Source organism: Thermobia domestica, chromosome 9 (assembly GCF_964235325.1).
Source record: "Thermobia domestica chromosome 9, izTheDome1.hap1.1, whole genome shotgun sequence".
NCBI classification, from domain to species: Eukaryota; Metazoa; Arthropoda; class Insecta; order Zygentoma; family Lepismatidae; genus Thermobia; species Thermobia domestica.
Window position 1 is genome coordinate 35361394 of NC_137462.1, and position 63422 is coordinate 35424815.

At 37.0% G+C, this 63422-nt stretch overlaps 1 protein-coding gene across 1 annotated transcript; it reads right to left on the reverse strand.

Moving 5' to 3' along the window:
• Positions 1–17160: 17160 nt before the first annotated feature.
• On the reverse strand, positions 17161–59136 carry LOC145694558 (dynein regulatory complex subunit 2-like). The gene is made up of 9 exons (XM_081770886.1): positions 58993–59136; positions 55286–55428; positions 51045–51158; positions 43595–43733; positions 42261–42484; positions 36563–36760; positions 24063–24257; positions 20073–20252; positions 17161–17707 (listed from the first exon to the last, which is right to left on the reverse strand). The coding sequence occupies exons 2-9, from the start codon at positions 55421–55423 to the stop codon at positions 17381–17383; spliced, it is 1515 nt and encodes a 504-aa protein (XP_081627012.1). The 5' UTR covers positions 55424–55428; positions 58993–59136; the 3' UTR covers positions 17161–17380.
• Between the last annotated feature and the right edge of the window lie 4286 nt (positions 59137–63422).

A 63422-nucleotide genomic window follows, 5' to 3' on the forward strand; every position in this document is an offset into this window, starting at 1 on the left:
TCTTCCAGCATAACCCCGTTGTTGCATAATAACACCAAGGCGAAACAAACTTATTTCTGTCAATATGTAATACTAGCAGCGTTCACCCCGCTTCGCTGCGGTCACCCCGGAACGCAATAAACTTTGTTACTTAGATAATTTTTACTTTTTCGCTTTCAAGTGATATGATAAAAACCATAGAAGATTGCAGTAAATGTTAACATTATATCGCCTGTCATTTATGTTAACCCGCCCCGCTTCGCTGCGGTCACCCCCGAACGCAATAAACTTTGTTACTTAGATAATTTTTACTTTTTCGCTTTCAAGTGATATGATAAAAACCATTATAACGCCTGTCATTTATGTTAACCCGCCGAGTGACACGGTCATGCGGGTTGCATATAAATACGTTTATTTTTATACCTATGATGAACTAACAAAGGATTTGTACGTAATGGACACCTGAATGGTCAATTATCTCAAGACACTGGTAATTGAAAATTAAAGTGATATGATAAAAACCATCTAGGGTCCAAATCCTAATAACCCCCCAAAAATAAAAGAAATTGGTTCAGCCGTATTAGCGTGATGAGCGGACAAAGGATTTGTACGTTCTCTTTTATATATATAGATAAATACATAAAGCAAAATATCTAAACCCCAAAAAACCTGGTTTAAACCAAAAAAGCCTAGTTTAAACTCCCCCCAAAAAACGGGTTTTTGGCATTTTCAAAAACAACCATGGCTCTTGCTGTAGGAAAGTTAGAGAAACAAAAGTGAGATAAAGATTCATATGCTGTTCTGTGTGTACTTGTCTGCGTAATATGAATGAAAATTTATATGATTTTATGTACAGCTTAACGACCTAATCACCAGTTATTCATATGTATGTCAACAATGTTACAATATTGTACTTCGCTTTGGGAGTTTCTCATTTGTACACTGAACCTCAAATCGATTTATAATTGGAACACGTACCCGTGGGAGTAGGAGCATTTCAATGTATTCCGTTACATTTCACAAAAATATTTTTAACCGTAAAAGATTCGAAATTAAACTACTATTCAAATAGAGAATAAAATTACGAAAGTTTACAATTATTACTGGAAATCAATGCTGTCATCCATTTTGAACATTTTAAAAGAACATAGTTTCTAATGTATTGAAATTTCATTTCTTATGAATAGTTTGAAACGTTGTAAATAGTTGTAAAGAACCTGCAGAAAATTCATCAAAATCCTCCTACAATGGGGAAGCCGTGTTAGACATGGAGTTAGTGGATGCAGATGGTGGCATTGGAAAAGTCCGGGTCTCCCGAGCACAGTGGTGATATCAGAAACCGGGCCCCAGCCATGAGGCTCCAGAAAAATGGGGTCCCGAAGTTTTGGGCGCGGGTTCTTTCTATACGCCTATTAAACATGGAATTGTATGTGGGTGGTGAAGTTGGAAATGTTCGGGTCGTCTGAGCACAGTGTTAATGTCAGAAATTGGGCCCTTGTCTCAAAGGTCCAAAAATGGTGTCCGGAAATTTTGAGCTTGGCTTCATTATATTTTTCTTTTAAGCATGGAGTTATTGGATACATATTGTGGTGTTGGAAAGCTCCGGGACCTGAGACTCCAGAAATGAGATCCCAAAAGTTTGGGTTCAGGTCTCTTTTATTTGCCTATTTAACATGGTGTTGTACTATAGTGTTAGCGTTTGAAAGGTCGGGGTCGATTAACGAAAGCGGTAATGTCAGAAATTGGGCCCTGGCCTCGAAGCTTTAGAAAATGTGGTTTCAAAATGTTGGGCTCGAGTCCACTCTATTTCTCGTTTAAGCATGGAGTTGTTGCATACAGATGGTGACGTTGGAAAGATCCGATTCCCCTCAGCACAGTGGTGGTCAGGAACCGGGTCCTCACCATGGGGTCCCAGAAATGGAGTCCCAATGTTTTGGGCATGAGCCCCTTCTATACGCCTATTAAACATGAATTGTTATACGAAGGTGAAAAACTTGTATCTTCCTATAAAAAAAAACTTGTATCTTCCTTATAATTATTAGATAATAGTCTCAGCTCCTAAACACGTATAAAAGATACCGAAGTTATATTTCAGCAAAAAACAATTACCATAAAACATCTATTTGCATGTGTAATGACTGAAATGTATTATACTTTGCTTCCCTCCCAAATAAATTCATTTCACCGTTCCATTTATTCTCATCATCTGCGTCTCCTTTAGTCTACCCAGGATGACAGTCGGACATAAAACTTAAAGATTGCATTTTCATTTTCACATTTGGAGACCCTGTATCTGTGCTCCTTGAGTGCCCCAAATGCTAAATAATAATGGGTTGGAAGGCCCATGAAGTTTAGTACCTGGTACACCCATTATCTCAACTTGCCCAAAAAGTTAAGGGCTCACGTTAAGTTAACGCCCCAAAACTTTGGTTTTCACACCTTATTAACTATATTGGCCCAAAAGATGAAATTTGTTAGCCCGTCGATCTTTATCTCGACTAGCCCAGAAAATTGGTAGGCTCTGGTGAAGTTAGCCCCCAAATTTTCGGCACCTATATCACATTAACTATGGGAGAACGAAAACTGAAATTTGGTAGCCCATCCAGCCCGTAGACAGTACTATGTAGGCCATTTATTCTATGGACCAGCCCAGAAACTTGAAGGGAGGGGGCTCACGTTAAATTAGAGCCCGAAATCTTTGGCGCGCATATCTCATTAACCCTTTCGGGACAAAATCGATTTTTGGGTTTTCTTAGACTTTCAGTTAATGATTTATTGCCCAAACACTGTTAGTCCGATTGATATCGTTTACATCTTGTATTTTAGAAGAGGGACATGGCTATTTTTTGGTGTAAGTTAGATTACAGTGTTGCTAACGGGAGGGATTATTGAAAAAATGTAGGAGTGAAATTTTTTAAAAAAATTTCCTAGCCGAATTTCATGATTTTTTCTAGCTGGCAACACCGAAGCCACATGGATTCAAGTCACCTAAAAAGAATTTTCTGGTAAGTTGACAAGGTACAGTAAAAACCTGAAGTCGCTGGCTGCCATACAAAGAGAGAAAGAAAAAAAAACTCTCTCATAAGACACATGAAATTTTGGCACTTCTTACGCGTCAGAGGCAAAAGTCAGCATACATGGTGGTTCATCGGCTTCCCTAATTATTTAATCGTGCTCCTCTATGGTGCGTTTTGTAGGCCAAGAATGATTCCAGACAGTTGTACGTTGGTTTGAATATAGCCAAGGACACTGAAATAATAGGGGGGAAAGGATAAATTTCCCAAATTTTTCACAATTACAATTAACATTAAATTACAACTAAAAAAGTTTTAATCATTTGTTTTAAATATTTTGTTTTAAACAAAACAACCCTGGAAGTTAGTAAATTTGGGACGAAGCCCAAACTAGCAAAAACTTGAACTAATTACATGAACCTTCGATTGTGCCACCTGCAAAGTCTATAAAAGAAGTGACAATTCACAGCAACTAGGTAACTAAGAAAATGTCAAGCTAAGTCAATTGAACTTAACGGCAACCTTATGAACAAGGAATTTGCCAACTTGATCAGAAGCAGTGGCTTTGGGGGGAGGCTTCTCCTTTGTCCCTGCTGAGACAAGACTTAGCTTTTTTGGTCCTCCTGAATAAGTCATAGTCCCCCAAGAAAAACTTCCTGGGTACACCCCTGTATGATTATATAATTATATTTGTCACTATTTTATTTGTCAGTTTCGTTTCTATGCAGTTTCGATCGTACGCAGTTTCAACCGTACGCAGTTTCGATCGTACGCAGTTTCGACGCTACGCAGTTTCGACCGTACGCAGTTTCGATCGTACGCAGTTTCGATCCTACGCAGTTTCGACGCTACGCAGTTTCGGTCGTATACAGTTTTGATCCTACTCCGGTTTTTCCCTATATAACTTCTAAAAAATACTATTACTTAATATTCTGTGATTATAAAATAATTGCTTTTTTATTGTTTGATCATATGACCTTATCTGTTTTCGATCCTACGCCGGTTTTAGTTTCGATCGTACGCAGTTTCGACGCTACGCAGTTTCGACCGTACGCAGTGTCGATGCTACGCAGTGTCGATCCTACGCTTGTAACCCCTGAAGTTCACATTTATTGATGAAGTTAGTTATTATTACTGTTATTCTTTAGGCCACGCAAGTGAGACTTGTAAGCAGGCTCGGACTGGTCAAGGCAGGAGAGCAGGAATCCCTGCCGGGGTTCTCTCTGTAAATATATATAATTAATGAAACTAACAGTATTATAAAGCCCTGTTTGGGACCCTTTGTTTGTGGCCTAGTAAGAATATATTTCAACAATATAAAGAATCGGCCCTAGCAATCATATTGTCTAAATGTGTATTGGGGCTCCATGAATACCATAATGAGACTGACTTTTATAAAGTTCTGCTGCAGGGGCGTCATTTAGGGGGGCAGGGAAGGGCATTTGCCCCCCCTGAGTTTGAGATGTATATAGATTTTATCAATAGAATAATAGTAAATCAGCGAAAAACGCGAAATTTTACTTATCTCAAGGGGTCTTGCACCCCCAAGCAAAATCTGAAATGACGCTCCTGTTCTGCTAGGGCCCTCTGTAAGGCTAGTTTTAGACGGAAGCATTTATCGTAGCATTTCTCGTAGCAAAAATCGTATCATCGATATTCTACCGTGTAAAGTAGCAAATGCTACAGCATTTCCCATGCCATGGCATATCCTAAAGCATTTCTTGTAGATAGAACCTGCTCTATTTCGTAGCATTTTCCCCAGCATTTCTGGTCCGATTGCAACACTGTGGTGTGTTAAAAAGAAGCGAAAGATTTTGTGCCAAATATCCATTCTCTTTGTTTTGTGTGGGAAATTGAATTGTAGTAAAGAAAAATGAATTGGAGTAGGGATACTCTTTGTTCACATACTCCTTTGTGATTTTCATTTTTTAATATGGCCGGCGAGAACTGTTGTTATAATTATTATAACTTTAGCTACCTCACGCTTAATTTCGGTGCCATAATTGAGCTCTTCTCCAGTGATTTGTTTGCTACGTCACGACAAATGCTTATCAAAATGCTACCGTTTAAAAGCACCATATACTTTTGATGCCATAGAATATTATGTTAAATTTTTGGCAGCACATCTGCTACGAGAAATGCTACGATAAATGCTTCAGTCTAAAACTAGCCTTAGTCGTTTCACAAGTATTGAAACACAATAACCCTTTTAAATTATGGCCTTTTTAAATAAATTTTAGACTTTCAGTCAAACAGCTACAGCATCATCCCCGTTTATCATATAGGATCATGGTTCGTACCTCATTCTCTTTAGAATAGAACGGCCTTTCAAACTATACCATTCACACTTCCCTCTCATGCTCCTGAGGCGGAAAGTTTGAGATATATCGGGATTTTCTGAAGAAATTCAAATAATGAGCCCCTATGGACCGCCTGTGTTAACGCACAATCTCAAAATCAACCAAGAAATGCTAAGGAGTGTAGTAAATGTGTGTACAAAATTTCAATCCTCTATCTTGAATAGTAAGAGCGGAAAAATATTTACCAGTGAGCCAAGAACATCCTCACAATGCCTCAGGTGACTCCAAATGACCCGCATGTAATATAAAAACTTTCTGAGACATCCCTATTTATCCTAGGACAATCGCGAAAAAAGGGATTTTTTGTTGAAAAGTATCTTTTTTACCTTTTTGTCCCTTTGGGCCCCACTGTGTTAACGCAGAGACTTGAAACAAATCTGAAAAATACTAAGGGATGCACTGAATGTGTGCAAAATTTCAATCTTCTTGGAGCAAAAGTAAGTCCGCAATAAAGAATAACAAAAAATGCCTTTCTTTCAAGTGATGACGTTATTACACCCTATGTATCGACGCAAAAAAAAGCGTAAAAGCATACGTAGCATATTCTACAATGCCTCCAGTCTCAAAAAAAAAAAAAAAAAAAAAAAAAAGGAAAAAGGAAAACGAACTAAAAAGGTTTATTAGTACTTTTTAATCGAATAATGAAGTTACTACCCTATCGTATATACATATGCCATATAATTTATAAGGGATAAAGAAACAGAAGAGGTAATGCCCTAGGTCCTCATTACCAAGCGTAAATGAAGCTGACAGCTTTATGAAGAAAAGTGCCCACCACCATCGCATTAAAAAATAGGAAGATGAAAATATTCTTTGTGTGGTTCCTACATAAGAAGTGAAGAAGGAGCCCTCCAAGTGAGGTTCCTGCCGGGGCCCTATACACCCCAGTCCGAGAGTGCTTGTAAGATTGTACTGTGAATTTGTCTGTTAGCTTTCTACGTACTGTTGAACGAAAGCAAATTTGTGAATACTGTCTTTTGCAAATAGATAGCTAGAGTGATTATCTTTGCTGAGATCGTTAATGGAGTGAATTCATTACTATCTCAATGGGTAATGGTGAGTACATGGTGGAAAGACTACAAGGTGGTTGCATGCGACTCTCGCTGGCCACGTCTGAGACCAAGATGACGTCATGCGCCAGAGCGACAAGAATGTAGCACTGCATTGCATCCACCTTGTAGTCTTTCCACCATGGGTGAGTATCTCTATCCCATACCCAATGTATATACGTTTCGTGTTATCTCCTTGACTGTCTTTAGCAGGGTTTATGCACATTATATGATATAGAGCCTATGAATTTAAACTGTCTTACTTTCATTTTTACAATTAGATAAAATGATTTGCTTTTCAGAAGAAAGACTTAAATTACATTGATACGGAAAAAAGGGAACAACTGGTGCATGCCTCCTTTCATTAGCTGCATGAAGTATCTCGATAGTTCTGCTTTGGAAACTCTTTTTCTCATACTGTTTTATTGAATTTAGTGTTTCTTATTTGACTTTAAAGAAAATATTATTTTCATTCTATATTCTTCAGCACAGAAAAAAAAAATACTTACAGTACCATGTTTCTGCGTTTAGAATAGATAGATTGTATTTACTTTAATTTCAATGGGAGAAATAATTTTCGTTCACGGTTAGTGTTACGGAACGGATTAAGTTCGTGATCTTAGGTCCAATGCATAATGTTGTTTGTTCTTCCGTATCTCTCATAGCACTTAAATTTTTACATGTATTAGTTTTTTTACGTAACGGTGATGACAATGACTACAAATTGCTTCTTGGTTCGAGTTTAGTTTAGCGTCCTTTCAGCAGCGAGACTTAACGTGGTTTTACAGCTGAAAGTGATCCGAACCACATGAGGACCTACTGGAAATTGCGCCAAGAGATGACTACAAATATAACTTTGTTCATGCGCTTATTTCAACTCAAATTTAGGTTGGCGTCGGTTACCTTATCGGAAGTTGTGTTAGGTTATTTTAATTTCTATTAACTATCACATCATTGATACATTACCGACGGTGGGTACCCTAACAGCACAATTACATAGCAGGCATATGTTTATCATGTTCCCTCATGTACATGGGAATATATCCAGTATGTGCCTTATGTACCTCTGAGAGAGAAATCACACGGATGGCAAGTGATAGTCACAGTCTATGTCTGCCCCTAGGCATATGCCTAATGTGTAACTGGAGAACGTGCCTAGTATGTTCTAGGTATGTTCCCCATGCCGTAAGCGTCAATGAACCACAAAATTACTCCACCAAAATATGTTAACCGAACCACCAACTTTTGGATTACTAGCCGCGTGCTGTTCCGACTTGGCCACGGAAGCCATGAAGAGAATGTCGCTTGTAGAGGGACAAATTGTTGAGGTCTTTTGAATTTGGCAAATTCAGAGTGCTCCTTCAACCGCGTATATTCGACGATAACCGTTTGGAATCAGATAAAATTTGCTCGCAATGTAATTTTATTACAAAATGACGAATGTCTATTTACTTAATTTTATGGTTCTTCCATATTCACTTTTAAATGATCGGCGACAGTTGCCACCTAATAAAGTTGATGCCTTTGTTGTTTCTAGTACACAATCGCTTAGAAAAAGAAGCAACAAATGCATCAAATGTGGGAGATGAATTTAGAACATCTAAGTGGCGCGTGCCTAGCACATTTTGTGCTGTCTGTCAGGGTATCTGAAACAGTGTGTACCTAAAGGACGTACCTAGAACATGACAGATATATGTCCCAAATGAAGACATAAAAACAAATAACTGTTAGAGTGCAAAACTGAGCTAGGAATATAAATGCTATATTTGTGGTACATAGTTGCAAACATCAATTAGGTGTAGCAAGTACCTAAAACTGTAGGTAGCTGAAGTACATACTTAACACATGAATATCATATGTGCTAAGTGTCGAGTACCTAAAAAGTAGCTGAGACGCCTAAATGCCAGGTGGCTTATAATTTTTGATACCTAGATGAATAAACCCCTTAAATATTACTCTTTCTTTGTGACTTAATAGGTTTTATCTTTAAATTTACTTTATAAAAAGTGACACTATATTCTTAATCTGAACAGAAATTTGTTCCTTATAAACTTATCTTTCGATGCCTATTACTCAATTTTATCTGTAAAATTTCAAATTATGCAGTCTAAATTTAACTTGCACAATAAGTTTACATCGCACTATCCAAACTGAAACACTACCCAATACACACAAAGTAGAATTTCAGTTGCAAAAGAAATGGTCCATTTTACAAAGTAGAGATGAAAGTCGGTGACATTGATATCTCTCGTCTTGCACTTGAGTGATGCCTGTGCACGTGATAGTTTTTGGTTGGTTGGCTCAAGTTTAGTGTCCCTCTGAAGCACAAAGTCCATATGAGACGTGGACCTACAGTTTCATGTGAAATCCGAACCATCGTAAGGGGTCTCCCACCGCGAATTGAATTCGGGACCCCGTGCAACAAAGATGAGCGTGCTATGAACTATATCAGTAAAGAGGTACCAAGATTGTTACAACATAATCAAAATGAATTATGGTTATGAAAATGTATTATTCTAAAAAAAAATGTTTTGTTTTCAGTATGTGTCGGTCGCAGAATACATCTTCACCTTCCTTTTCACTATCTGTGAACGTCTCCAACTATCAACTCAAATGTTTACTGATCGTTCACTGTACATTGTACGTTGAACATCTAATGTACACTCATGTCCAAAATGATTGTCACATATGTATAACTATCTTCTTGTAAGAATATAATTTGATAACGATTTTGCAGAGTAGTTTTAATACTGTTACTATGTGTATAATCGAGAAATGTATATTTGTGGTAAATTCCATAGGAAAAGAATTATAAATACGAAAATTAGAATAAGCAAAACAAAATGTTGCTAAGCGAACAAGAAAGTTTTATTTTCGTTTTATTGACTACTCTTTTGGCATGAAATTTGCCACATACATGTCTTTGCCGATTATACAGATACTAACGTCATAAGAATACCGGGCGAATTCGTTATCAAATTATATTCCTACAACAATATATTTATAGACATGCGACAATAATTTTGGACATGAGTGTACATTGTACAAACTTCTATTTTTAATTATTTGCGTGTATGTGTATGCCTATGTATGGTACCTAATGACAATTAGCCAATTTATGATGTCTTGTTTTGTTTTGAATTGATCAGTTATAGTATCACGACAAACTTATAAGTTCAAGAACAACAAAGAATTGTTGTACTGTATCTTCATTTGTATATTTTCAGGAGCATACTATTAAAGTTTCTCTTTTTATTTATATCTATGTAAAATTAACTTGTAATTCATAAACAATTTTTACAAATTAAAAAGTTGTGTTCATTAAATACTACAAGTACTAATATATTTTGTTTTGTTACAATTTATGGAATTCCATGAACAGAAACATTATTTTTTTTATTAGTATGTAGTGTTAAGCTAATATCATTTTCAAATAAGCGACAAAACTGTGGATCTGAATGCAGTAGTTATATTTATTTTCTGAATATTGTTAGGTAGCGTAATTGCTAAATAAGATTCGCTGTCAAAATCATGTATATTAAGTGTCCGTTGAAGACAATCTGAATACAATACTTCATGTCGTTGTTTTTATATCTTTTTACTTTAAACTATCAAGTTAAACTCTGTCGTTCTAAGGTACACAATTTGTACATAAATCTCGAACAATCTCTTGCCTAGATATCCAGGTGTAAAAGATCACTTTTATTAATTAATTATGCTGTTTTATTTTTCTAATTCAATTTCCCATTTTTATTTTCTACATTCATTTTCATTTAACGGAGTTCTTTTTTTTCTTTTTCGTAAATGATTGTCTAATATAAGAAAGAACTGCACCAAATTTGGTAGATTAATTTAAAAAATAACAATTGATTAATAGAAATTAAGGTTAATCTTTCATACGAGTATGACGGGTGACCAGTTACTTATTTATGTACACTGTAAAAAATCGTTGTGTTATTTCAACGACATGCCTATGTATTAACACGATTGTGTTAAAATATGACACAAACAAGTGGTTAGAACAATTCACTCATTTAGAGTTGTGTGTCAAAATGCCGGTAGTTGAAATGACACACAGCCTATGTGTTAAATTAACACAAGTGTAGAATCTTCGGTGTTGTTTTCTGCGTGATTGCCAAATATGTTGAGCATCTAATCATAAAGGCTTATGTACTGAAGCTACAGACAAACACAGTAGAAAGAAATACTTAAACAAATCCAGGTATACGCAAAATTTCAAAAGGCAAACCGCGCGATGTGTTTTGAATTGTTTTGCATAATGTTTCTAAAGAAAACCCAATAACACAAGATGTGCTAGGCATGTGCCATTGAGGTGTTCTAAATTCATCTCCCACATTTGATGCATTTATTGCTTCTTTTTCTAAGCGATTGTGTACTGGAAGCAACAAACGCATCAACTTTATTAGATGGCAACTGGCGCCAATCATTTGAAAGTGAATATGGAAGACCTATAAAATAAAGTAAATAGACAGTCGTCATTTTGTTATAAAATTAGGTCTACATGGCGAGAAGATTTTATCTTATCCAGAACGGTTATCATCGAATATACACGGCTTAAAGGAGCACTCTGATTAGCCAAATTCAAAAGACCTCAACAATTTATCCCTCTACAAGCGACATTTTCTTCATCGCCTCCGTGGCCAAGTCGGAAGAGCATGCGGCTAGTCATTAAAAGCTTCGTGGTTCGTGCCCCCGCCACTGTAGTACATTTTTTTTACTTGTTTAGAGTGTTTTTTTAGACTCAGCATAATGTAAATACATTACGCATATAGGCGATTTAATATATTTTGGGCGAGTAATTCTGTGGTTCATTAACGCTTACACACCCCCTGTGTTAAACGCTAACACCGCGGGGTATGTGTTGAACTAACACCGCATAGTAATAGTCACGCTGGAACCACTGCCCTGTGTTAAAATTGAGTTGAATTAACACAACCATTTTTTACTGTGTGTTAGCTACATAGAAAAATAGAAATTCAAAATTGCCAATGTAACCAATGCTACTGGTTGTGCAAAGATTGGAGTGGGCACGGACTGCGTCAACCCCATCTTAGTATATAACTTAAAAGTATTACGAAATTTGGGGATCCAGACCCTGTAGACCGCTGTGGGTGCTCCTCTATGCAGCAGTAGCTTTTCGTTGAAATTTACTTAAAATAACTGTTGGCCAAACGTTGAAAAATGGTTATCAAGTTTATTGATTTTCACCGGTGGTTGGCTGAAAACTTCTGACGCAAAGCGGACATCATCAACATATTATCAACCCTTGAAAAATGGTGATCATAACCAAATATCAACCATTGGCCAACACTCATTTCATTGCTTGGACAATGTACACAGGGTCGGATCTTGAATCCTGCGAACCTACACGTTCGCAGGAGGCGCCAAACTGGAAAATGATTTTTGTAATTTAAATGTGAATATTTATTAGAGAAAATGTTATGATGGAAAAATTTTCAAATAGCTTCAAATAAATATTGTACAGACTGAGATACAGTACAGATAAAATACATCAAAAGAACAATAAAGTCGAATCTTTGCATAGTTGCCTGTAAAACACTTCTTTATAATTGAAAGGCTTACATCAATTGGCGCCAATGACACACAAATGATGCTAGTTTGAGGAAAATATCCCGCGGCACCGGGAGATTTCTGAAAGATTTTTAAAGAGTTTACGAATATGAGATAAAATGGAGGGAAATTTAACTTTTCATTAGATGTTATATTAAGTACTATTGGTAGCGGCATTCTGGGCAGTACGACTAAAGGTAGCGGCATTCTTTCCAAAATCTCATAATATGCACAAAATACAAATATAACAGACTCTACATTCCTCTACCAACCAGGGGAAAAACTGAGGAGGAACGCGGGGAGACGAGGTCCTCCTGCTTCCAGAAAATACCCATGGCGTCCCCTATTTTCTAAAAAAAATTACAAAGGACCAAGATAGGCACGAGGACGGTATAACGTTATGCGTTGAGTGAGTATTTTATAGGAAAAGAAAGCTAAGAAACTTGAAAGACAAGTGAAGGCTCTAAAATAAAAAGATTCTTTCGACTTCTAGACAAAATTTCTAAAGTGATAATCATACAAATGTTGAGGTGGGGGAGTTGTCAACACCATTAACAAAGAATTTGCAGGTCGACAAATTTTTGAAACTGTAAGTTTATTTTACTTGATTGCAGTAATTTAATTGTTAAATTAAAATGGAATGAATACGGCCTCTTCGGTTACATGTCCGAGTTTAATTTAGTGTATTTTAAAATTTGTTTGAATATAATCAGTTTTCATGCAGTATATGCGTACGTAACTCGAAAGGGTAACTGTAATCGAAAGGTTTTTAGTATTATAAGAAACGTATTTTTTCAGAATTATCACTGTCAATCACAGCAGCTCATGTGTTCGTTGTATTATAACAGTTTAACAATCATTTTATCAATCCATTATCTCGTATTAAATTTAGATGAAGCGATATTTTTGAACATTTGGTAATAACACTAATGCAAAATAGAAAAAAGAAACGAAATCTTTGAGATTTACGTCCCACGCTTATGCAGGTTAGGCTAAAGGAGACGGTGATGATGAATAATGAATGAAATGGTGGAATGAAGAAAGTGGGAGGAAACGGGAGAACTCCGAGGAAGCTCATGAGTTTTATTCTGTTGCGACTTTTAAGTTTCAATTGTACTTGTCTAAATAAATCTGAAGTGTATATATATATATATATATATATATATATATATATATATATATATATATATATATATATATATATATATATATATATATATATATATATATATGTATATATCACTTGCGTTCTGTGCTTATTTAATTTTAAAAATATGCTATTGATTATTAAAGTTGAAACTGTGTTCAGTATTCATCCACAATCAATTAGTTACGATTTCGTCATTTTTTCAATAATATTAACAGGAAGACTACAGATATGGAGGAAATTTGCAATTGTATTAATTATTTGAAGAATTTCTGTCCATTACAACTTTCTATTCTTTTATTATTTGGTCTAGGAATTAATTCGTGCGGGTGGACAAGAGATGGCGCAACGAACGGAGCGTCCCACAGTTCCGTGTATCCACACATGTGTTGCAAACCCCTGTCATCGCGTATCGTTCGTAGTATAGGGCAGTGGATTAAAGCGTCAACAACACCAGTTTGTAGTTAAGTGAACATGGCGCAATTTGTGCCTGATAAAGTGTTTTTGCGGGGTGTCCTGCTGCATTACTTTAACATGCAGAAAAGTGCGACTGAAAGTCATCGTATTTTGGTGGAAGTGTATGGTGACCATGCTCTAGCTGAGCGAACGTGTCAGAAGTGGTTTGCACGGTTTAGAAGTGGTGATTTCGGCTTGGCAGACCAAGAGCGAGCTGGACAGCCAAAAAAATTTCACGACGAAGAATTGACAGCATTGCTCGAGCAGGATTCGTGTCAAACGCAGGAACAACTTGCAGCAGCATTAGGCGTTGATCAAACAAGTCTCCAAACGCTTGAAAGCCATGGGAATGATTCAAAAGATGTCACATTGGGTTCCACATGAATTGAAAGACAGAGACGTTGAAAGACGAAAAACCATTTGCGAATTGCTGCTTCAACGACAGAGCAGAAAGGGGTTTCTGCATCGAATTATTACGGGTGATGAGAAGTGAATCCATTACGAGAACCCTAAACGAAAAAAGGCCTGGGTGAAACCAGGTGAACCAGGTCCATCACAACCAAAACGAGATATTCACTGTGCAAAGCTTATGCTGTGCATATGGTGGGATATGAAAGGTGTGGTGTACTATGAACTGCTGCAACCGGGTGAAACTATGAATGGACAACGTTATCGACGACAATTAATGCGTTTGAAGCAAGCTCTGGCCAGAACACGACCAGAATGGGAGAACAGACATGATAAACTTATTGTTCAACATGATAACGCTCGCCCACATGTCGCAAAACCGGTCAAAACCTATTTAGAAAATGTCGGATGGGAAGTTTTACCCCACCCGCCGTATTCACCAGACGTTGCTCCTTCGGACTACTACTAGTTCGATTGCATGAACAACGATTTGATTGGACAGCGGTTTACTTCTTCAGAAGATATCGAAACATGGGTCTCTGACTGGATCGCTTCCAAGGATGAGGACTTCTTTCGCCACGGAATCCGTACATTGCCTGACAGATGGGCGAAAGTGGTGGCTAGCGATGGACAATATTTTTCTTAAGGTATTTATGTATTTTGTGTTTGTACTACAGCTTCAATGTGTGCGTACCAACCGCACGAATTAATTTCTAGACCAAATATGATCTAGGTGGGGGTGTCTAAATATTGTTTGCTTACACTTAAGAAATGTCTAGAACCAGCTCTGACTGTACATGTACTTACGTGGAACTTGTCTTGTGAGTGTCGTGGTATAATGGAAGTAAATACAAGTGAGGTAGAGACAGACTACAGTTCTACAACAAAAGACTTAGTATTAAAGCATATAATTACTGTGTCAAAACAAAGATGTTAAACAACATTGGTAAGAAAAATACAAAAGTTGTCATAATCACAATCTTGTGCTGACTTAGGTGGAATCGCACTGAAAAATATATTTACGAAGAAGAGTAAGAGATAAAAAGTTAAATACTGAAAAGTTCAAAGATGGGGAAGTGAAAACAGATTTATTTGAAATTTCGAAAAGAAGTATATAAATTGGAGAAAGCAGATACAGGAACTTAACTAGATGTTGGAGCGTTTTGCACTTTGAGAGTAAAAATACGGTATCATGAAGATGAAGAAGCACGGGTTGTAGTACCAAATTGGAAAATTAGTGAAAGAAAGGTATGGATTTAAAGTTGCATTGAAGAATATAAAATGTGTGCTTATAGTTGAATGCAGCAAAGTACACAGTAAGAAGGGAAATCGACAAAGACGGGGGAAATATACAATAAACGAAGTTACAAGAAGGATAGAGGTATTTCAATAATGTGTGTGGAGATGAATTCAGTGAAATAGAAAGGTAGAAAGAAAAAACTGTTGCAACAATATAGAAATGAGTTTTAATGAGCGAAATGCAGCTTGAGATGATGGAATGATGGTTGAGTTGAGGTTTAGCGTAACTTTCAATAACGAGACTGTATGAGACGTGGGACTACATTAGCTCTCGCTGGGAATCGAACTTGGATCTCCCAAACCGAATGTGAATATGATAATCATATAGTCAAGAGAGAACTCAAAGAATTGCATTTTATGACAAAAACAACTTTAATAGTCTCTCTCCTCTGCTACTTTAACTAATAATATAAATTTATCAACTCTTAACACTACCACCAGCACTTATTTAGGGAAGAAAGTAAAAAAAGAGGGGAAACAACAGTACTGGTGGAAAGAAACCCATTAGGGTTGAATAAAAACTAAATAAGAAAGGAAGGAAGAAAGAGAAAAGGAAAAACAATCAATATTCAATACTGACTTTCGCATAGGCATATAAGTTTACGTAGAGGTACAACAATCGTTTGAGATTAGCGGCGGAAGAATTTGGTTTTTCTGTTGTTTCTTTAAACATATAGGTTAATTTTGCTCTAAGAATGTTAACTTTTAAAAATTACTATCTATGGTGTAAAATTGCTATTACTACTATAATAACAATAATAAAATTTCCTTGCTATATATATATATATATATATATATATATATATATATATATATATATATATATATATATATATGTGTGTGTGTGTGTGTGTGTGTGTGTGTGAGAGAGAGAGAGAGAGAGAGAGGGTATTAAACAAGATAAACTCTATTTCGCCAAGAATCTTAATTACTTGAAAGAATGAAAAATAATATGTATTGTAATGTTCTGTAGGTTGAGTCTAAATAATGTACACAGGAATTTAATCCTTCACTATTTCATTATAAAATATCTTATAAATTTTACAAAGTTTTTGTAAATGTGTAAGTGTCTTTAAATGTTTACAGTATATATTAAAACAAAGCCCCTCGGCACACGATGTGGTTTCGGTAAAATAAAGGATATTTGTCAGCCCAGAGCGGCCTCAGATGGGATCGTTTATACTCGTAGCTCATAGCAGCCCTGGGAGATCTTCGTAGTCCATGGCGGCCTTGGCAGAAAGATAGGCTATTGTAGGTGAACGATCAGTACTGGCTCTGATAACTTATTGGTTCCGTCGTCCTCTTTTATAGCCATCTGCTTGGAGGAAGGGCCCATGGAGGGGTAGTCGGCTTTCTTCGTAATTTTCCGAATTCTCTTCGTTTCTTCCTGGAAGTGCAGTCTCCTTCTATCATCTTCCACAGTTTGTTTATAATTGTAAAAACACGTGCTTAGAGTGAAAACATGCGATTTGCAGTACGTGTAGGTATATAGATCCTCAAATGAATAAGTATATAACGCAATTTGAGAGGCCACTGTACTACCTAGTATCACAGTGGTTCAGGCACTCTTATTACATCCGGGCACCAAGTCCATATTTTAAAAATAGATGTAGGATCGAAGTAGTTACAATTAAACGTGTGGAATGTATGTGCCTCTAGAAGGAACATTTCTTTATTCCAATCTCCTATTTCATATACCTTCCTTCTTTTCTCGAACGTTTGTCTGTTATTTCTTAAATTTTAAAACGCCCTTCTGCGCCATACCCTGATCAGTTGAAAATGATTGTTCAAAGAAAAATATTGTGACGGTTTATATCCATACATGAAAATAAATTAATCAAAGACGTATGTTATTTGTTTCTGTGAGATCTTTATTATGCATTAAAACCTAAAAATATGATGCTTTCAAAAGTGGGCGTTTTCCGAATAGTGTTACTGTAAGTATATATATATAAAACTTACATTATTTATAATTTATCTTCTTTTAGAACTTAATATCAAAACTCCTGTAAGCCCTTCAGGAAATATTTTAACAACAGAAATCTAAGCTGAATTAACTGATCTTAATTTTTTCTTTTAATAAAGTAAATTCTTATAAACATGAGCTGCTTCTATGCATACTACACCCGACTTAGGTTTTTTCACTCTTTGATCTAAAGCCAGAGATGGTTGCATTGCGGAAGTTGTGACTACTTGATCTCCCTCGAACTGTAACAGTTCCGGCGTATAATTTACTTCTTCTTCCCCAATGGGTATGCTGGAAACATAGCGTTTGAGGCATTGTACTAAATGTTGGTTTTGTACCATCAACGCTTCGCGATGGAGTTTCAGTGCAGCACGGTCCAACAGAACTTTGTTATACCTCTGCCAAAAACCTTCCAAATCATTAAGTGGGACAGCGCTCTAGAAAATAAGAGGAGGAAGAATAAAGATTATCCGAAACCAATATAGAATTAAATTTAGGTATACGATTAGACAATCATTAGATTCGATTTTCATTTCCCTATTAGCTATTATTGAAAAATCAGGTTGTTAAGTATATCTTCAACAAAATACTCTTACAATATCTGCTAACTTTTGATTATTAGTGAGGTTTATTACCAGAAGGTCTTATCTTTGCTGGATAACTGTTGTGGGTAGTCAGCTAATTAAATAATCTAAAACACAGTAGCTCCAGTTGGCAGGCTCAAATGTACTAACATTAGGTTACCTTGCTATATTGACAGAAAGATATGTATCTATGAGTCCTAGGATATATCGTTATTCTACTCGACTTATCTATCTACAGCTCAGGTGTATCATAGAATACAGAAGAGAGTTATGCTTTTTCAATCTTGGCAATCTGAATTAATCTTCAAATCTTGAATTTCCTTACATCATCCTAGACGTTCAGGCCTACAATCTTCAATTTACGTATATCTTTACCATCAAACTCTCTTCATGTTGTCTTTGGTCTATCTATATTGTATCCTGTACACAGATTCTGAATTACAACAAGTCCAACCTGTACGGTATATGACAATTCTCGGCAATTTTTCCTATCAAGTCATTATAACTTCATAATAACTATCAAAAGACAGAGGATATCTGTTCTTATTTGTTCTGTTGTCGTTTTATAAAGCATATTTATAAGTTGGTGTGTACCCACAACATCAGAACTTGGAGACAAACTTAACATACATGGAAGCAAGTGGCAAAGTTCTTAAGCCAATCTCTCTAAAGAATTTATTCTAAGAAAATGAATATTCTAACTAATACTTAAAATCCGTAACGGAAACCTAAAGCATTTTATTTAAGCTTCAGAAATATTTTGTTTCGAAATAAAATAAAAAAATTAAGTGAAAACTTCTGTAGAAAAAACAGAATAGCATTGCAGCATAAATGAAAAAGAAAAATACAAATTTTGGATTTGAACTTGAGGTAGAAAAAGTGAATATTTCTTTTCCTCATAATAGTACTTGCATCTATGAACTTACGTCGCTTGAGATGACCTATCATATCTTGCATTCTATAAAGGTAATGACTGACATCAACATCTAATAGTGGTTGTGTTAAAAGTGAAAAGGGTTTTGTTAATTGTGTCACGAAGATGATTCGTTAAACTGTGATAATGATTGGTTTGTATTAAGGTCTACGGACAATATCTTATTCAGTGATTAATATATGCTTATTCCAAATTGTATCCTTTTATGTTTTGTCCATTCGACTTAACATTATAACGTGTATTGGGCACTCAATTTTGATATGAACCAGAGTCCTTCTATATTTGATGCTGTTAATATTGGATAATTAATGAAATCAGTCATAAATATTTGCTTCAGAAATTGGACTCTAAATTTATACTAAATTATTTATTAAATGTTCAATATTTGTATTAACGTTTGGTCAGCTTTCGACTTTCAGACCGTGACACTTTAATAAAGGAATAATTTCAATTTGTTATATATATATTAGCTACTTGTTGGTTTGTTTATAATAAATTATATTCTTGTTGGAATTCATTTCTTCAATTACAAATTAATTACCCTTTCGCCTAAGTCTGATTTTCGTAATCACTCGGAAATGCAGATTACTTGTCGTTATTTGACATGATTGCTGCAGCATGGAATTTGTTTCATAAGATTAAAGTAAACAAAGCATTTAGCTCCAATGATTTTGACTGATTAACACAAAAGAGTAAAGTACATCCTGATCTATACTATCAAAACATTTAACACTTATTACAAAGAATCCAAACAGCTTACATTCACTACTCTTTTCAAGCAGAAATTGAAGCACTTTCATTTTAGATTGCAAAAAAAGAGCTTTACTAACCCAGGTATATTAAAATTTACAATTCAAGAAATAACGTCAGAAGTTTAAAGAATCAATTATATCTTTAAAGTTACCTTGTGTACTCTAAAGTACATGTACTGTTTAACCTTTAAAATCTATGAGATATTTATACAATAAATTCTTTAAATTGTAACAAGGCTTGTCAGAATTGTCAGAATATATTTGGAAAGGGTTAATTCAAAAATTAGTTTAAAATGTTTGGGATAAATGAAGACCGTATAGAAATCTTAAAGAGGTTTTCTTTTTTTTTATTTCAAATGGTAGCTTCGTTTCAAGTTGTGTGACATTGAAGCATCAATTTGAAGGTATTAAATGTTGCCAGTTACTGATCTATGATAATATGTATTTTCTATTCAAGTTTTTTTTTTCAAAAGATTTGGTATGTAAACACCTTCAGGGCATTTAGAAACTAAGAGTAACTTAAATTTCTTACCTTGTTTATTTTCAACGTAAACGGCTTCGTGATCTCTTGCTGTGCTTGATCTAATTCGTCTGCATTGAGGGCCGACGATTCATAAAAGGGCACTACTTTGTCTCTTTGGGTCTCAAAATGGTGACATATAGCCATATAGCGTAGAATGCGCTCTCCTTTTTCCCGAATTCGGGTCAGCTCCTACAATATTAAAGGATGAAGTATCTGAAGTAGATGAATTCACTATTTTAGATTTCCAAATACCAAAAATGAAAACATACATGTTTATATGTTTGTCTTCAAAGAAAACTTTGTATGTTTGTCTCCAATCCTTTCAACAATAAGATCTCGAAAACCACAAGTGCCAGGAACGTGCCGTTTTCGTTGGTCGATTCCAAATTTTGTGTAGATTGCCGTTTTAATTGGATATTCAAAAAATATGACCGTTATTTCTTTATTACATTTTAGGGGTACACTAGTGTTGAAATTAAAAAAAATAAATAAAATAGCATGTTCTACGAGTTATATATTTCAACACTACACTTTTGTACACAGGAGTTGTGTATCACTCAGGCGTTTGTTTTATGGCCAAATCATAATGAAAAAGAAGGATAACCATTTCTCCAGTCTAACAAGGTTCATTCGCGAAGTGTCCCCTCGGGATTCGTGTAAAACTGATTTACATGCAAAGCTCTCCATGGCTCAATGTGTATTGTACTAATCTTAGCGGCCCATATGGGTAATTTGCATATTTATGAACCTTCATATACCCGGAATTCAATCATACACTACTATAACACTCAGTCACAAAATTGCTTTTAGTTTCTTTAGATGTAACTGAACATGAATGTGGGCATATGGAAAACAAATTGGATCAAGCACTGCTTCTTTGACACGTGTTATCCACAACGGCCGCCATCTTGGATCCGCCATATTGAATTTAACTTTCGTTTTTTTTTTAAATGGGAATAGGTGCATGTGATCATCAAATTCATACAAAATTTTCTCGGAAATTCATTAGTGTAGTGAGTTTTACTGTAGCTTGTACCAATTGCGAGATATTACATGTTAAATCCCTCTAGGCACTTCGAGAATAGACATTGCAGAGTAATATCAGTTTCGCTTACGTTTTTGATGTTGACAAATCAAAACAATTTCTAACTGGAAAAGTACTGTAGGTATAAACAGACTCTCTACAACATTGGTGTCATAATCTTCTGTGAGTGATTGTTATTACTTCCATGTTATACTACGAACAAGGAAGTATGTATTACGAACAAAATGCCTAATGTAAATCTAGATACGACCAGATTTTGGTGAAGATCTACCGTATCCTATTTACGTCTGTGTGTTGTACGTTCAGAAAACATTTCGTCAACAATAAATCACGTAAAAGATCACATATACATACGGGGCCCTGAAAACTTTTTAATGGTTGAATTTGTTAAGTGCCTCACATTTAACACGCAATATCTTGCAAATGGTATAAGCTACCGTAAAACTCACTACACCAATGAATTTCCGAGAAAATTTGTATGAGTTTGATTTATCACATGTTCCTATTCCTATTTGTAAAACCGAAAATTGAATCCAATATGGCGGATCCAAGATGGCGGCTGGTGTGGATAATACGTGCCAGAGAAACAGTACTTGATCCCATTTGTTTTGCATACGCCCACATTCATATACAGTTACATCTAAAGAAACTAAAAGCAATTTTGTGACCAAGCGTTATAGTAGTGTATGAGTTACGGATATATAAAGGCCCATAAATATGCAAATTACCCGTATGGGCCGCTAAAATTAGTACAATACACTTTGGGCCGCGAAGAACTTTGCATTTAAATCAATTTTAGACGAACCCCGAGGGGACACTTCGCGAATGTATCTTGTAAGATGAATCTTTATTGTTTGGACTGTTTTATCTAATGAACACCGTATATCACTAATATTATAATTAATTGTGTATGTAATGTATTTGCTTATTACATACTGCATGTGAAAAGAATGAAAACAATGATCATACATGAATTAGAAACTACAATAGGAAGTAGGCTTAAATATTGCAAACGGAGCGAGAGATATAACAAACGGAGCAAGATAGAGCAAATCGAAAGAAATCTCCCGTTTATAATAACCCTTGCCGATTTTTTTTTTTTTTTTTTTTTTTTTTTTTTATCAAGATGTCCTGCATTTGTGTCTGTAAAGGGACATGTGCAGATATTGTGAGGAATGACAAGGAGATTCGTGCTCATATGTGAATGATGCGCTATGTAGAGAGCGCAGGTTCAGGTAGTTTAACCGTCAGTAATAATGCCAATAACTCTCAGTAGTAGTCAGTAGTAGAGCACTACTTGTAGATTATTTTGAGTTCTAAAGTGAATAATATTCTCCTAATAATAATATCTAGAAAAGCTACTGTTCTCTAGAAACTACTCTTTTATTTATTACTTCTTGATAACAAAAAAAAAAAAAATAAATAAAATAATGGTATCACACACAATACTCACTATCTCATTTATAATCGAAAAAAGTTTATTTTCAAATATGAGATCGGTTTTCTTCTTTAAAAATCTGAATAATTTTACTTTCTCTCGGAACTTTAAGAACTTATTTTAATAATAAGCCAAGAGGATCCTTAGAAATATTAAGTTGGAATAATATATTAAAAGTTTTTAGGACAAAATATTTCGAATGTACGGTACACTTAGTGAGACAGGATTTAACTGTCAACTGAGTAAGCAAAAATTTGGTGATTTACATTCCTAATCTCAATATGAATCATGAATAAATCACAATGTTAAAAATAACATTTGGATTTGGTTGTTTTGGAGTTTAACGTCCCGTTCATCACCGAGGCTACATGGGACATGGAGCTCAACATGGGATCGGAACTACAGAGGTTCCAGTAGGAACCGGACCGGGTCTCCTACACTGAAAGTACGTAAGTGAACCATATAGCCATAAGGGAGTTCAAGAATAACTTTTGTGTATAATACAGAGATCAAATGCTATTAATATGTTTACAAACTTGGTATTAAGTCCAGTTTCTGAGGTTTTTTGAATAAATTTTGAGCCATCCCTCTGGCTTTTCTCGGATCGATTTATTAAGAAAAAGATGGTAGAGTTTTCTTGTGAAGAAAAAAGTTGTAAAACGTACTGTATGTTGTAAGGAAAAATACAAAACTATTTAAATGAGGATTGTATAAACTCTTCAACGTGTGAAATTATCGCATTTTGTAAATAGTATGAAACTCACCTGATGTGTCCTATTTCTGAAGTTTTCTGATGAGTGTTTCTACAACCTGTGTTATCTTTATCCAATCAATAAATCTTCGTGCTCTGTCCTCCTTCTACTAGAGACCTGCATGGGCCGGGCTTGGGCGGGCCGACTCTGTTATTTCTTTGGGCCGGGCCGGGCTGGGGCCGATTAATTGCAATTCTTTAATAATTATTGACTTTCGTTAAACGATAATTAGAATAAAGACAAACGTTGAAGAAGTGTGTCCGTGAAAAATGTTACAAAATGAAACTTTTAAAATTTATCGGACCTGGGCCGGGCTTGGGCCAAGAATTTTAAAAACTTATCGGGCCGGGCCGGGCTCGGGCCGAAAAATTCCAAAACTTTTCGGGCCGGGCTGGGCCGGGCCTAGGTACATTCGGGCTGGATTGGGCTCGGGTCGAAAAATTTGGCCCGTGCAGGTCTCTACCTTCTACAGTTTAACAGTGTAAACCTATAGATCCTATAAAGCTACAAGTTCTACAAATAGAATACAATTATTAAGTTCTACAAATAAAATACTATTTACAATTGCTTCTAAGTAAGCTAAAATAAGCCAAATATTTCAAATGTGCGCTACAAGATATCATACAAAAGTAGATAAAAGAAGGCTGACTTTCTTATAGCAGACCATGAAAGTGATTATACTTTTCATCTAGTAGATTTTAGCTTCCAGAAGACAAAGTCTAATTATAATTTCTGTCGTTTTCCTGATCAGAAGATAAACTTACTTTGATCGTGTTGTTGCTGGCAAGGGTGAGGTTCTTTATATTTCCCTCCTGTCGTGCCTTCTCTTCGTCTAATCTTCCCCGTATAATCTGAAACAATTGGATGCACTCTGTTCTTTGGTCTCGAAGGCGCAATACTTTATGTTGACACGATAGATCATCGTGCATTAGGCGTCGTCGGAAATCGCGAATCTTTTCCTGCAATTATTGCCCAATAAATGATATAATCATTTGAAATTTTGATATACTAAATTAGTTTGTTTTCAAATGTACTATTTAAGTATCAATAGTTTCAAATTCATTACAGCAGACAAACAAGGCAAATGAACTTAAATATTTATAATCAACAGCGTGGCGCAAGGGCGCCCATCAGGGGGGGGCAAGGTGGGGCGCTCACTCCTCCCCTTTAGAGGAAATTGTGCTTTTGAAGATCGAAAACCCAATAGATATTTTAGATTATTTACCGCAAAATTTGAGACTACATTTGAAATGTCGCTTATACTTGCTCCCTTCTTGGAACTCCCCTTGGAAACCACACCACGGGCGCCCCTGGCGTGGCGTGAGTAATCACAGATGTTACCGGTCATTACTCGGAGAGAATTACCCCCCAGACAGTGAGATTTACTCACTCAAAATGTTTTAAAGGCCAGAAATAAACATATATAACACTGATCAGTCTTTGCACGAATATAAAAATACCTAACCCCGAGAACAGATGTTCTCAAAGCAACCTGAAATTAGCAGTTTATAAGTTGACTTTTAAGCTACGTATCACTGAAAGTCTTACCAAAGTTTATTCCATGGTTCTGAATTGTCAAATGCAATACAATTTGTTACAGTATCAGGTATTCCCTTTTTCCTTTCTATTTTTTTTATTTATTTATTTAACAATCTTAACAGTTGTTTATAACGTGGCAACCCTGAATCTACTTTGGAAACAACATATTTACCACGTGGTGTCCGGTGCCTCAGTGAAACCGCATTCACAGGAAATTGGAATATTACCGTCAAGCTAAGCGGTAACAGTGCACCTTAGTAGGCGTTTGACCTACCACAGACCCATGAAATGACAGGAATCAATGTCTCCTATTGAATTTACTTTTACACTTCTCCTCGCCGGTAATAACGTTCTCAATTGACTTTACACATCAATTCAGTCAATAAAAGGAAGTATTTTTTTTTAAATATTCTTTTGAAACATTGCTACGAATTGTTTAAACTACTATAAACTTCAATAATTCTACTTTCTTTAGTGTCACCACCGGTAACAGCGGTTACATGAACTTCAAGTCTCTATTTGCAATACTAGTAATATCATCTTATTGTGAACCTACACATCCTCACGTTCAACACGTACAGCTTTGTTTAAAAAAGGCTCCAAATATACAGGTATAAAGTTATAAAATTATACAGTATTAGAAATAAATTCAGTAAGTAAACATTCAATGTTTCAATACAGTTTAAATATATATACAGGGTATTTCAAAACAACACCAACGTTTGGGAGGTGATTCCTGACACCAAAATAAGACGAAAAGTGTAGACCAACCTGGATGCACAAATACTTCCTTTCGGAGTTATAGGCTGCCGAAAACATGAAAAAATGAAGTACAAAGCACCATAGCTCCAAAACTATGGGACCTACCGCAATCGGGTCAAGACTTCATTTAGGAACTAATACGTGCTCTATCCAAAAATACATGTTTTAGAATCCTAAGACACTCACGGAACAGTTTTTATAGAGAGAGTTTGGCTATGGGCATATAATCTGAAGTACTCACCAACTAAATATATTTAAAAAATGTTGCGGAAATCCCGCATTACACTGACACATGGATATTTGGATAGAGCACATACTAAGTCCTAAATCAAGTTTTGACCCGACTCCGTCAGGTCTCATAGTACTCTAGCTATGGACTTTTAAAGTTCATTTTTTCACGTTTTCGGCAGCCTATAACTCCGAAAGGAAGCATGTGTGTACCCAGGTTGGTCTATACTTTTTGTCTTATCTTAGTGTCAGGAATCACCTCCCAAATGTTGTCGGTGTTGTTTTGAAACACCCTGTATAACTGTTTAATTCAGTTTTACGTCCCAGGGTTATACCGACTAGCCTAATGAGACGGTGATTATGATGAATGAATGCAATGGTGGAATTAATAAAGTGGGAGGAAACGGGAGAACCCCGGGAAAACCCATGCATACGGTGTTCGTCCACGACAAAGTTCACTTGGTGCAAGCGGAAATCGAACCAGGAACCCCACGCATCACAGGTGAATGCTCTACCACTGAGCTACCACAGCCCCATATAACTATTTGATCACGGTTTCTACCAATTAGTGAGTTTTTGAATAGAGAACGTGCAAAGTTTTAATTGAAAAAATAAAAATGAAATATAATCTTTAAGTTTTACGTCCCACGGTTATGGCGGTCGGGCTAAAGGAGACAGTGATGATGAGAGATGAGTGAAATTGTGGAATGAAGAAAGTAGGAGGAAACGGGAGAACCCCGAGAAAACCCATGGGCACCACCACACCACAATTCCACACGGCACGAGTTGGGATCGAACCAGGGTTGAAAATATAAAGTCTACAAAATGGTTTACATGTTTCGCGATATCAAATACAATTTTTGTTATGCATTTTACATGTAAAAGAGTCCATATTTTCTTTAATGATAACATACATTGCATATAAAAGAAAATACCCTTCATTCTTTTGCTACATTATTCTTTGCATACGAGTACATAGAATAAGGTTGTTAGGTCTTAACTCGATTCACATTAAGCTAGATCCGTCTATTCCTCGTATTACAAGATTAATTCGGTCACAAGGTGGCTGTAAAATTATTGCTCACTTCTCTCACGGCTTTATTCCTTTCTTATCTAAATCGCTTACTAGCAAAAATATGTAAAATTAGATTGCGTATAGCAATGAATCCCCAAAAAATTCTTTCCTTTTTTAAAAATTTAAAACAATCAAAACGACTTCTGTTCTAGATAGATCGCTTCCTGTCGATCTTAGAACTTCAAAATATTAAACTTGGCACTATCGATTTTATACTCATGCTGTTGTTTCAAATTCTACGTGCAATACTAGCCGAATTAACAAACTAGAATTACAAAGACCAAATACAAAGAATATGCAGTATTAAAATTATGAATGTTATTTCGTTTATATTGTCAACATGAGAGCCCAGAAGCCAAGATGTAAAGTAGGGGTGTTCGATAAGGCTGAGGACCTATCGAACTTCGGGAGTGAAAGTTTATCGAGTTGTCATCGGTTACTCGAAATCGTTCGAGTATTTGAAATTATCGAAGTTTCGGGTATTATCGAAATTTCGAGTATTATCGAAGTTTCGGGTATTATCGACATTTCGAGTATTATTGAAATTTCGGGTATTATCGAAATTTCGAGTATTATCGAAGTTTCGAGTATTATCGAAGTTTCGGATATTATCGACATTTCAAGTATTAACGAAGTTTCGGGTATTATCGACATTTCGAGTATTATCGAAGTTTCGGGTATTATCAAAAGTAGTGATGGACAGTTCGGTTCCTTCACCTCTCCAATGATTCCTTCTTGTAGCCAAACTAGTCAAACAACTTTTTTCATCTGATAAGATATTGCAAAGTTGTATTTGTTGAAATCATATGTAAAATTATTTTTCTGCCTGCCCCGTTATTGGCGCAATCGGCAAAATGACTATTAGTAGCATAATGGTGTCTTGGATTCAAATTGCATTCCGGTGATGCATGTTTTCTCTTTTTCTTTCTCTCTTCTGACAGACTGGTTAAACCTTGTACAGATCTGTGGGAAAAAACTTTTCCTTCACTTCATTGCTAAGGAGAGAAGTTTTAAAATGAACACTCTGCATATATGTAATATATATTATATACAACTATGATAACCTGGAATACATTGTTTCTTCCAAACACTCCGATAATCCCGAACTTTTCAAAATATTCAAGCGACTCAACAAATGCGATCATATTGATATATTTCTGTATTTGCTGCTTTCAAACAATTCGAGACTCTCGAACAGTTCAAGTGTCTCGAAGTTGTCTAATGTTTCTTACATTTCGAGTGTCTCGAACACTTCGAGTGTCCCGAACATTTCGGGAGTCTTGATCATTTCGAGAGTCTCGAACATTTCGGGAGTCTCGATCATTTCAAGACTCTCGAACATTTCGAGAGTCTCAAACATTTCGGGAGTCTCGAAAGTTCGATAATTCGATAAAATTAAAATTCTTTATCGATGAAACGGTTTTGAAATTTTATCGAATTGTTATCGATTACTCGATTATCAGAACAGCCCTAATGTAAAGAAGAAAGTGGGTATTGTTGCAACGTTTTCATTGCAGTATGAGACATAGTGCGAATACGTCTTGTTTACCAGCCAATTGCGCAACTAAGTAGGGTAAGTAAGGTGAATTTTATATTTAGCAGCTTCGTTGGTGGTGGATCATTACCCGAAAGTCAATACATATTTCAGGTCGTTTCCTTAACTATTGCGCAATGAAACGTTACATATTTTAAATATTGTACTATAAAATAAAGTTATGCTTCAGCTACAACACAAGACTCTGATTCATTTGATTGTGTCTTCTGATATCGAAAAAGAACAAATAAAAGAAAAATATTTGATTCGTTTTACAATAAGCACACAAGATGGCACTTGATGTTAGATCTTACAAGAAGTGCTCAATTTTATGAAATATTTATTTGAATGTGCAAAGTACTTTAAAGTAACGATCTTATTACAAAATAGATATATTGTTTAACCATTTTTCATGTTATGTTTCACATTTCATTTAAATATTAATTTACATTTAAGGAAATAGATTTTGAGAAGAAACTTGCGCAGACGCCATAATGGATTATTGCCAAATTTGTACGTTTAATTCCTGGATTCTAGCGTTGCAGTTCGAGAAGCTGAACTTAGCTGTGAATTGCGGTAAGGGTCAAAAAACTAATATCTCCAGTAAGTATCCAAGCAGAATTCCATGATTACTTCCTTTATTATCTGGCATAAGTAAACACTCAACACTACCTGGCAACGCCGCACTATTCAAGCAGTTTTTATCATAGCACCGAGAACATCTACTGATCCACCTTAAATTTTCTCCTCTGTTTTTGCTTTCTTATACCCATAAGACAGTGTCTCATAAGTGTCAGGTATTATTAGGCGTTTTCTATAATTGAAACTGTACTTTCTTCTTCTACAACAAGATTATGATCCTGAGTTCTGTAAATTTTGTGCGGTGTACCAATGGATGTTTTTTCATGGGAGTGTTTAACGATCATTAGTTCAAAACTATAGAAATTTAACTTTTGGCTCACTGTATAACTAAGTGTAAATCCACGAATGTCGCATACATAATAGGTTGACTTCATCTATCATAGATTTGTAAGGCATACTGTTTTGGACTTGCAGACACGAATTTCTGAATGTATGCATTTTTCCAAAATCTGAAAATTCGTTTGACATTAAGCCAAGAAATGCCTCATCGTAGGTTCAGATGGTCTCTGCGTGAATATTACAGAGTCTGTATCAAAATATAACACACTTTCTTGAAGCAGTTCTAAATATTTGCAGAGTTTCAAGCGAGGATGGCATATCGTAAATGTTTCGTTGATAATATTAGAATAGCGATTTTGTATTGGAATATCTTCTTCATACTACCAATAAAGGTATAAGAACGAATTATTACTGGGAAATTGGTTTACAATATATCTGGAGCTATTAATTTGTGATACAATGCTTTGGGATAGTTAATGATGGTCGTCTAGGTGAAATTGTCTTTTATGATGAGCCTTCCCCAAAATGCATTCAAGCAGAGTTTTACGAGACTATGACGAGCTGAATTTGACATTATATTCGATGCATCAAAGTTATTCCTTCACGTTGTTGAGCCACCTGAAGATATCTTTGTTTTTCTTCATCGGTGACGTAACTGCCCGGCCATCCAGAAGCTTCCAGCTTGGTTTTCAGAAATGTGTTGATATATTCGCTGTTAGATCTCCACAGCCCTAAGTAAAAGACATTTTAAAATCCTGGTTTAAGGACGTCATAGGGTAATTTTAAATTACCGCAAGGCTGTGGCCTAAAACTATGCGAACTCTTAACGTCATAGCACGTGAAAGACCCCATATAACGTTTCATAATGATATGAAATATTAGCAAAGAGGTCAAAAAAAGAAAAAACCAAAATTTTATATCGTAAAAGGGAACGAGAAAATTTACGGTGAGCTATATATACATCTCCTTCCAGGACATGTTGTCAATTATATAACGATATAAGGTAAGAAAGCGTTCATCAAAAAGGATAGAATTCTCCAAATTTTATGCCCCATAAAAGGAAACGAGATAAACACCCATAGTCCCTTTCACTCAAAACCCCAGTTATAAAAGACGGTGAGGGACTAATTTCAAATTACCCGCGAGGGCAGGACCTAAGACCACCTGACCTCATGACGTCATACTACGTGACCCGGTGGAGTGGCTAATTTTAAATTTCCCGCGGGAGCGAGGCTTAAGACCAAATGACTTCTATCAGTCAATCAGGCTATGGTCCCCGAAGTGAGGATAATCAAAAGTTAGATAGGGTGAGGCAAATAACACATTACACAATTGTAGCTGTCATAATAGAGCAGGATTTTGAAGAGGAAGAAATGGAAGAGGCAAAGAAGATCAAAGCCAGATTTAGAGCAGGCAAGAAAGGACAAAAGAAATGCCATCTGGTGATTGAAGTAACGCCAGGTATAAGGAAGGTATTAATAAGCAAAGATAGAGTATACGTGGACTACGAGTCACACAAAGTCAAAGATTTCATCGTAGTACCACAGTGCTACGTTTGTCAGGATTTTGGCCATGTAATGAAGCACTGTGATGCTAAGGATGGAAAAGTGTGCAGATACTGTGGCTCAAAAAGACACAATAGCGACGAGTGTGAAGATAGGAATAAAAACATATGCGTACCGTGCAGGTTGAGACATAAGGAATGTCAAACACCCAACACAGAAGAATGTGTATCGTACAGGATGGCACGAGAACGGATAATAAGCAAGATAAATTATGGATAAAAGAGCACAACTAAAAAATAAGAAACGCAACAAACCGCCCAGTAAGAAAAAAAGGGATAAACGAAGATTAGAAGATTTTTTAAACAGAAAGAGAAAACAAACTATTTCAACCAAGGGCAAATATATTCAAACCGACATAAAAGAAGAAAAAGAATTAAAAGGGTCAATTAGGATGACTAACATGGAAATGGAACCTGAAAATAGAATAAAGAATACAGACATCACACCAACTGAGCAAGGAGATACAAAGAAGAAAACATTAATCTCATTCACACCGGGAGAACAGAAATATCTGTTTCCACCAAAAGAGAAAAGGATACAAGACAACACGATAACCTCTACTGAAGAAGAAGAGAAAACAATATGTAATGAGCCCAAAATGTTGTACCCCAATATGAACCATCTATACAGATTAGCCAAGCTTGAAGATAAAAACATACTGAACGTAGCATTTAGACAACTAGTAAGAGACATCCACGAAAAAGGAAGAACGATTACATATCCGGTCTTAGAAGAAATAGATAGATTGGAACTAAGAACGTTTGATCTGCCAGCTAATGGATGGGAGTTGCTAGATCTAATAGATGAGGTATACGAAAGAAGAGACATCCACTGGGATCTAGAGAATGTCTATAAACAACTGGTAAATGCGCATGGTAGGATTTGTTTCGACTACAGTAAAACGGGGATGGATGCCTATGTTTATACCAAATATGCATAACACGTTAACAACAATTAGAATAGCACAAAACAATTCGCACAAATCGAAAATAGCAACAATGGAATTACGAAGATTTACAAAAACAAACAACATAGATATCTTAGCCATACAGGAGCCATATCTGCATAACAACAAGTTAACAACTTTTCCTGTAACAAGTAAAATCATATACGGAGGTGAAGAACCCCAAGCAGCCACAGTAATAATGAACAGGAACATTGAAGCTATAAAACTTTCACAATATTGTGACAATTGGATAATCTGTATAGAAATAACGAAAGGAACAGACACCTTTTGGATAGTCAATTCATATTTCCAGTATAGCAAAGACATTGAAATATTTATAGGTAAAGTTCAACAAATCATTTGGCAGAATCCTGAAAAGAAAATATTGTTTGTTCTAGACTCGAATGCTAAGAGTACTGCTTGGGGATCACCCTCTACAGATACAAGAGGAGAAATTATGGAAGATTTCATAGCCCGGAATGGATTAGTAATCGTAAATACTGGAAACAAACCAACGTTTGTGGGCTCCCGAGGAGACTCTTATATTGATATAACACTCTGTACCCCAAATTTAGTTGATAACATTACAGATTGGCATACATGGGATCGAGAAACAACAAGCGATCACGAAATAATAACATTTAACATGGAATTAAATACACCAAGTAAGAATAAAGAAAGGTTAAACATTAAAAAGATAAATTGGGAAAATTTTAAAAAGAAGCTTACCTTACCACAATTGGACATAGACAAAAGCAGTGACGAATTAGTACAAAAAATTGAACAGGCTACTAAATTGGCAATAGAGGCATCCACTCCTAAAACCACGCAGAGAGTAGGATATGGCGATTTTTGGTCACCTAAACTGGAAAGATTAAGAAAAATCGTGCGAGCAAAAAGAAAAAGTTACCAAGCCACAGCAATTCCAAATTTGAAAGAAAGAAGACTCTTAGCTTATAGGAATGCCAAAGAAGAGTATGAAACAGAAATCATAGAAGCAAAGAAAAGAAGCTGGGAACTATTCCTAACCAAAAACATACAGCTTGATCAGTGGGGATTTCCATACAAATTAATAATGAAGAAAATAAACCCCTTAACACTTTGCACGTTAAGAAAAAATGACGGATCTTATACAGTAACTAGAAAGGAAACCATTGAAAATTTAACACGAAAGTTTTTCCCGAAGGATATAATGGAAGATGAAACAGAAGATCAGAAACGAATAAGAAGAAAATTCGAAGAGCCGACACAAGTAGAACCGGTAAATAAGGAAGACATGGGAACAAATGAAGAAATCGAAAACATCATTAGGAAACTAAAAACAGGAAAATCACCAGGATTGGATGAAATACCAAATGAAGTCTTCACGAAAAATAGAGAAATATGGACCCCGTACCTGACAAGACTTTGCAATGTACTACTACAACGGCAAGAATTTCCGGACTCATGGAAAATGTCAAAATTAATAATCCTGCTAAAAAAACGAAGACAGGGACCCAACTGATGTAAGCTCATATCGCCCAATTTGCCTGCTAAAAAACATAAGTAAAATATACGAAAAGATTATAGCAAATAGGATTAACAAACATAGGAATATGAGTGAAGATACGCTACAGTTTGGCTTCAGAGCGGGCAGATCAACAGAAGACGCTCTGAATAAGTACATAGAACAAATTCGAATGAGTAATTCAGAAAGTAAATATGTCCTGTCGCTCTACGTAGACATAGAGGGAGCATTCGACAACCTATGGGTCCCATCATTGGTCGATAAATTAGTTAAACTAGAAATGCCAACCTATTTGATAACTATCATTAAACACTATTTTCGGAACAGATGGATCTCAGTACAAATGGAGCAAGAGGAGTTGCAAATTCGTAATGAAAAAGGCTGCCCACAGGGCTCAATATTAGGACCCTTAATGTGGGACATTTTGATACAACCCTGCCTAGAAAAATTAATGCTAACAATCTAATAGACAAAATAATAGCCTTCGCAGATGATATTGCGATAATATTATCAGCCAATTCAAGAAGAGAAATAGAAATGAAAACAAATGCAATAGTTGAAGACCTAAACAATTGGTGTCAAGAAAATAAACTAAAATTATCAGTCAAAAAACAAAATACATGCTTTTCGGTAGAAAATTGAATAGAGGCCCACAAATAAAACTAGGCAATCATAAAATAGACAGAGTTAAAGAATTTAGATACCTAGGGATAACAATCGATGAAAACCTGAACTATGGTAAACACATTCAAGAAACCGTTACGAGAGGAAATAAGGTGACAAATAAATTGATAACCCTAGGTAAAAATAAATATAAATTGCCTAACACAATATTAAAATTGTATCACGAAACCCTGCTATGTGCTACAATGACTTACGGATCTAGCATATGGGTGCACAGACTGCTTCAAAACAAGAGAATAAAAGAAAACTTTATCAGACCACAAAGAAACCTTCTGATGAGATTAAGTGGTGCATATAGCACCACCCCCAACAATGCCCTGTGTTTGTTACTTGATGTCAAGCCTTTGAACTTAATAGCAGTACAGAGAGCGGCAAATTATTGGATGAAAAGGAATAATAGAGAAGAGGTAAGGGCACTGTTGGGTGATGTTTTTGAAAGCGCCCAAGAGATTGAAGAAAGAATCAAAAAAATGTGGAATATTGAATGGAAGCACTCTGCTAAGTCACAAAGACTTAGAAATATTATACCAACGGTAGAAATCAGAGAACAAATAAAGTTTCTTGACCCAGCCCCAGGACTCATTCATTTTCTAACGGGACATGGTCCATATGAAACCTACCTACAAAAAATACAGGTCAAAGACAATTCAATTTGCTAATGTGGTGAAACGGGGACACCAGAGCATCATATACTCTGGTGCTCTTTGCTCGAAGAGTTATTTAAGGAAAGGGTGGACATAAGACAGAAGACGATAGCTGATATAATGAGAAGCGAGAAAGATTACAATATCCTGAAGAAAATAACAGACCTTTACTCGAAACTAAAAAAAAGAACAATTCTATAGAGAAAAACACATAAGAAAAACAAGAGCAGAATGAATGTGGAAGGATCAATGGAATCCAGTTTCTCCTCAGGACCGGAGACCTCAGAACGTCTCGTGGAAGATACTGGAACTCCGTATCTGCCGGGGAGGACGAGTGTGGTTGTGCTAGTGCGTCTCCAGGCATAGGTGACTTGGAACGGAACTCCGGACGCACTAGAGTGTGTTTTTGGAAGTGTCTTTCCTTCGGGTGGCGGGTCCATCTGTGTGTCCGTGTGCGTGTTGGCTGTGACTATGTCCCCATAGGAGACAAGTTTACTTCGTGAATGACTCAATAACGGTATGTTAATGGAGATTGATCCCTATATTGGCACAGGTGGAAGAATACCTCGGACCAGGATCCACACTAAGTACTCTGAGTGAGCCCTGGACCTCAAACCTGTGTTATTGGGAGGAAATCTATTGCAACCACGAGAACATTCAATAAACGAAGACTCAAGGGACTATTAAGAGGAATGCGGTATGGATTAGTGAAGACTAGTGTGGCTTAGTGTGTTTTGGTGAATGCGGTTTATGTGTCAACTTAGTGTTCTTAGTGCTTTTAGTGTGTGAAACGGGCAAAATATACAGGGAAAAACCAGTGTATAATTAGTGAAAGAATTAAATATGATCACAGGAGAGAAACTTGAAATAGCAGGTGAAAACCAAGCTCATACAGGGGAAACCTGAAGATAGAAGAAGTCCATCAAAGTAAATGAAATAACGTAGTAAAAAATAAACACTAAATAAACATTAAATTCAAAAATAAAGTAAATTAAATTAAATTAAAAAGAAATAGAATAAATAAATAAAGCATATTTAAAAAAAAATAAAACATAATAATCATAGTTAATAAATATGAACTCAACCAAGCTAAGTAAAGAAACAAAGTTTAAATAACTCCAATAATAATAATAATAATAATAAGAAGAAGAAGAAGAATGGTAATAATAATAATAATAATACTAATATTACGTACAGACATAAATATACCAAAAATAGAAGTAGCTAAACAGTTAGAAGTAACTAACCAAATACTAACAAGATCAAAATCAAATAAATAAAAATACCAAACAGAGGTAGGAAATGACAACGCAGATCAGAAAGAGTTTTAGATAATCTTGATTTGATTAGCAAACAATTTAGTATCAGAACATGTCAGTATCAAGATCAATGGTCAAATACCCTGGAAATAGTATTAGTAGATAGTTGCGTATTGCATAGTTTAATATTAGAATATGTTAGGGTCAAGCTCAATGGTTATAGCACTTTGGAAATTACAACAGTCAATAGTTGAGTTTTGCATAGTTTATTCTTTGCTCATTCTTTGTTTTGTTTCGTTTTTGTTTCGTTTTCTTGTCTCTTGTTTCTTGTTTGTGGTTTCCTTTCCCTCCCCAATTCAAATCCCCTTTCACCTATTTCAAAATGCAAAACAAAATAAATTAAAGAAATAAAAGGCAATGATGATAACCCGTGCCGGTTTTAATTTTCAGATACCGGTTCTGAAAGACGGGCCTGAGCCTTAAAAAAAAAAAAAAAAAAAAAAAAACATTACACAAGTCTGTGTAAGCATGAACATACGATGATATTGTAAATACATTGATGTAACATAACAAAATATAAAGCAGAATAATATTTCTTACTTTTAAACTTTGAAGTGTTTTCAACTGCTGATAAATTTGTCGGGAGACAATTCGATCTTTCTCTTTCCCTTCAGCATATTGTTTTCTCCTATCTTCAGTTGATTCTTGATACTCTTTCAACACATTCAAAAAGTTATTCCATAAATCTTCCACTTTGGCCAACAATTTATAGCTGAGTGTTTGTCTCTCCTCAACACACTGGAAAAAAAAATCACATATACATTAAAAGAAATGCAAATTTATATAGAACAATATTATTTATTTAATTAATGAAAAAGATTTTTAACTATTGTCAGTGGCGTATTTAGGGGGGCTTCCGGGCTTAAGCCCCCCCGAAATCTTACTTACTATAGTAAAGTATAAGAAATATCTTGCAGAATTTTCACATTTTCAGGCAAAGCCCCCCTGAAACAAAATCGTAAATACGCCTCTGCCTATTGTAATACCTTCGATACCTGTCCTTTCTAGGTAATAGGAAAAGATCATAAACCGAATTTCAGCAAAACGTGACTCGGCTTCTATCTGCAATCATCGATTCATATACATTGCGGTAATTTAAAATCGAAATTGATTTTTTTAAACACGTGGTGCAGATCAGTGTTTGTAGGTTTCTTTAAGAAAATTCCCTCGATTGACACAAAATTTTCCGTTTTGTTATCAAATTTTCCCTAGTTTGTTAATTGTCCAATTCCTATGACAGAAGTTACGTAATAAGATTAATTTAGCTATATTAAAGGAAGTACAATCATATTTTACTCATTTGCTTCTTGCTTCTGTTTTCTTTTTACTTTTTTTTAGAAAAAACTTTTTAAATCAAAAAATACACATAAATGCACCTAACAAACAATGGGTGCAAATTATGTTACTTTGAATTAGTTGTTGAAATCGTTTTTTGAAAAAAACGGTTTTTGAAAAAAGTGAAATTTTATAAAACCGAAATGTCGGTTTTGAAAACCGCTTTTTCGGTTTCGGTTTTCAGAAAACCGGTTTTCTCAAAAACCGAAAACCGCAAATGTCACAAAAATTCAACAGCACTACTTTGAACAGACATACACCACACACATAGTGAGAAACCATCTAATTGGTCCAACAATCTAAAAAATAAATAAATAAATAAATAAATAAATAAAAGTCCGGTGAAACGAACTAACACTAAGGACGATTCAGTCAACCATAATACAGTGGGGTGCTTTAAGTATCATAACTATGCTCCTGAAACGTTATATAAATTTCAATATGAAAACCTCAGATCAAAAAATAAATCTTGAAGTCAGGAAATAACTATTTTTTGGAAAATTTATACAAGTAACTTGTCAATTCAAAACCAACTAAATTTAATATAATTTATTTTCTTTAGCAGCTACACGTAAAAATTAAACAAAGTAATTATAATAAATATTACTTTTTAATCACTCTGCGTATAATTCCACTCCCATTCAATTCACTGAATAACAATTCCGATAATTCTGACAAAAAGATTAATACTATTGATTTGATTCAATTCTGAAGAAATAATTCAGGATTTATATTGAGCAATCAATCAGGATGAGAATTTTCCTTGATTTTCACGTTTTATAGAAAAATTCCTTTTTTCCCTTTATGCTAGATTTATCTGTGAAATTTCCCTAGATTAGAAAAAGTTCCCTCAAACTACGAACACTAGCCCAGATATGCAACTAAGCTGTGGTATAAACAAAAGAGGAATGTTTCATGAGCAACTGATAACAACTGCATTGATTTTGACTGACAGTGACGTGTGAGTCTGGGAGTGTAAACAGGTGTTAAGCTGCGTCGTAAGTTCAAAATGGAACAAAGAGCGAACATCAAATTTTGTGCGCGTCTGAGTAAGACTGTTACAGAAACTTATCAAATATTGCAACAAATGTACCGGGCAACTTATTTGTCCGTGTCCGTATATTTGCATAGCACAGATGTTTCAGGGAGAGATTAGAGTCAATATGAAGACAACGAATATCCGGTGCGGCAAGGACAGTGGGAACATAGAAATTGGTGGAAACAGTGAGGGCACTGATCACGGAAGACCGAAATGCGACACTGCGAGTCCTTGCTGAGGAGTTGCATGTGAATAAAGAAAACTGTGCGGCCACTAATAACCCACTATCTCAACAAGAGGAAGGTCTGTGCCTGTTTCGTTCCTCATTCCTTAAGAAATGACCAACAAAGGGATAGGGTTGATATCACTTGCTATCGCCAATAGAGACCTTAACTTCCTCCTGAAAATCGTTACTAGGGATGAGACATGGGTTTTTCAATATGACCCGTCGACAGAACGCAGAGCAAAAATCTCCTAAATATCGACAAGTCAAAAAACTGCGACAGTCAAAATCCAAAATCAAGCTTTTGCTCATTGTTTTCTTTTTATGATGAAGGGCATTGTGTATAAGGAATTCGTGCCTAAAGGACAAACAGTCAATGCCTCATTTTACCTTGAGGTATTGAAGCGGTTACTGCAATGTATCACACATGTGAGGCACGAGTATCGGGGTGATATTCAATGGCGTCTATCTCATGACAATCCCCCAAGTCACAAGGCACCCCAATATTATGCAAGAATCTTTGTCACAAAAGGAAATCAGTGTACCCTTCCTATTCACCAGATCTGGCCCCGTGCGATTATTTTCTATTTCCTAAACTCAAGTCTGCACTCAACGTTTCGTACTTCGATGCCGTAATAACGACCATCAAGAGAGTTACAACAAGGCTTTTCAACAGCATTCCACAAAAGGACTTCCAGCAATCATTCTATGCATTGAAGGCCGGGGCGTAACGATGTATGGATGCAGGAAGGTTGTACTTTGAATGATCCAAGGTAAGAACATTTCTATTGTTCATTCTCTTTTTTTTATACAGCTCCAGTCTCGATTTCAAATTGTCGCACTGTGTATATTGTAAAATTCTGCGGAAAGCAGATTAATAGAGAACAATGATGATACAGGGGATTCGAATTTCTCTCGCAATCATTTAATTATAAAATTTTACTCCGGTACAGTGTGGTAAAATTCTAAAGGTAGTCTGAACACTAATAGTCCCTTAACATAGTGGTAGATGATTAGGGTTATCCCAGGTTCCAGTCGCAGCCAAGGGACAGCTTCGGGAGAACCTCAGGGTCCAGTCACAGCCAAGAGAAATGGATTGGATTTCTGTCAGGGCTCAGATGCAGCCAAGAGGAAAGAATTCGGTTTCTTCCAAGACTCAGACACAGTCAAGAGAGTGGTAGGAAATCTCAGGGTCTAGACGCAGCCAAGAGATTGTGGTAAGAAACTCTCAGGGCCCAGACGAAGCCAAGAGAGGGTATGGTAGTTCTCAGGGACCCAGAGCAGCCAAGACAATGGTAAGGTAGTTTTCAAGGCCCAGAGCAGCCAAAAGAAGGGCAGAAGAGCAGTGATGCAACCAGGATTTTATTTCGGAAGGGGCCAAGAATACCTAGTACAGTATCGGTAACCTGCGAACGACATACTGCACTCCCTGATATGGATAAAATTGAAAGTTTGAATTCTCCCCATTACAAGAAATTTAGTTATTCCTATTATTAACATGCTAAAAAGCCTTAAAATAAAAATTCAAATTCATAAATTCCTTATTATTAACGGTTACAATTTTTAAAACTTGCACTATAATCACGATTTTGTACATCTTTATTTTTGCATATAATGACGCATTCTTTACTAACATTTATTACTCTAAGAAATTAATTTAGGATTTGCACTGAGTTCTTCTCCTTTTGTACAGTGCTTTGACTTACTTCAATATTCATTTGTACATTGATCTATTTTGAAATTTCACCAAAATTTGTCTGCAGTGCTGGTGTATAAGATACGGTAGGTTTGTTTCGGGGAGGGCCTGGGCCCTCCGAGGTCATAGCTGGTTGCGCTACTGCAGGAGAGTAATCAATCTGGCGAGACTGATCGCTTCGAAGTTGCTACAACGTCTTTTATATCCTATTCTCATGAATCCTCGTTGACCCTCATTGGTATGACGTAGTTCTCGTCGGATTATATGTTCAATGATTACATTCATCGTCTGTTGGGTGTTGTTGTGGTTGAGCACGTGGACAGTCTAGATGTAGAGGATATTACAATATATAAACTCATATGTGTATTTAAAAAATAACGTCCCACATATATGTATCCACGCTAAGGGAAACGGTGATAATGAGATTGGTGATAACCTTGAGAAAACTACGAACAGTGTGTGTCTACTATAAAGCCAAAGCCGACTTGGCGGTTAATAAATTCAATATTTTGATACAAAAAATATAAAATTTCATTTACAATTTTTGCTCTTCTATTAGTTGATAAAATAATAGTTCATTATAACGTACTCCAATAATACAAACTGTTCTACTACAAGTGTTAAATATTTGTTGTCAGTTCAGCATGATGAATGGTAGAATCTTGACCCCAAAAAAAATGTTTCCGCGAGAAGATACAATAAAGAAAATTAAAATTATTTTAGAGAAATAAAATTCTTAGAGAAATAAAATACAATGAAACTTGGCAACCCGAGAAAACTCACATTTCCAGGAATATAAATATGCACTTCCGATTCGAGATCTTCCTTTTGCCGACAATGACTTAGGCTAGTTTTAGACGGAAGCATTTTTCGTAGCAGATGTGCTCCCAAAAATTTCATATAATATTCTATGGCATCAAAAGTATATGGTGTTTTTAAACGGTAGCATTTTGATAAGCATTTGTCGTGACGTAGCAAACAAATCACTGGAGAAGAGCTCAATTATGGCTCCGAAATTAAGGGTGAGATAGCTAAAGCTATAGTAATTGTAACAACAGTTCTCGCCGGTCATATTAGAAAACGAAAATCACAAAGAAGTATGTGGGCAAAGAGCATCTCTACTCCAACTCATTTTTATTTACTACAATTCAATTTCCCACACAAAACAAAGAGCATGGATATTTGACATAAAATCTTCCGCTTCCTTTTAACACACCACGGCGCTGCAATCGGAGCAGAAATGCTGGGGAAAATGCTACGAAATAAAGCAGGTTCTATCGACAAGAAATGCCATAGGATATGTCATGGCATGGGAAATGCTATAGCATATGCCACTTTATACGATAGGATATCGATGATACGATTTTTGCTACAAGAAATGCTACGATAAATGCTTCCGTCTAAAATAGCCTTAATGAGGTGGCCAGATCCTGACAGCCTTACAGATTATTTGCTATATTTCTTTTCTTTTGCACAGATTTATGTTTCTGACGTACGCATTCTGTACCACGCGCAATTCTATGGTGTATATTACGTAAAATAAATATAGGACATGAAGTTCATTATTTTTTTTATTAACAGAGCTTCAGGCACAGCTATTTCTTCGTTTGACACTAGAGAACATTAAAATGGAACTTGTAAGGAAGTGAGATTAACCAGTGTCAACACTTATGGATATTATCCCAGTATTTACCTGGTAGGACTGGTTGTGGTAGGTACATTTGGCACTAGAATTCGAATCCAAGACTTTCCGCTTGCGAAGTAAGACAATGACCACTTCGGAGATTATCTTCCCCGAAAGTCCGAAAGTTCTTAATAAAGTACTTATGCACGCATAATACTTACGATGCGGCTGCTATAGTTTATATCGTTATCGACGACGTTTGGACGAAACTACGGACAACAAATCAGAAACTAAATTGAGAAAGGGTAGAACTTTAATCACCTTATTTTGAATTTCGTCCATTCGAGAGATGAACTCGCCCTTCATATTCGTTTCGGCTTCTGTCAGCCTATCGTCAGTCACAAATTTTGTCACGGCCAAGTTTTCCTCTGCACTGGCCTGATTCGCCTTTGTCGCCTCTTGTTCTGCATTTGCAACATACTCCATATTTTGAAGATCTTCTTTGAATTGAAGGCGTAGATCCTGAAGACGCTCTTTGAAAATACCTTGAACGAAAACAATAGAAATGAAATCCTGAAAACCATCTGCATATAATATTTGAGTCTTATTATGTGTTCACTATAAGCATCCAGCCCCACTTTTACTTACTAACTAAATCAATCAATCTGGGACGGACTTTTGAAGATAGTCTAGGAATGAAGCTCCATCCTTCAGCTGGGTCACTAGGCCTTTTTCGACGACCAACTCAGGAGAGTAATACTCCCGGAAGTACGTTTTCTTCGCTCGCTACCCTAGCCAGCTATTTTACGCGCTATCCTAGCCAGTTGTTTTGAAGTTGGTCACAAAATTTATATCTTGCGGGTCAAGGTGGAACAAAACAAGCCCTGCGGGGCTTCTAACCCGTTACTACTACTACTACTTATCTGCACAGAAATAAATCACTTTTTGAGTATTGGTTTCATCTTATTTTAATGAAAAAAGTTTATGAATTTTTTTAAAAAAATAAACTTTGCTTGGGCCGGGTTTGAACCCAAGGATATATACCAGGGATGTTATAAATAGAGGATCTGCCCATATGTATCGTCATCCTATTAAATCGATGAAGCCAAAAAACAACCGAGCATCGGCACGTCTGATTGGCTACTCTCGTTTCCGCCATGATTGTTGGCTCAAAACATTGCGATCCTATTGGGCGGAGTGAGCAGAGTAGGGGTGGCGAAACTGTAACGTATGGCTTCAAGATTTTGTTGTAAAGGCAGATCCTCTATTTTATAAGATCCTTGGTATATACGGTACCCTATTGAAATTCAAATCTTTCCCATAATGCACGGAAAGTGATATCAGCGATACTTCCGGTTAGAGTCGTAACTAACTGCATCGTCTGCTACTGGCAGTAGCTAATTGTACCATTGGTTAATTCTATCAGACTCAAGCGCTTTGAATGATTTGATTCGTTCTTGCTTTTAGTAATTCGTGGTACCCAACTCCTTTGAGTGGTGGCGCCACAGTCTCCACTCACGTAACTTACTTTCAGCAAGAAGAGCAGCTGAAAGTTCTTATACTATATCCTTACTCTATGTTTAATAAAAAATTTTACCATAGAAAACTTACAGTAACATTAATACACGTAATTTGATTCTAAAAGTGTACTTTACCTAGCATTTTATCCACAGCTTCTACATGTGATTGCTCAACCCTTTCGTACTGTTCATTGGCCTCATTTAGTTCTTGAATTAAACTTTCTATCACATCATTTTTATAATCTGTCACACGTTCGAACGTATGCCACAGTACCTACAACAGAAGCCAGAATTACAGTTTCTAACTGGAGTGCAGTATAGTTTCTTTCTCATGCATAAACAACGAAACTAACACATATATTACATTTTTCTACCTATGTTGGACGGATTCTGCACTATATAACTTACACAAGATAATTGGGTGGCTGTTTACACTGCATTAGTAAAGAATAAATTCAGTCAGAAGGCCTTATGGTGCCTTCCATTTCAATTCAGGCAGAGCATGTACCATCACCATCTCAGATATTGTTGAAACTTTTTTTATAGCAACTAGACATGTTTTTAAGAGACCCATATTTTTTTGTTTTGTCGAAAAAAATTTTCCCGCCAAGTAATGAGCCATCAAAGACGGGGAGTACAATTTATGAATTGTAGAAGACATGGAAAATGGTCAATTTCGGAGCCTCACCATTCGGCTATGGAGACAGGTAGAGTTATAATTCTTGTTGTGGTGTGTACATAGGGATATAAAAAAACTATATTTTATTATAGTTTGGTTTGCGCATGCGTATCTTTTTGTACATAAATTAACAAATGAACGTCAATTTGTCTGAAAAGTCGAAGTTTGCGAATTTTTTTCGAGCACTTCCGGTTCGAATTTTAAAATTCTGTTTTCACGGTTGGTAAGACCTAGTTACCCGCTTTCCGAAAAAAAATTGTATCGCTTCTGTAGTCAACCGTTTTGTCGCAAAAAATTCGAGAAATTGAAAAATTTTCAAAAATCGCCATTTTTGGGCGCCATTTTCTCGAAAACACCATTTTTTAAAATTCTGAAATTTTGTCAGATGGTTCAGCTTTACCTGAATAATAAACACACCAAAGATCATTCTCGACCAAAGCTTCATGGATTAACTGCAGCCTTTTAAAGTTAGCAAAGTTTCGCTAATTTTGATGTCACAGTTAGCAACACTGGGAACAATAAAAGTGAATTGATTTGATGATGTTTGTGGTTCATATTCATTAAATGAAGAAGAAAAGGTTTTCTTGGCTGGTTTTTTATTATTTTGAACAAAGAGGCTCTCTGAAATAGTAAAATGAGCCTCCCTCTACTCCTCCGTTTTCTTAAACTGAAGTAATCTGAGGTGGAAATCACGATTACGAAACACACAAATTTTAAGTTTACTTGAAATGGCCATCCAATGAATTCTGATGATCTATAAAAGGCCTAAACTATTACCTCAGTATGATTTGGAATGCTCCAGACAAAGTCTCAATTAAGTGCGATGTCATTACAGTGATCGAAAAATGAGAAAAAGTTAAAAAAAAATCGAAACGTTTTCTTACGCGTTCCAAAGAAATTTACTGAATTTTTAAACAGAACAATCCCAACATAAGAATGGGTCACTCGGAATTTTAGAGTATTCGACTAAAGTGGGTCAGTCCGCAACCTGCGAGGGAAGTGTTATTTGTGTGTGTGTATTGTGCAAATTTTAAGTTAGCTGCTACTGCGTTGCTGCAAATCAAAGGTGCAACCTGTATTGAAGCTGTCATGAGTGACCTATTTCCTTTAGTAGTATGATCCGTAGAAAATGACAGCTGTCTTCTACAAGAATGTGGTGAATGTCCTGGAGTGGAAGAAATAAGTGTGGTGTCTTTAATTATTGATCCTGATGAAAATGAAAGTGTTTACGTATGCCATATGGGAGAATAATAATCTCGTTAAAAAAAAGAAAAAAAAACTGTGCCACTTTCTGTTTTCGTATCGTACATTGCCGGTTTAACTGTAAGAATTGTAATTCATGACTACATCAAGAAAATCCAAAGAGAATCAATTGCTACCGAAGACCACCGTATAAAATTTCAAGATACAAATTCTATTTTACTTCATGTGGACTTCGTTGAAAACTGGACTGTTTTTCTGCAAAGTGAAATTCAGAGTTATCACCGAAATATGAAACAATTGACAGTTTTGTTGTAATAAACGACGATAAAACACACGATTCGGCTCATGTACTCATAGTCATAGACAAGATTCTAAACATACTCGAAGAAAAGCGAAAATATATTTTATAGAAAAAGGTTTGAATACGTGAAAATAGGTGTCTACAATTTCCCAAACCGTGTCAGTGATTTCTGATGGTGCTGCATCCCACTTTAAAAATAGCTTTCAGATGTTCGAGATGCAGACAGGTCCGATAAAGCAGTGGTTTTGCAGTGAAACCGGCCATGCAAGGGTCTCTGCGACGGTAGTGGGGAAGAAGGGGGGGGGGCAAAGAATGTGGCAACGCGCCATAGCCTTAGGCTAAAACAGATACACAGTATTAAAACCGCAGAAGAAAAAAATGAAATGAAATCTTTAAGTTTTACGTTCCACGCTTATGCCGGTTAGGCTAAAGGAGACGGTGATTATGAGAAATGAATGAAATGGTGGAATGCAGAAAGTGGGAGGAAACGGGATAACCCCAAGAAAACCCACGAGCACGGTGTTTGTCCACCACAAAGCCCACACGGCACGAGCTGGGATTGAACCAGGGACCCCAAGCACCGGAAGTGAACGCTCTACCACTGAGCCACCGCGTCCCCACTAAAACCGCAGGAGAATTCGTGAGTATAGTGCAAGTACAAACTCCGGGTATTACTCTCGTTTTGTTGCCTGGAACTGAATTCGACGACTTCCGCAAGAAAAAAAAGGAAAGTATGCGACCGGTAACTGGTATTCAACGAAGTCATCTTTGGCTTTCGGAAAATTGCGAAGTTTTTATGGCAGTAACGGGTCACCATGAACTAGCTTCATACTTCCCCCAAAATCGAACTTTTGATATTCAAAGTGTAGATTTAAGAAATCTGCAAAAAGGAACTTTTGTTATATACATATATGTATGATAACCAGTGATGCGTAGCAGAAATATTATGAATAAATCATGAATTACGTGAAGTTGAAGTGCCGTTTATGCTTCCACATGAACCTTCAGCAGGGTACAGGTTTCCAGAAGACCATAAGAGAAGTGAAAATAAGTGTTTTGTGACTATCGACAATGTGCTACGCAGGGGCGGATCCAGGACGGACTTCTGGGGGGGGGGGGTTGTAATACTGCTACTTAGAGCTACTTTTAAGAGCTCCAAACTCTGTTATGGGTTTTATTTATATATAAATAAGAAAGTTTCTTCTTCTGGGGGGGAGGGCAGCAATCGTCCCCCTAGATCCACTCCTGGATGAGTTATGAGTGAACCAACATCTATTGGAGTATCTGCACGGTTACATGCTATTAGCAAAGAAGACAACAACCAAGCAAATGATTGGTCCATGTAAAGAAAAAAAAAGTGAAATTTTGTTTCCGTAGACCATTTTAAGTAAGTGAACTTGAAATTTGTGTGTTTCGTAATCGTAATTTCCACCTCAGATTACTTCAGTTTAAGAAAACGGAGGAGTAGAGGGAGGCTCATTTTACTATTTCAGAGAGCCTTTTTAATCAAAATAATAAAAAAAACAGCCAAGAAAACCATTTATTGTTCATTTAATGAATGTGAACCACAAACATAATCAAATCATTGCACTTTCATTGTTCCCAATGTTGCTAACTGTGACATCAAAATTAGCGAAACTTTGCTAACTTTAAAAGGCTGCAGTTAATCCATGAAGCTTTGGTCGAGAATGATCTTTGGTGTGTTTATTATTCACGTAAAGTTGAAACATCTGACTAAATTTCAGAATTTTAAAAAATGGTGTTTTCGAGAAAATGGCGCCCAAAAATGGCGATTTTTGAAAATTTTTCAATTTCTCGAATTTTTTGCGACAAAACGGTTGACTACAGAAGCGATACAAAATTTTTTTCGGAAAGCGGGTAACTAGGTCTTACCAACCGTGAAAACAGAATTTTAAAATTCGAACCGGAAGTGCTCGAAAAAAATTCGCAAACTTCGACTTTTCAGACAAATTGACGTTCATTTGCTAATTTATGTACAAAAAGATACGCATGCGCAAACCAAACTATAATAAAATATAGTTTATTTATATCCCTATGTACATACCACAACAAGAATTATAACTCTACCTGTCTCCATAGCCGAATGGTGAGACTCCGAAATTGACCATTTTCCATGTCTTCTACAATTCATAAATTGTACTCCCTGTCTTTGATGGCCCATTACTTGGCGGGAAATTTTTTTTCGACAAAACAAAAAAATATGGGTCTCTTAAAAACATGTCTAGTTGCTATAAAAAAAGTTTCAACAATATCTGGGATGGTGATGGTACAATTTTATATTTTTTTGCCTGAGTTGAAATGGAAGGCACCTTATGCAGATTCGTTCTGATGTGTGATTAACGTCATACTAAAGGCCTGACTACTGCAGGAAACATATGTTAGTCTAACTCTTTAATATGGCACTATTCGAGTGTCAGAACGACTCTGCATAAGACCCAGCTAGTCTAACAGAAAGTTAGTGCAAAAAATCTAGAAATGATAAGTTTTTTTGTTAGTGTTCTCTCTCTCTCTCTCTTCTCTTAATTTATTCTTTTCTTCTATTAATTTCAGATCAATAAAAAGTGTATTTTTACATATTGATATCTATAAAATTGTTTGAAACTTAAAATGGTTAGATTAGTGCTTTCCAAGCTTTTCCTTATGGCGCCACCCTATTATTATAGATAATTTTACACATATCTTCTCTGGTTTTTCTCATATATCCAACCAGGCCCGTATCCAGGGCGGTCTAAGCCCCCCTAAATTTTTGCTGCCCCCCTAAAATTTTCACGATAGGCTTGCAAATGAACTATAATATGGTGATTAACTATAATATGGTTGGATCGGCCCCCTCTAACTTCCGCCGCGCCTCCCCTACATTTTTGGGCTGGCTATGGGCCTGTATCCAACACTAGGATGTAGAACATCTCCAGTTGCTACACCACGTGAAATCCATTGCCCATTATACAGTTTCACTTTCTCGTTCTTTAAGGATTAAGAATAAACACATGTACTGCTATCATTGAATGTTAGAAAACACACAAAATTGTTTTTTAAAAAATCATCTCGATCATGCAGTTAATACGCTGAACGAAAAAAAAATAAAATTTAGTACTATTTTATTCCAAGTTCTTCATTCGATTTAAGTCTTCACGAAACGATTTCTAGCAAACGATTTCACGACAACCATGGTGCTACCACGTGACACTCAAATTGGAAAGCTCTGGGTTACAAAAATGTAATATCTAAAATTATAATTAATCACTCAATATTCTCCACAATATATGTAAGGAATTCGTTGATTTCGTTTTAGTCTGTGTCTGTTGTATATAACTCCTAAAAAATATCATCGCAGAATGAACCAAGCCATAGCTGAAAGCTTATAGATCGTAAAGTCAGAATATGAAGGTCTATAACACTTGCCATACCAGCAGTGGCGAATGTAGCTCGGGTCCAGTTTTTTGAGTAACATAATTCAAGCTAATATTTATATATTTTTGAAAGTTTATAGTAAACTTATTAGACTATACATCTATCATAGTCTGCGCTCTGGCTGGCCCTCCCACCGCCCCGAGTTTTTACATTTTTGATCCGCCAATGCATACCGGTACGGAAACCTGATATATATATAGGGTGTTAATGAACTATACCGACAAACTATAAGAGGTGATTCCTTACACCAAAATAAGAGAAAAAGTTCATATGGACCTGTGGGGAAAAGTGCATAGTTTCAGAGCTAGAGCTGTCCAAAATCGCGAAGAAGTCAAATTCTAACAGGGCCTAATTCGGATTCCAGAAACTGTGGGTGGTGGTCCTTATCAGCGTAAAGGAAGTCACGCATGTGCAATCCAAAAATGTATATTTGATTAATTTCAGTGGGTGTACAGAATATTCCATTCAGGGGGAAATTCCCAGACATGCCATCAAGCGAATTTTGAGATATGCTCTGACTTTTTGATTGGTCCAAACTAGGCAAACGATAAGCCTTGACAGCAGTGAACACAGAATCCTTTGGCGTGATGTCGGAAGTGTTAAGGATCGTCAGCAGCACGGTTTTTCGTACTCGGTAAAACGCATGCTGCAATGTTTTATTTCACGCTTATAAATGAAGAAAACGTGAAATATACCGTGACAAAATACTTCGCATCACACATTATTCCGAACACACACACACACACACACACACAAAAACATGGAGCTGCCAGTTCCAAACACTTCCGACTTCCCTCCGAAGCATTGGATGTATATTGTTTTCAAGGCTTACCTTCTGTCTACTTTGAACCCTCCTTGAAATCAGGATATATCTGAAAACTCTCTTGACAGCATATCTACATCATTTAAAAAAGTTCATTTTCCATATTATTATTATTATTATTATTATTATTATTATTATTATTATTATTATTATTATTATTATTATTATTATTATTATTATTATTGTCAAGAGAGAATTAAACCCTCGAAACACTCCTTGCATATGCCATTGCATGATAAAATCTACTTGCACTGATGTCGCACAGGTCCGAAACAAATGTCGGTGCTATAGTGTTAGTAATCCTAGAATCAAAATTTCCTGATTTCCTGCGACACCTTAACTCGTCACTCTAACTCAAAAACATACTAGAACACCTCCCCGTTTGCAACTTACGGATGGTTTTAAAATTTCTTTACATCTATAATAATTATATGTCTATACCAATCTTTCACAGCGTTTCTTCTTCCTCTGCGTCGGGTCCCCCTTCCCGTGCCGCTCCGCGATTTAGTTCTCGTCAGGTCAGAGTATATTGCCTATTACTTGGCTGTTTGTGCTATAGACCACTCCTAGATTTATTAGAACGTTTTATCGACTAATGTATTACTTTTATCATGGCCAAGATTAAAGCTAATTCTCAAGGTGACCAGACGTCCCGTTTTAGCCGGGACAGTCCCTTTTTTTCAACCGTTGTCCCGTTTTTTCTGATTCTCAAACGGGACGGCTAAATGTCCCGTTTTTAAGCAAAAATGACCCATGTGTCCCGTAATTATTAATCAAAATATAAATGGTCAATGCAAATTCTACACTTTTCCGTACTAACACTCATTGGGAAGGTTCAGTCGTGTATGGAACTTCTGAATGTTCAAATGGGAATTCAGTGTTCTGTGGTTTAAGTGGGAATTTAATGGAAATTCTGAATATTCAAGAAGTTAGAAGCATTGTTGGGTAGTACTTAAATTAGAAACACTGTGTTATCTCTCTTACTTGTGTATTTTGTAAATTGAAAACACTACTGAGTCCCAAAATGCAATCTGAAAGTCAGATATTTACTTCCCCCCTCGTCGATTCGTATGCGTCCCGTTTTTGCAAGTAAAAATTCTGGTCACCTTGCTAATTCTCCAAACAAAAATTAAATCGAGTGAATTACCTCCAAATCCTGTAAGAGCGACTGCCGCTTAGCCTGTTTGAATATTTTCTTCCATCCTCTCGTCAGGATCTTCTTGCTTCTCTCCCCTCGGATTTTTTCTTGTTCCACTTTCAACTAAAATGATATTAATAATAACAACAATTACAAAAAAGTGTCAATAGTATAATAGTATAGAGAGATTTACAAGCTTGTGTCCAATTTGACTGTATTCAGCATCAGCACGCAGTTTGTGCTAATTGCTTCTTCATAAAAATGTAGATAAGTTGGGAATTACTGACGTAAGAATTTCTATGAAGTTCCCTGCTATGTAGTTAGGCAAAGTTAATATTTCATATACGTAAAATATTGCATATGATTATTTTAAGTTACTGGAAAAAATGTAGTAACCGTATTGGATACTTGTAGTGTTGTCTGAATGCAGATAATATTTGTAGTTGTTCCATATATCACACTTAACTAGACAATTGCATACTCAAACTATTTAATGGATTTCCTATTGAAAATTGAGATACAGTAATTTCTTATTACATATAGACCACTACCGAAATATATGTAAAAAGTTAATAAGATTTTACTGTGCACTCAACAGGAAAAGTATCTCCCCCACCTGACTGCTAACTCCATTAGGTCGGGTCCAGTACTTTTTCTGGTACAGTAACACAAAACGCCTGGATAGATGCAACCCAACTTACACCTAACATTTCAGCCAGAAGACGATAGTTGGTAAGGCTGTTGAGCACTGAAACAGCCTTCTAAGACTGTGCAGTTGATGCGCAGAAAATGTATCCAATTTAAGATTAATCTCTACTGTTTGCAGTGTGTTGTCCAATGAGTGCCATATATCAATGATATTATCATTCGTTGTGTGCAGGAAGATGCGAAGGGGGGCGGGTTGTAGGGTTTCGGACATCCTACCCCGGAATTCCGACTTTTTTTTTTTTTTTTTTTTTTTTGTAAATTTAGTCTAACCCATCCTCGACATAAATTCCTGCGTAAGTGTATTAGAATCTATGCGCGGAACAATGCTGCGCTGTATGTTCAAGCAGGATAATGGACCGTGGCAAACTCGCGTTTTCTGTTAGTGATGTGTATCGTATCAATAAAATAAAGAAACGCAAAATAAATGTTTGTGAATGGAAGGACATTAAAAGGAAGAGGTTAAGGGAAAGAATATACAAGTAGAAAAGGCAAAGATGTGCTGAAAACAGACAGCATACGTAGGTAGCAGTGTTTCTTCCAGACCTGTTTTTTTTGGGGGGGGGGGGGGGCACTGCCTCCCTGGAGCTCTGAGAGTGCCCCCCGGAGCAGACCAAAATAATATGTCTATAATATAATAATAAATAGAATAGTATCAGTAGTGCCCCCCGGAGCTCTGAGAGTGCCCCCTCGGAACATTTTTTTCTGAAAGAAACACTGATAGGTAGTAGAGCAGTAATGTATGAACAACAAAGACTGGGATATAATGCGGTGATACGGGTGTATACGACATTTATACCCACCTAATACTTCGTCTTGCATACTCACCTAAAACTTATGAAACAACGGATGCTATATTTATGAAAATAGTCTAGCGTATTTCTACCAAAAATTCTAAATTACATAACTGGCCGAAGGGTACCGTACTAAGCCCGTATCCACGGGGGTGCTAGGGAGGGCCGCCCCTAACCTTCTACCGGGCCCCCTAGGCTTTTGAGCTGGCTACTGGCCTGTACCGTACTATTAAACGATTTCAGAAAACAGCAAGGTACATGAAACCTTTCCCTTTACGCATCAGAGCTTTTACATAGTTGCATTGTTGTCATGTACGAGGCGCATCCAGAAAGTAAGTTTCCCACGCGTCCCATAGCTAGGAAACCGTATGTTGCGCGAAGCGACTGCGTGTATGTGAGAGTAAGGTCCTAACATGGTTCATGCGCCAGCGGAACTTTCCTAATTCTCCCAGTAGTGTCGTGGCAGTGATTGAAGATTGGCGTTCCTATTCCAGCTCCCGCCGCGTGTGAAGTGCGAGGAGTGATAAAGTTTTTGAATGCACAGAGCATAGCACCGATTGAAATTCATCGTCAGCTGTATCGTTGCCAAAATGTCAATGCTGATCCTGTGCACCTTGCTTTGTGCTCTAGGGTCAGTTGCTTCAACACAAAACTTCTTGATCAACAGGCATTCCGTGACAGTGGTGTGCAATGAGGAGCGGAAAATCTGCAGGAACTGCTTGCTCATGCCGTTAGGCCCATGGACCTGGCACAGCTGACAAATAGATTACGCCAGAAGGAAAGTGGCAATCGGTGACGACGAAATCAGCAAATAAGAAAAATTATTGTTACTCAATAAGCAGACATAAATATTAATTTGGTTCGTTTCACAAATATCTAGTTTCTTTTATTTTCACATATAATTCTTTAATCGCTGTTCTCTCTTGTCTTTTTTCTCTTTTTCGCCCTTGTTTTCTTTCCTTATTCCTGCATTTTTCATTTTTCTTTTCAGACAAAAAGGGCAAATTATTGGTGCATCAAGAGGCCCCGAGAAAAGAAAGCCCCATACATCCAATTGGGGAAATATTTATATATAAATCAATTCAAGGGGAACCGTTGTTATGGCTTCTATTTTCAACTGTTATAGATTTAAAATAACTCACTAATTGGGAACTTCACAAATACCCTCCTTCACGGGACCAACAGACTGATTGGAGCCCCCAAATACCCTAATTTACCGGTTCCAATTCAGTTATTGAGAGGGTCATCCAATACATTCCTGCATCGGTGCCCCGAAGAGAATAATGTTAGTGTAATTTTAGTATATATGTATTTAGTATATACTATAGTTAAAAAACTTACATATACGAACTATGTATTTAATTGACCGAGCGATGGCAGTATATGTTTCTTCACGCGTCTTCTTATGTCTACTACGCGCCTGTCCAGTGTTGCCAACAAGTTGTTACAAAAAGTCGCTAAATAGGAGATGAAATGACTCCAATTTTGAGTGAAAAGTCGCTAAAATATTTTTCGTGGAATTTTGCCTTTCATACATATATGAGATATATATAAGATACGTGATCAATTCAAGCTATAGTACTATTTGCAAGAACATATATGAAAGACTCATATATAACTAACAATAATTTCACTTTTAAATATTTTTAACTTTATGATCAATTTTGCTTCAACGAAATCAAAAATGAGTTTAGAAAAACGAAAAAAATTAAAGGTCTAGAAAAAAAATCTTACTTCACTTCTATTCACGCTTCTACAGATAATCAGTTTGCTATCGGTAATGTATTATTTGTGCCTCTAAACAGAAGCTCTGTAAACTAAAGGTCAGAGTTGGTCCCCGGTAGAAGGTAAGAGACAACAGCAATCAAATTGGGAATATAGCGATAAATGTTGTGTATTTTCCCAGATAAATGTGTACTTTCCCAACTTATCAACACCTGCACTGATTCAAATAAGCAAAAGGAAAAAGACATATATATCTGAACTGATTCGAGCTAATAGTACTTATTTTAGGACAAATTGCTTGCAGCAAAAAAGTCGCTAGATTTGTAAGTCGCCAAATCGTCATTCCAAAATCACCAAAAAAGTCGCTAATCGGAAAAATTAATTTTTGTCGCTATCCTGGATGGTGAATCCCCTAGATTTAGCAACTTTTCCCCCAAATTGGCAACACTGCGCCTGTCTTTGACACACGTAAACAAACGCTCTACTCAAACAGGATTGCTTTACAACGTGGGTCTTTGCAAAACGATCTCTAAATGTAGGCATTAGCTGTCATTGTATACGCTGTGTGGTCATGCGTGAACCCACACACGTGCCACTAACTGTTCCTCGACCGACGACTGTGTACTGACACCACTCATATCAGCCATGGTTTCATAACTGAAATGCTCCACCTGAATTTGAATGCACGGATACCAGACAGTGCCTGAAAACAGATACTTTACAGTACTATCTGTGACCTTTGTTTTATGTGATACTTAAATCTAAAGGATACAGGGACTTCTTGGACACCCTGTAGAAAAGAGAACAAAACTCGGTGGTTGTTCACCTAACATGACATTCAGACAAATGTTATGTTTGTTGGAAGGAAGGTTGGGATGAGGAAGATCTCTATTAGAATATCAGGATGAGATAGTTTACCTAGGGGTGAAATTTCTCTCATACCTAGATAAATGAAGAAATGGGTTTCGAATAGCCATGTGGCTCACCAACCAAAAAAGGTTCTAAAGGATAGACAAAATACATTACCTTAAGCTCAGCTAGTTTCTCTTTTTGCTTCTTCAAACGTGCTGCTTCTTCCTTTTCCCTCTTCTTTCGAGCCTGTTCTTCAAGGTAAGCTTCTCGTTCTTCATCTGTCATAGCACTCAAGTCGACCTTTGGACCCATATTTCCTGCAAGGTACAATTACAGAAACTCTTCAAACTATAAGTGCCGTCAACATGACCTACACAAAGCATTATCTTTGAGTTTTACGTTCCATAATTATGCCTTGTTGACTAAAAGAGGCGGATAATCATAAAATAATTGCTGAGACGAGAATCCAAGGATATGATAGAAATCACCAATAACTAATACAACCTGGGATAGAACTAGGGATCTCGGCTCCACAAAAGAACATTTTGTCATTGATTCACACACAAGGGAGTAGTATCACTTTAGCAGCATAAATTATATCATATTTTCCTAATGGAAACAGCCAAGGTATTGTACACTCATGCGCAAAACTTAAGAATAATGTGTTTTGCAGGATGTATCACACAATGAAAACGGAGAACCAGTCATATTTGCTGATGATGAATTCCTAATTTTAACAAATTGAAAATATTATCATAAAAGGCACATAAATAAATTGAAACAGAAACAAAACTGGATGGACGGCAGACTGCTTCTTCGCATGCCGATCGTCAATTGGGACAATTGACAAAGCGGCCGCCATGAGGCAGCACGCAGGACCTCTGCGGTCTTCTTGCAATCCAGCAAGGACTCACCTCACTCTTCCTCTCGTGGTACCAATCCTTACGAAGCAGCAGATATCAAACAGCCGGTGCCAGAATACGGGGACCATGTGAAGACGAGGCGAGTCCAAAGCAGGCGGAAGCCAGGAAGACGGTCTACTGCAAGTAATTTTGGACACAATTATTACGTAACCCTTTTTTATTTATTTAACCTGCTATCGAAGCCCTTAGCTCAGTTTTCTTTTGTAATCTGAATTTCAATAGTTTTGGTTCATATAAACTTTCTCTTATCCATTTATTTGCTTCTTTTCCTAATAATTCTTGAGATTGTCTGACAATGACTATTAGCGCAATTGCCTGTGCTTACTGCTGAGGCAAGTGCGCCCTCGTATTTATTAGAATACGATGGTCTTAAAAATGCACAGGGGCGTAAAATGAGGAAATGTACCCATGATGTGGTATCTCAGGAAAAAAGGGTTACGTAGTTTAGTATAGGGAGATCGGCAGTATGTGTGAGTTCCTTATATTGCAAAACATGCAGCTCTACGTAATTGCGAGCTGAGGTTGAAGTTATGAATAAGCGGTTGAGGTATGGCTTCCGAGTGCATTTATGAGCTCGGAAATGGATCTTGGAACCATGTGACGGCGTGCAATTAACCTACAAAGACATTCCATGCTTGTTTTGATAGGATCAAATCTGATGATCGATTGATCCAGAGCCGTACCGTGGGGGGGGGGGGGGGAGCGGGGCCACGGCCCCGGGCGCTGAAGTAAGAGAGCGAAAAATTCGGGAGAAAAAAAGATAGGAAAAATTGCTTGGAATATACGTATGGGGGCGCCGTCGTATACTCTCGCCTCGGGCGCTGATTTTCCACGGCACAGCCCTGGATTGGTCCAACTTCATCTTCTAATGTTCTAAGTCTCAAAGTACTTATCCACTATGCCAGCTCGATGTAAGGAATGCGTTATTATCCATTAGGATTAATCATCCTCCTGTCGTAGAAATAATCCGCCTGTGACCGAAGCCAACCTTCAAACGTTGTTTTCACTGTGGCTATTGCCTTTGTTATCTGTCGAAACACGCACGCTCAATGTTTTCTAGCAGGCCTTCGACATGAGGAGACACCACCTGCGGTCGTAGCGTCAGTGTATACTCTAGTAGCAAGAAAGCTTTCGGCTAGTTGGCGCGTGCTTGGCTTTTGGCTTTCTACGCTTGCATTTGAAGCGCATGCTTTCCTACAATATGCCTTTTGTTGTACTTGCAAGTGATGCTTTAGACTCTTCGCAGAGTGTCATAGCATCACTAGCTTTTCATTAGCTATTGACTTGTAAAACGCTTGCGTCAAACTTGAATGGAACACTGAATGCAAGGTTGTCCCCGTGTAACTTCGTTCTGGAATCTAGCTTGCGCCATGCTTGCATGTTTTCCAATCAAGCTGGATGCAAGCTTGGCCGACTTGCAATTCAAGCTTACAGCGAGCGGTTTACAAGTTGTGTCTGCTACTATGGTATGGTTCAGTGTGGTCAGTTGAAAATGTTTCGTCAAATTGAACATCCCGCCAAGTGTGAAATAAGATTTGTGATCGATTTTTGACAAAATGAAACATGTTAGCAGTGGAAATTCATCGCCAGATAAGTAAGGTGTACGGGCCGAATGTAATGAGTGACAGCAAAGTCAGTAAATAGGTGCAATCGTTCAAGAACGGACGTTACAATGTTCATGATGAACCGCGATAGGGTCGACTTTCTGTAATTACAGACAAGTTGGTGCGTTAGTTGACGCAATAATCTATGAAAATCGGCGTTTCACGATTTCCATCTTGTCACTGTTCCGAAACCTTGAAGTTCGGAAAACTGAGTGTGCGATGGGTTCCCGGACTTAAACTGATGAACATAAAAGAAACGATTAGCTTGTGCCGTCACCTTTTTGATCCGCGGCAATAAGGAAGGAGATCGAAGCGGCAATCAATGGAATGGCGATGCACGACCAGTCAAAGTGAAAACCGAACAGACAATGGTTATGATTATGGCTACCGTTTTCTGGGATCGCTATGGTGTCTTGTTCCTCGAGCTTATCACGAAGAATAAACCATCAATTCATATGCATACCCGCGACCTTGAAAAAGCTTGGACGTGCTACACAGAATAAGCACGGTGGTCTATTGTCATCTGGTATTTTGTTGCTGCATGACAATGCATGCACTCATTCTGCTGCTCAAACTCAGGTCTTTTAGACGGGAGCTACTGAACCACCTACTGTATAACCTGGACCTTGCGTTGAGCAATTATATTCTGTTCTCCTATCTGAAGCGGTTCCGCCGGTCAGAGGTTTAACACCGATTTTGAAGTGAAAACAACGGTTGAAGATTGTCTTCGGTCATGTGCGGACAATTTCTATGACGTAGGCATATAAAAACTTGCCGAACTTGTAATGGTTGTAGACTAGTCATTCTACATTTGTGAACATAAAATACAGCTGTATCACAGTATACAGAAATATTCAGTTAAAATCTCTAACTCTATGGCCTATGGAGCCCGGAAGTTCAATGCACCGTTCACAAAAAGCCCTCCATTAACTTCTGTCCTTGGCTAACTGGATCCAGTTTATAGTTTGTACTACTTTGAAATACTCAATTGCCGGAAATTAATATCTAATAGTTATCTTTTATATGCAGCCACTCACTTTAACCATTAAATTGCCATTTTATTGACGGAATATTGTAAATCTGCACCGTTACTTATATCAAATGACATTGGATCAATTTCTTAAATCGTAAAGAGAAAATAGAGTTTTATGTGAAAATACACGAAGATAATACTCAAGTGGTACAGTGAATTTCTGGTTTGAATGTTTTCTTCGAATGATTAGTTGAATCAGTATTAATAAGGGATTCCACTTTGATGTTTGGGTACCTGTTAACATTTTGTAATTTTAAATATAAAAGTGTTAGTATCATATATTATAATTTTCTTATTAGTAAAATGAAGTTATAAACTTACAGTAATTTTACATTTAGCCTGCAACAGAACGTTTCTTTAAAACAAAATGTATTTTCGAAATAAATTTTAGGATACGTAGATACTTTCGTCAGGTTATACCATAGAGTTTATATACAAAGAGTGCGATTCCATCCGTACAGATCAAGAAATATGAGTGAGTTCTCGTGAATACCAATATGGAGGAAGAGAACTTATTATTAATAAGTATAAAGTCCTTGAAAACACTGTTAACATGTATTAATTTTTGCAAGAATGTATATCTTCTAAATTTTGACTTATTCATCATACAAGTCAGTTTTCTTCGAGATGAGATAGCGTAGTAGAAAACGTTCAATGCTTTCAGGGTTGATCTTACATGATGGTCTGTGCATCCCCCAACTGTTCCGAGTTCAAGTTTCAATGGTTGTTTGAAATCCACGTTAGTAGTAGTCAGTGGCGTATTTACGATTTTGTTTCGGGAGGGGCTTTGCTAACTTTCGGTGGGGGGGGCTTTGCCTGGAAATATGAAAATTCTGCAAGATATTTCATTTACTTTACTATACTAAGTAAGATTTCGGGGAGGGGGGCTTAAGCCCGGAAGCCACCCCCCTAAATACGCCACTGGTAGTAGTATATCCTGTCCAGGCCGGTAACCAGCCCAAAAATGTAGGAAGCCCGGCCCCTAGACTCTCTTTGGATACGGGCTGATCCTGTCTTTCGTTTCCCCGATGTTGCATAAGGACACTGGCACAAAGCACAAAACTATTAATCTAGTAATCATTTGTTTCATGTGATATTAAGGGTGTCTGATAAAGAACGCACATTTGAAATGTCCGCCATTTCTGTTCTAGTAAGTTCCCAGCACGGAACGTTACACGATTTTCGTTGTGAAGGGCTCTAAATCGGGCTCCTGCGTCAGCTAGAGAACCTACATGGCCCTTAGACCAGATTAAGCAAGTGGTAAAGTTGAGGGAAATATGGCAATGAAGAAGGAGACGGATTTCAGAGAGAATCCAAGAGGATTTCGAAGTCCAGGGGTAAGATTGGAGCGATTGGAGCAGAGATTTAGAATCTGTGGCAATGCAGATAGATGGATACTGATGCTGAAGAGAATGAAGAAGTGTCGCAAATAGAGCATAGGCTTCAGTGAGGAAAGTAGTGACAAAATTGGGTAGTTTAAAGCCATTGAGGTCTATATATTATCTCAATGTTTAAAGCTGAAACATTGATGCAGATAGGAATCATAGAAGTCAGAACTCAAATGCAAGCCCTGAGCAGAACCGTCGCAGTACAAATGCACAGTGTGCAGAGGGAGAGGAGGAAGGGAAGAAGAGAAATGATATTGGTAGGAGGCTGGGGTGGAAAGGTGGGGAAGAGGATAACGGGGGGAAATGATAGAAAGGGTTTGGAAAAAACAGGATAGATGTGGAGGTAGAAGGGAAGAGTATAAGTGCGGTGGATATGTAACAGATGTGGTGCAAGGTCAAGATAACTAATGTATATGAAAGGAAGAGAAGTGTGATAGAGAGAACGTTTAGGGACTGTATGAAGGTGAGGGAGTAAAGTGAGTTTAGGGAGAAGAGGAGATCTGGTAAGTTGGAAACATTGAAGACAGAATTTATCCGAGAGGTATTGTAGGTAAATCATTAAGGGTAGGACTTTAGTTTCTGTATAAAGCGCGGCGGCAGCAGTTGTGGTAGGAAGGCTAAGGGTACGACAAAGAGTAGCATATTGAAGTGATTGGAAGCGTTGAAAAACCTTAGAAGGAGAAGGAGAAAGGAAGAAACCCCCATACATTAATATAGGTAAAAGACCTGTTTATATAACAGAAGAACACGGAAATCTGTAGACTAGGTAGAAGTTGAAAGGGAGCGTATTAGACGTAAAAAGGAAGACGTTTTTTGATGTAGAAGTTATAATGGGGAGTCCAACGTAAAGAAGAGCCCAAGACAATTCCAATGTATTTAACAGAGGGACGGCGAGGAAGGATAATGCCGGTAAAGGTAAGGGAGGGAAGGGTTGGAGTACGTTTACGGGTGAAAACTAGAAAGGATATCTTGTTCCAGTTAATTCGTTAGCCGTGGTTAGAACACAAGTTGGAAAATGCGATAAGAGCATAAATAAGATGAGGTATTGCGAGTTGAGGGGAGGAAGAAGGAATGTAGAAGGTTAAATCAACACAATAAGAAAGAACACGAACGGTGTTACTGGTTTGGTGAAGAATAGGAGCCACAAAAAGGTTAAATAAAAGACGAGATAATACAGAAGCTTGAGGGAGACCTTGGAAAGTCGTGCGTCAAGCAGAGAGTTGGAAGCCGAGGCAAATATATAGGGTATGTTGGACCAGTAGGTTTTATAGAATACGGAGATATTTAAAGAAATGCCTTGTTGCCAAAGGATATCTATGAAGTTGTAAAGGGGAACAGAGTCATAAGCCTGAGAGAGGTCAATAAATACGGCAAAAAGAAACTGAGTACGGGGGAAAGCGAGCCAAATATCGGAGATAAGAAGAGACAGGCAGTCAGAAACATTAGATCCGAGTCGACAACTATATTGCGTTTATAGAATAAAAGATGATGTTCGAAGAACCATTGCAGTCGTTGTTTAAGGAGATGTTCAAAGACCTTTAAGAGACATGAGGAGAGGGTAATGGAGCGGTAATGATCAGCGATACCAGGTTGTTTAGTGGGTTTGAAAATGGGAATAATGAGGTATTCCTTCCAGGGAAGGGGAATGCGTTATATAGTGTGTGTAAAAATTTCTGGTACGTTGGAGGAAGATGTTGGAGGTGCACGTAATGGATGCCGTCTATCCCAGGTGAAGATTGGGGTAGACGAGATAAGATGAGAGTGAGTTCTGTGATGATGAAAGGAAGATGTAAAGACCTGGATGGTTCTGGGGCATAAATAGGAGAAAGCCAGAGAGGAGGGAAGAGGTTCGTGGCGGGAACTAATTTGGAATTGAATTGATGGAGCCAGGGAGAAGAAAGAGATTTTCCAGAGGGAGTACGACATGTCTTATTGCAAAGGGATTGGTAAAATTTCCAGATGGAAGAGAGAGAGGAACCATAACGAAGAGTAGAACAAAATTGCCGCCAGGCATTACGACGGGTTTGCTGAGGATGCGGGTCGTGGTGGCTTAGGTTTGTTGATATGCTAGGAAGTTGGTATATGATCGAGTGGGAAGCTAAGTTTTAAGAGCTTGGCGCCTCCGGAAAACCCATTGCTGGCAATTCCGAATCCACCATTTGTGATAATAGGAGGGGAAGGTGGAAAAAAGAAATAGGTGGGTGGAATCAGAGTGGGAGTGTGATACTGCCTAGGAAAGGCGAGAAGAGAAGGCAGTGTAAGAAGTAAAGGACCATGGGAAGTAGGGGGAAGTGAGAGATGGTCAAAACAAGAAGAATAAACGGACCAATCAAGGGTAGTAGAACAGTAGTGGATAGGGAAGGAAATGAAGAAGTAGCATTATGGAGAAGGATAGGAAAGTGATCACTACCGTGCGTGTCGCAAGAAACGGTCGATGTGAGGTGGCTTGAGTAAGCAGGTGAACAAAAGGTGAGATCGGGAGCAGTGCAGAGTTTATGAAGACGGTTCAGGAAAGTGGGAATACCAGTATTAAGAAGAGTACAGGGTAAGATGGGAAGTAAGCGGTAAAGAGCAGATCCGGCAGGATTGGAAAGGGAGAACCCCAGAACGGGTGATTACAGTTAACGTTGCCGCCTAAAACCCAGGGAGGAAATAGGGAACTAAAGAGATAGAGCTAAAGATGTTCAAGAAGGTGAACGTGAAGGGGGAATATAAAGATTAACCAGGGTGAAAGTGTGAACAGTGACCATTTGGCATTGAACATCTGATATTGAATGGGAAGGGGATGAAGAACGTAAGGAAGAGATTTATGAATGCCGAGAGAGTCCCCCTCGGCCATCAGGGCGAACATCAGGGGATGTGAAAGCGGTACGTATCAGAAAGCCAGGTTTCTTGGAGTAGGAGAAAAGACGGATGAGTGAGATATGAGGTAATGTAAGGCGTACAGTTTACTGCGAGAATTCCTCATGTTCCATTGTATAAGATTGGAAAAGAGTGAACCAGATGATGTTAGAGTAAATGGGATTGTAATAGTATGAGGATGGTGATGCAGGATTTATAATCGGGAGGAAAAGATTTATATTGATACTTTACCAAAAGAGAAAAGATAGCAGAAACAGCGGAAGAAAAATAAGGTATAGGGTCTGCCGTATGTGACGGTTACTGAAAAGCTGTGACGGTACTGGGAAGGGAAGAAAATGTTAAAGAGGATCGTTCTGTTGGAGGGGACGGGTGCCAGGCGGAAATAGAAGAAGAATGAGTACTAAGAGAGCGCTTTTTTCTGGCAACTGAAGGAGAGAAAGGAAAATGAAAAGAGGAGGGCCGAGAGGTAGAAGCAGCATATGAGAAAGAAGCAGAGGTAGG

What these genes read in the sequence shown, in the direction of transcription:
- LOC145694558 (XM_081770886.1), bottom strand. Translation starts at nt 55,423, where the DNA reads ATGGGTCCAAAGGTCGACTTGAGTGCTATGACAGATGAAGAACGAGAA. An exon ending in TGGACGAAATTCAAAATAAG is followed by an intron (nt 36,761 to 42,260) that starts GTGATTAAAGTT and finishes TTTTTTTTCCAG; the next exon opens with TGTGTTGAGGAGAGACAAAC. An exon ending in TTACGTTGAAAATAAACAAG is followed by an intron (nt 17,708 to 20,072) that starts GTAAGAAATTTA and finishes CTTATTTTCTAG; the next exon opens with AGCGCTGTCCCACTTAATGA.